Source organism: Octopus sinensis, unplaced genomic scaffold (genome assembly GCF_006345805.1).
Source record: "Octopus sinensis unplaced genomic scaffold, ASM634580v1 Contig18731, whole genome shotgun sequence".
Taxonomy (NCBI): domain Eukaryota; kingdom Metazoa; phylum Mollusca; class Cephalopoda; order Octopoda; family Octopodidae; genus Octopus; species Octopus sinensis.
This window is the reverse complement of record NW_021835988.1, coordinates 24,063-96,151: the sequence shown is the minus strand read 5'-3', so window position 1 is coordinate 96,151 and position 72,089 is coordinate 24,063. Positions and strand designations below refer to the sequence as shown.

At 38.2% G+C, this 72,089-nt stretch overlaps 1 protein-coding gene and 1 pseudogene across 1 annotated transcript; one reads left to right on the top strand and one right to left on the bottom strand.

Annotated features, from left to right (window-relative positions):
• Positions 1 to 31,549: 31,549 nt before the first annotated feature.
• On the bottom strand, positions 31,550 to 40,626 carry LOC115231541 (tigger transposable element-derived protein 6-like). Its single transcript, XM_029801543.1, has 2 exons — positions 40,157 to 40,626; positions 31,550 to 32,765 (listed from the first exon to the last, which is right to left on the bottom strand). The coding sequence occupies exons 1-2, from the start codon at positions 40,624 to 40,626 to the stop codon at positions 31,550 to 31,552; spliced, it is 1,686 nt and encodes a 561-aa protein (XP_029657403.1).
• An 11,114-nt stretch (positions 40,627 to 51,740) lies between these two features.
• On the top strand, positions 51,741 to 55,795 carry LOC115231540 (annotated as a pseudogene).
• The last annotated feature ends 16,294 nt before the right edge of the window (positions 55,796 to 72,089 follow it).

The window sequence follows — 72,089 nt, the reverse complement described above, 5'->3', positions numbered from 1 at the left end:
GATACTCAAGTCACAAATACTATTCGAGGAAGAGCTTTGAATCATAGATTGTTCAAAACATTATGTATTGATTATGATGCTGACGCCACTGTTCTTTTGTATCATACTGATGTTAGATGGCTTTAAAGAGGTCGTGCCTTAACAAGATTTTATATTCTCAGACTTGAAATCAAGCAATTTCTATTTGAAAAAAACTCTGAACTATTTGATTGTTTCAAATCTCCTGATTTTGTTATTTTTATGGCATATTTGGCTGACATTTTCAATCACCTTAACGAGTTGAATTTTTTAATTCAAGGAAAGGGATAAGCATTATGAATGATTCTGACAATATAAATGCCTTCAGGAATAAACTTTTGTTATAGACTTTCCGTATTCAAGACAATAATTTTGCCATTTTTCCAACGTTGGATAAAGTTGCTATTGATTCTGATACCTGGATCGTTAATCCATTTGTTTTCAAAATGGAAAAGATGGATAATAGAAACGAAGTTAAAGACGATTTGATTGAATTGCAAACATCTACATCACTGAAAATGCACGACTAAAATTATTTGGAGGTTTTTTGGTGCGGTTTGCAAGAAGTGTTTCCGAAACTTCAAAGAAAGCACTGCAAGTTCTGATATTATATGCAACAAATTTGCTATGCAAATCTGGATTTTCATCTCTACTATATATAACATTCCGCAATAACTTTGGCAAAAAAAATATACAATTTTCTCAAAGGGAAGGGAATTCACATATGAAAACGGTCTAAAAAATTGTCAAAAATAGAAGTACATTCAACTGAAAATGATCATAAAGAATAATGAAAAGGCGTTCTTTTAAATTCAGACTTATCTTTAGGCTTTAAATTATAATTATTTATTTGTTAAATTCCTTCAATGTTTTATTTAAATTTTTAAAATTTTAAATGTTAATTAGATATAAAAGGGTATTTTTAAAGCGATAATAAATTCATCCAGTTATTAAATTTCTTAAATTGTTTTATGAACTAGGCAAAATATCCGAAATTGGTCCAATTACCTTAAAATGTGTTAATTTTTGTGTCTGTTCTGCAGGCTTTTTTACTTTTCATATGCAGCACCTCTAATTCGGCGTGATTTCCTTTGGTCCTCAAACCATGACGGGAAACGTCCTGACGGATGACCTTATTCCCTTTTAAAATTAGAGAAGGTATCGTATGTGACGCAACCTGTTTGGATACATTTTCTGCATCACAGCTAACTTCCTCTGGAAGCTAAATCTGCTGCTGAAGATTTAAACCTAACCAAATGTTTCACCTCACGAATGAGTTTTTCGTGATCCCGATAGCAGTAGAAACGTCGGGTTCTCTTGGTCTAAAAACGGAAAACTTCCTACGCAAGCTTGGGGAAAAAATCTTCATGCAAGGTGGATGGCTTTTCCAGCGGTTTTCGATTGCCGTTCTCAGGGGGAACTGTTTGGCGATCCGTCAGTCCGATTAATCTCTTAACACATTAATTATCAACCAATGGTTTAAAGAGATTTTGTCCTAAACAGGTACGAAACCGAACTGACTCATCATCCAAAAGTAAACCGGCTGAGGATAGTGGGACGGAATCTAACCAGTCCCCTACGTGTGGTTGTGCGGCTGCGTTTAGTGAGGCGAGTTTGATTTGATTGGCGCTTGATTTCAGGGATTTCACGATTTCTTTACATCAATGGAATCCCAACTTTTATGAGAACCATTCATCTCGGAGATGGCAAGGGCAGATGTAGTCTAAACTTCGAAAGCAGAAGAAAATTCAGTCAATTCAAAATTTTTAGAGGTTTTTATAAATTATTTCTAAGACCAAAAATTTTGAAAACTTTAGTTCTTTTCAAAGGATTTACTTTTCTTGTCGCTTTCTTTGTAGACAATTAGTTTTTGCTAATGAAATATAAACATGATTTTCTAATACCGTTTCTTACATAATTCGATAAAAAGACTTTCTGTTGTTTTATAATTCGTCGACATAGACACAAAAAATGAAAGCGCTCAACGGGACAGGATATGTTTCTCTTATTGACGATTTTTTAATTAGTTCAAATGGAAAAATCTCTTTTCCATAACGCGTACCCTTCTTCACATTTGAAACCTTAGGAATCGCAATAAATCTCACTGCTGCCTTTATCCATGATTTACGACAATAAATTATTTATGTATAAAAAATAATAAATTATCATTTAAATAAGTTATTCTTTGTGTGTCATGGTTGAAAGGACATTACTTGACCGGAAGAACGAAATATATTTATTCTCAGCACTAAAGGGAACCAAGCCAGTAGGTAATAACATATCCTTAATAAAAGGAGTTAATAAACATTTTCGAATGATATTTGCCTGCAAAAAGTACAACCAAATATGCCCCATCAACTCTCAAGTCTCCCCAGCAGAGATATGGGAGCATTTATCCACACTATACGACATGGAATCACTTGTTTGTCTTATACACGACAGGACAATTCAGAGTCTCTGTCTTTCCCTGAGGATGAGGTCGACTTTGAGTTGAGTCCAGCCATGTTCCCAAAAAAGCTATTCAATACAAAATTCCCTCGTGCGCTGACATATTTTGATGGAACAGGTTTGTGGTCGTTTTTACTTTCTCAGAAAATCACCAGAATCAGCTAGAGACTGCCCTTAGCCTAGTCGAATAATTTTTTAAAACTGTTTAAATAATCTTATATCAAACTGTTTAAATATTTTATCATTTTTAATAAAAATAACCAATTTTCATTCTAATCGGTGGTTATACCACATTGATTGTAGTAACAAAATTATCTATTAATATCTATGTTTGAATATTTTAATTAAATCAAAATAAAAAAGACCAAAAACGTTAAAAAGTCCATTATTTTATACATATACGTCTACATACGATATATAAGCACAATAAGCATTGAGTAGTGTACCAAAACAACAGAATAACTAAAAAATTATAAAAACATTAATACTGCTGTAACGAAGATTATCCCTCTGTCAATATTATAGTACCAAGGCCCACTATCAGAGTCAGTTCGGATGCCGAAGCGTGCTAAGCCTTCCGAGTGGGCTACAGGTAATACCGCCCAGCAAAACCTAGGGGGGAAAAGGCGTCCTCCATACGTGGAAATGCCACCGCACTCCCCCCCTGGCGAGCGTGCTCCCCAGGACACCATTAGTCCTGAGGTGCAGTTGTGTGTGCGCCTACTAAAATTATGTAGGGCGACGAAGTGCAGTGTAGCAGATATGCTACATTGCAACATGGCTGAGGCCAAGAAGATCCTTGGCGAGGAACCGATATGATGCTCAACATTATATCGGCGAACGCGCGCTCCTTGTCCGGTAAAGGAGACGCCGTTCAGAGGATGTTGGCCACCACGAGTGCGGACATTCTGGTGGTCAACGAAACGAAGGTAAAGGGGGGTCCGTACGTAGTTGATGGCTACAACTGTTGTCACATACCCTGGAAACAGGGGTCAATATGTGGCACGGGAACTATTCTACAAGCCGTACCTCGCATTGCAAAGTTCAGGTTTATGTTTTTGTAGCCTATGCGAATTCCTTCAAGTAAGGATTCGTATAGGTAACTTTACATTTTTACATTTTACCTAGGGGGGATGTATTCGAAGAACTTTACGGCGTGTTCCTGGCACGTACGGGAGTTCTTTGGAAAGCATCCGAAGGCGATGGTTGTTGGAGACCTGAATGCCAAGCACATAGAGCTTGGTTTCAGGGTAACCAATGCGCATGGTTTGGCTCTGAAGACGCTGGTTGAAGACCTCGGGCTGGAAATCCGGACTTCAAGTGAGCCAAATCACATCGATTCGCGAGGCGGACGAGACTGGCTAGGGCTTGCTCTGGTCAGTCCTGGAATGCTAAATTGGGTTAGTAAAACAATTTTATTGCCCGATATTGGAAGCGACCATCTGCCTCTATTGCACGAACTCTGCGAGCCAGTCCCTCAAAGGGTTCCGGGATACTTCGACCTCCGGTCGGGTTCTTGGGCCAACCTGGAGAGGTTCATGGCCAGCAGGTTGCCCTCACTTCTGGTGGGGAATACCTGTGCCAATATACGTGAGTTGGAGGCGTTAGATAATGGAATCAATGCTGCCCTGACTGATTATATGCGAGATAATTTCAAACAGAACTCAGTGCAGGGTAAGTCACATTCCACGCTCCCATACCGGGTCTTAAATAAAATTAAGTTTAAGCGCCGGCTATCCAGACTACGGGACAAATGCGTTTACGAGGAAAACCGCGTTTGGTTTCGTGGCTGGATTAGCCGGCTTCAGAGGGAGATCAGAAGAGAAATCCGCGAACTCGAAAGTTCACGGTGGGAGCGAGCCTGCAGACGCGTAGACGCCCGCTTCCCGGACTTCTGGAAACAGTTGAAGAGCCTGTCGGGGAGAGAGGTAGCCAATTCAGTGCGCCTTAAACGCTCTGATGGAACCCTCGTTTCGGACCCGGTTGAGGTGGCTGAAATATTTTCGACCCACCTCGATAACATCTCTGGAACTGACGGAAGTCAGTTCGTGGAGACATCGTCCTTTGATACTGTCCAGCAGATATTGTCGTGGGACAAGCGCTGCCAGCTGGGCATATCAAGGAACGATGCAGGCGATATTTCCGAAGCGGAGATTCTGGCAGCGATCTCCCGAAGTAAGAACACTGCGGCGGGTCTGGATCGGATCCCTATGGCCATCTTTAAGAAGGCCCCGCCGTTGTTGATCACCGCCTTACAGGTCTTGTTTAGCGGGAGCTTGCGACTTGGGATGATTCCCTCTAGATGGAAAGTGGCTGAGGTAATCCTTATCGGAAAACCCAGGATGCCACATGATGTCCCTGGGGGATACAGACCTATTTCCTTGCTTCCCGCTGTATCTAAAATTTTAGAAAGGATCATGCACCGAAGGCTCCTGGAGGAGCTGACGGTGGTTGATGCCCTCCCTGAGTTCCAATGGGGCTTCGGGGAGGGTCGTTCGTGTGGAGACTGCCTATGGAAGGTGTCTTCTGAGATGAAGTGCGCCCTCCAGAAGAAGGAATGCGGTATGCTAGTTAGTCTTGACATTGAAAAGGCCTTCGACTCGGTGTGGCACGACGGCCTCCGGGGCTCCCTCGCCACGTGTGGGGTTTCTCCGTGTCTAAGGCGCTGGCTGTCGGGGTTCCTTGAATCTCGCGGACAGGTCGTGCGGCATCAGGGGGTCTTTTCTAAAGTCAGAACAGTCCTTCGCGGGGTCCCTCAGGGCTCTGTGCTGAGTCCCACCCTTTTTAATGTCTTTATGGCATCTGCGCCCATGCCAGTCAATGCTCGTACTGAAATGGTAATTTATGCAGACGACATCATCCTCTGGGATCACTCGATGAAACCTGAGTGTGCGTGCCGTAGGCTACAGGTTGCTGTGGATGGACTTGTAAACTGGTGTGGGAGTAGGGGTCTAAAGATGCGTGCGGATAAGTGCAGTGTTCTCAAAGTCTGTAAAAGGACGAGGGGTTACACTAATTACGCTCCTAGGTTATTGCTGAACGGGTCAGCAATTGCTGCAGTTGATCGGATGACTTATTTGGGCGTGCTCTTTAAGCCGTCCGGTAAGTTTGATGATCACATTGCACGTACGAAAATGCGTGCAATGCAGCGATTAGGCGCGTTGCGTGCTTTCCGGCTGCGGAGAGGTGCTTGGCTACGTGTGTTTAACGCCATGGTGTTACCCGTGTTGACCTATGGCGTACATGCCTGGCACTTCTGTGAGGAGCGAGAGAAGTACGTTGACGCGCTCAAGAAAGTCAGAAGACGAGCCATCCGGCTAGCCCATGGCTTACGATGGCGAGTGGAGCTCACAGACACCTAGGAATTGTCCCTCAAAGGCCTCCCTGAGGTCTTAGAAAAGATAATGTCAGGGTGGCAGGTAAGACGGTAAGTCTTAGTTTGCGGCTGAGAGGCGAGCGTGTGTGCGGGACTGAAAAGGCAGAAATGCCGAAGGTCTTAATTATACCCTCACTAACAGCCTTTTATTTTAAATTAAAATTTTTCCAATTTGCAATTGAAGGTAATGAAAATTTAATTGAATTGACAACGATCTAACATCTGAATTAAAGTTTATTTACTTGCATTCCTTCCCATCGAGATATCACACAAAGAGGACGAATTGCTCTTAAGGATCTGAACGACTTCAGAGAAGATGTAGAAGAAAATATATTATTGAAAGTTACCCACGAAATCTTAAAGACAGGTCAATTTAAAAAAAACTTACAACAACGTTGAAAAAATCAAGGATTGTCCAAAACGTGGTAAAATAGTTTGTGAATCCAAAAGCAAATAACTTAAGAAACATCTCAACTGTAAATAAGACGGTTATTATTGAAGTTATTATGTTCGAAATTTGCTGTAGCTGAACTCTTCCTGGAAAATATATTTTTTTTTCCAAAATTGGTCCAATTACCTTAAAGTATGCTATTTTTTGTGTCTGTTCTGCAGGCTTTTTCACTTTTTTTAATTACTGTTATTTAAAAAGATGCGATCATATGAAGAGTCCTTAATTCGTCAGGATTTCTTTCGGTCCTCAAACCATGACGGGAAACGTCCTGACGGATAACCTTATTTCTTTTTAAAATCGGAAAAGTTATCGTATGGGACGCAACCTGTTGGGATACATTTTTTGCTTCACAACTAACTTCCTCTGCTCTGGAGGCTAAATCTGCTGCTAAGAAGGCTGAAGATTTAAACCTAACCAAATGTTCCGCCCTTACGGATGATTTCTTCGTGATGCCGATAGCGGAAGAGACGTCGGGTTCTCTTGGTCTAAAGACGGAAAACTTCCTCCGCAAGCCTGGGGACAAAATCTTCATGCGAGGTGGACTGGCTTTTCCAGCGGTTTTCGATTGCCGTTCTCAGAGGAACAGTTTAGCGGTCCGTCAGGACGATTAATCTATTAACACATTAATTATCAACCAATGGTTTAAAGAGATTTTGTCCTAGACAGGTACCGAGCCGAACTGACTCATCATCAAAATTAAACAGGCTGAGGATAGTGGGACGGAATTTAACTAGTTTCCTACGTGTGGTTGCGCGGCGGCGTTTAGTGAGGCGAGTTCGATTTGATTGGCGCTTGATTTCAGATTTCTTTACATCGAATGGAATCCCAACTTTTTTGAGAATGATCCATCTCGGAGATGGCAAGCCAGATGCAGTCTAAACTTCGAAAGCAGAAGAAAATTCAGTCAGTTCAAAATGTTTAGGAGGTTTTTCTAAATTATTAAACCAAAAGTTTCAAAAACTTTAGTTTTATTTATCTTTTCAAAGGATTTACTTTTCTGTCGCATTCTTGATAGACAATTAATTTCATCTAATGAAATGTAAACATGATTTTCTAATACCGTTTCTTACATAATTCGATAAAAAGGGCTTTCTGGTAGTCTGATTCTTGTTGTTTTATAATTCGTCGACATAGACACAAAAAATGAAAGCGCTCAACGGAAACGGGTATGTTTCTCTTTATTGACAAATTTTTTAATTAGTTCAAATGGCAAAATCTCTTGATCCATAACGCTTTCCCTTCGTCACATTCTAAACCTTAGGAATCCCAATAAATCTCACGGCGGCCTTTATCCACGACATAGAGAGAAAGATAGAAGGGACCCAAGAGAATCATCTTTACAGTAATATTACTCAGCATAATGGTTTTTTTCAATGAGTCAAACGCGGGAGATAAAAAAGAGAGCAAGTTTATCGCAGCTTCGAAAATTAACGGATTTAATGATTAGCACTAGGATGAGTGAAAAAATTATTTTCATGTTTAAAATGTAAATCAACAAACAACCAGAATAGCACTGAGTGATAAGAGCAGTACTCCCGACTGGTAAAAAGGATACGAGTAAGAGAATATTTGGCATGATCAAACTGTCAATGAATTAATCACAAAATTTAAGGTAAAGTTGGATGAAATATATTCCTAGGTGATGGTATCACAAAATTATATGTCCATTTTGCATTGAGGCAAAAGTGTCCCTAGAATTTATATCGACATAGAAGTAATTGATTCGAATCAATATCATGTCTTCGAAATAGACGTCTATTTGCAAACTCTGATTGGGGAACAAATTTTATATTCAAAATTAGGTCCTTCGAATATTTATCAACCACACTTTTTTCGGGAAGAGACGAGCTGAGCAGCCTGAACAAAACAAACAAATTGCTATTTTTTTAACAAACAAATTTTCCAATTAATATTATTTGCAACTGCAGTAGAAACATAATAGTTATATTTTCACACGTGCGGGTCTTAAACGATTTTCCTGAAGGCGACACTGCACGATCTTAGACGCTCTTATAACGTGCAAATTACGATGCCAATGTGGATTTTATATCACATGATACAACAGCCTTGAGGCGGTTACTTGACTTTGCAGAAACAGGGCCTTTAAAATAGTTCCTCGACGTGAATACAACTAAAACTGAAATCACGGAGATCGCACCTATGGAATCAGAATTGTTTGGGATTGGAGACGTTCCAAAAAACTTGGTTCATTCCTTGGAGCCTTTTTTAAATAAAAAGTTTTTCGTTTTTCGCTAGAATTGTTCCAATTACCTTTAAATATTCTATTTTTTGTAATGAGAACACAGCCCGGAGGAAAGTACTGTCGACGACAGCGTTAAATAGACTAAATTGGATAGGATGGGTAACAGGCCGGCAACGCTCGCTCTTCGTTTGCGCCTCTACAAGTTATTCTTTGTGTGTCATCGAGAAAAGGACATTAGTTGACCTGAAGAAAAACGAAATATATTTATTCTTAGCACCACAGAGAACCAAGCTAGTGAGTAATAACATATCCTTAATAAAAAGAGTTAATAAACATTTTCAAATGATATTTGCCTGCAGAAAGTACAACAAAATATGCCCCACCAACTCTCAAGTCTTCCCAGCCGAGATATGGGAGCATTTATCCACACTATTCGACATGGAATCACTCGTTTGTCTTGTCTTATAAACGACAGGACAATTCACAGTCTCTGCCTTTCCCTGAGGATGAGGTCGACTTTGAGTTGAGTCCAGCCATGTTCTCAAAAAAGCTATTCAATATAAAATTCCCTTGTGCCCTGACATGTTTTGATGGAACAGGTTTGTGGCCATTTTTACTTTCTCAGAAGATCACCAGAATCAGCTAGAGACTGCCCTTAGCCTAGTCAAATAATTTTTTAAAACTGTTTAAATAATCTTATATTAAACTGTTTAAATATTTTATCATTTGTAATAAAAATAACCAATTTTTATTCTAATCGGTGGTTACACCACATTGATTATAGCAATAAAAATATCTATTAATATCTATGTTTGAATATTTTAATTAAATCAAAATAAAAAAGACCAAAAACGTTAAAAAGTCCATTATTTTATACATATACGTCTACATACGATATATAAGCACAATAACCATTGAGTAGTGTACCAAAACAACAGAATAACTAAAAAATTATAAAAACATTAATACTGCTGTAACGAAGATTATCCCTCTGTCAATATTATAGTACCAAGGCCCACTATCAGCTCCTAAAATGACTATGGTTATAAAATATAGAATTGTAAATCCAAAATATATTATCATTTCGATAAATCTTTCACGAGAAGGTCCAAATTTTGTTTTTATTTTGAGAAAATAAAATAGAAAGTGCAGGATACTGAAAATCAGCGACGTTGCTCCACAGAACTGAATATATTCTCTCCCATGTACAATAAATCTGTCATTCAAGCTGGATGTGATTATTACTGAAACTGAAATGATCTAAAATGGGATTTTTTATTTACAAATGTCCCGATTTGTATGAGAAAGGAAGAAGTCCTGATATGTCCGAGGTCACAACGATTTGTTGATCTTTGTTGTGTAGTAATCATTATCAGATATGAATAGAAAATATATATTTGAGTTGATTAATTTAGTTTGTAAAATCATGTATAATAAATATAATAATTTGTCTTATTTTTTCTTATATGTTACAAGCGATGGACATTCCCGATCGCTACAGGTTATCCGAGTTGGAAAAAATATTTCAAATTTTAATAATTTGTTAAAGTTATAATGCACAAGAACTTACATTAACAATGAACTATATAAATAAAAGAAACTATATCTACATAAAAACAATTCTAAATCTATCTACTAAAAAGATTGTGATTATGTATGATCTTTATTTATTTTTTTGATTCGTTTTATCATCGTTCCATCGGACATCCGGCATTCAACAATATTGTGTGAGCAATGTCGACAAAATGTTCATCGTTATCAAGCTTACAATTAACCGACGGAAGTGGAAAAGCATTAAGCCAGGCTTCTGATTGTGCCTGGGCCGCACTTCTTAAACAAGCAAGTTGGTTCTGGTTTAAAAAAGATTCCAGAAATCCGTAAAGGGACTTACATAAAATGTTATCCCAGTGCTTCTAAAAAAGGTGAGAACCTGAACTTCTAGTCATCTTTCTTGCCAAATTTTGAGACCCATTTGCAGGCAAAGGCGTCTTATGTTTGGACCAAAGGGGGAGAATGACCTCAACAAGAGGATTACACATAGTCGGGAGGACAAATACGTAGGTAAAACAACATCCTGAGGTAATCGTAAGCAGATTTCCCTAAAAAAGAGCAGGAGAATTGCTTGCTTCCAGGATATATTGTTGAAAATACTTTTGTAACAAACCCGAACTATCTATTCTAGTTTGGATAAGTCAGAGCTGCATTAAAGCATGAAGTGAAGCGTAGCCAGAAATATATAATTTTTTAGTTGAATTTTGTGCGCATAAAAGACCGTTGTAGACCCAATGATTGTTTCAGCGTTTTTTGATGGTGGTCATCCGCGGAAACACTCAAACGATTCTATCCGCTGGAGCTGTGTGACATTTTTTTCTTCAGTTTTAAATATTATTTGAATTGAAAAAAATTAATTCTTGTGTGTTTCTTCACAAACTGTTGATGAGATCTATCATTCATCAATAGCCACTAATTACAAGATCTGAATACTTTTGACGATTTTTGAGCAATGAAGAGGCTTGAAACCCCGTGATCGCCGTGAATAAGTTCTTTATTGAAGTAATAGTCACTCAATGATGTCAGAGAACTTTAAAAGGGCTTGATGCTTTGAAATCAACTTTGGTGAAAATCTTATTCGAAAACATGCAAAACCATTAAAGTGAAAACGACGGGTTTAAGACCTCGCAGTCATATATATCTGTCAGTGTGGTTAATAATAACTAATACAATAATGGACCTGATAATGCGTGTCGAGGAAAATCACGTTGTTTATTTTAACCAAAATTCTATATAATTATTTTTTTGACAGAAAGGTTTTAAGGACCTTATCATGTGAGTTGACGACATACTTGTAGTTCATTTTAACCAAAATCCGGAATTTTTTTAAATTTTTTTTGGCGGGAAGGTTTCAAGGACCTCTTGGAAATTATCCAGCCGTAACGAAGAGTTCGTTTCATAGTCTTTTTTACTCGAACCTATCTATATTTTTTTATCTAAACTTGATCACAGACAGTAAATTCGTATTTAGAATTGCCTAAATAGAAATTATAAGTTAAAATATTTGAATTTTTAATTGAATCTGAATTTGAACACAACTCTGAACTTTCAAAATGATTTCTAATATTTTCTAAGAACATAATTTCATAATTATAACCTGCAACAAAAGTGTTTATTCCGCTTATTTCTCGATATCTATTGAAAGGACATGTTTTAGTATTGCCAACAAGACAAAACTTAAAAATATTGTAACTGGAGATTTCCTATTTTGATTGGCGCAACGTCTATATATATGTCGTGTTTGGTGCATTCTGTCCGAAAGACACCGAAAAATTGTATTATGTAATTTTTTGTAAAAGTGAACAAGGCTTGTGGGTTGCTGAAAGAACTGTACGTATTATTTTCAAGATTATGGTGTCCAAGGATCGTTAGTTGCTGCCTAAGGGGACAGTCATCTCAAATCTTGGCTCTGTAATAATAAAATGTCTTATTTTTAATGTAAATTATTTAGTTCGAATTGCTTAACTATAGTCAACTAAACTTTTTTTTTACTATCATAATGGGTGTATTTGAATAGCTTTTCTTATATGTTATTTTATTTATTTTGATAAATACATTTGTGATTAAACAGTTGTTATTTATTTGAATTTTGGGTTCATTTTGTGCTCATGTGCAAATATCTTGTATGGTCTCATCAAGTTGCAGTGCTCAACCACGTCAGTTTTTCAAATCTGGTAAAATTCCGTGTTGTCGATGGAAAAAATATATTGATAAAATATTAAATGTCTCGAGAAATAGATTTTCGAAGATTTTAAGGACCTCTCAATTACTCTGTCACGAGTGTATCTCTCTAGTTCACTTCAAGACAGTGATGGTTCACGAACATCAGATTTGTGTCACAAGCGACATTATTTATCATTTCGGAGGACGCTATCAGAACATATATCCCAATATTTTCGATTCCTTTTCTTTAAAAATTCCGGAAAAGTGGATAAATGTTGAAGTATGTGGCAGAGTTCTACCACCGCCGACGTCTAAAGGCAAAATTAAGGATTTTGATGTGGACGGAGAGGATCCTTTTATTGTGCTCACGTGCATCAGGGTGTTAAGAGAATCTCGTTTTTCTCCAGAAATAAAGCAGTTTTTGCATGCAACTGTCGATTTGTCTAAAATACGAGATAAATGTGGAATAAATTTGAATTGCCTTTTTTGAAAGTCGCCACGAAATATTCCGCAATTTTTATTAGGAGAAGAATTGTTTAACATGTCATATTTACTCCCCGGAAATACCCACTTCGTATATAATCTGTGTATTTGATATTGAAACAAATTATTTTACTTCCTGCCGTACAAATGGACTGACTTCTCAGGAGGCTTCTTGTTTTGTTGCTTATACTGACAAAATTTTCACATTTCCAGCTTATACTGGCTTTGATAGATATCCGAATGGTCTGTTTGTTGATATATTGACTTTTGATTGCACAAATTATTTTGTTTTTTTAGAAAGGGTGTCGATTTCTATCAGTTTGTATTCGATTTTGCCTTTTATATGTTTTGAACAGTGGGTGAAGCATGTTTGTCACTTTATCCAGATAATGAATCTACAATTAATGTGAAATATCCGATTTATAGAAGAGAAGAGGGAAATTGTTTTGTCGGTCCAGTAATGGGAATCGAAATGAATGTAACTTTGTTTAATCCTTCACTTTTAAAAAAGTGCAGTTTATTATATTTATTAATTTTTTTCATGTTGAAGTTAGTTGATATTTGTTTTTAAACAGTTGATTGGAATGTAATTTTCATTATGTTTTTTTTAATCAAAAAAAGGGCGAAGAGATTTGTAAGTCACGCAGTCAGGATGTATGCTAAAATGTTGAGTAGCGACTATATTCCGAGCCACAAATATTAAAAAGTAATCGCAACTTAAATAAAAGTCTTAGTTTTACATTGTGCCTTTTTTTGAACTTTTCAAGCCATCCTTTACTGGCTTTAAATTCGAAGAGACCGTTTAACGCAGCAATTTCAGTTGCTTTCGACAAACCGTTTAACGCAGCAATTTCAGTTGCTGCCATGTAAGCATTGATTCTTCCAATTATTAATTTCCTGCTTTCGAGTCCATTCGGCAAAAAATTGCCCCCAGAATTAAGAACTTGTAGACGGCCGTTAATTGACAGTATAGTTCAACAGAGCTAATCAAGATCACAGGTACTTGTTTTGGCCAGTACGAGAATGTCGAATTTTATCATAAAAATAGACACAGCGTGATTTATCCTTTTATTTCAATGTTTCACTGGGTTGCATAAACAAAATTCTGAAGGAATACTTAATTTTCACTAAACCATTCGACAGTTGAATGATTCGTTAAAAACGATCATTTGGATTTACAACCAATGAATATCTTTTAAAGTTCATGTCTCTAAAAATGGCGAAAGTTTGTAATATTTAAGGATTTCAAGCATTAAATGGATTTCTTAAGAAATTTAAAAATCGACATCGCATTGCTTCTTCGCTTTGTGTGGAGAAAATCAATTTATTGAAACCTCTGTGATTGAAAATTTTACAGAAAGCCTAAATTTTTTTTTTTACAAAATAACTTGTTAATGAACGAAAAGAGTTAAAATGCGCAGCGGATCGACTGGCAATTCCCGCGCATGATGGCCAATGAGATCCTTTGAAAGAGTCTGATCGACTCGTTGGGATCTTTCGTGGCAGCCACGAGCTTAGATCCAAGGCGGCGGAGAAACGATAGCGTCTGCGGGCCGATGACTCCAGAGGTTTCCACCGCGACTGCAGTGAATTGGTGATTCTTTGCCAGGACCCGGTACTTCTTCTGTTTTGTTAGTTCCGCCTGCTTTGCAACTGAGCCCGGTTCCGCGGCGGAGACAATTAGATTCTTGGCGGAGAAAGTGTCGGAACAGGTGGCGTCCCAGATAAGGCATTTCCCCTTTTCAAACGGAAAGATTGACATGCCATCCGGGCGCTTACCGTCGCCTCTGTCGAGCCCGACTGGTTCGAGCTCATTTGGATTCCTTAAGGACTTAAAAAACCGAAGTTGTATCTGCAAAAGAACCTTTTCGATTCTGCAGGCCTAAGTGCTGGAAAAACTCATCTGGCCACTATTGAAGAATACTTGAAGCATAAATATTTAGTTGAAGGATCAGTTCTACTCAACAAAAAACTGTTGGTCGGTGCCCAGAACAAGTACCTTCTGGACCAAATTTCTTTAAAATGTCTTCATTCCATCCTGTACAAAAATGCTACGGAGGATTATGTGAGTGTCAAAAACTCCAGTCGAATACGGCCAAGGTAAAACTGATTAATTAAATAGAATAGTTTTAATTTATTTGATCGTCTATTTTCTCGATGTGTGTATTCGGTTAGAAATGCTTCCAAAATCAAATTGATGCTATTAATACATGCATTTAAATAATTTCCAAATTTTGGGAGATTCAAAAGGCCTAATAAATCTTACAATATTTTACTTTTCGAGTTAATTTTGTGGTTTCAGTTTGGGGACAAATGTTTGATATGTGTCATCTAACAATTAATGCTGGTGATATTCAGATATTTTATTTCACGTCAATTTTACGTCTCTTAACTGAAAAATCACCGACATGGAAATATGTAGGGCAATTATTTGAAAAAAAAGTTTTTTGTTCTCACAATTTATTAACAAATTTGAGTTTAAAATAAAGAATGTATTCAAAATGTCATATAAATATTTTAAATAGGATTAAAGTACCATTATTATTTTTACGATTTATTCTTATTGAAAAGTATTTTTTAACATGAGAAAGACTCTTTTCAAAACAAAAAAGACTGACCACCTCACTGCGATAATTAGATATACTTATGTTTCTGTATTTAATTTTATGTAATGGAAGCAGTCAATATTATCAAAATAATTAAATATAGCTGAAATCCCTGACATTACAGTGCAAGGATGTGATATCGTCATTTACACTAGACTTGCAGGAGTCTTAAAGGATTCTTATTTTTGAATTTCTTATAAAATTAACTTAATTAAAAAATAGGTAAGAAAAGTTGAAATTAAAGTCGACCAAAATTTAAGTGCAACACGACTTTTCATCCAAAGACCGGGAATTAATTTATCACGCAGGAATAGAAATAGTACTCAAAATAGTAGTTTTTGCATATCTTCGTATTCGTGCCCTTTCTTCCGAACTCATCGAATCATTCAAGTGGCCTGATTCCAAATACTCCCTAATTTTTTCGAGGGTGTCTCGATTTAGTTCAACTATAACCATTGATTAATTCTAATCTTTTCGACTTTTCAGAACTTTTTATTGATAAGTCTTTTTTTTTACAATAAATTTTTTTTAATTAAAATGATAAGTCTTTAGTTTTTATTGTCAATATTTTTTTACAATGAAATGTTTTTTACGATTGTATTTAAATAATTGATATGACCGATCTGACGCCCCGGCTGGTCTGGACGGTGACAATGTATTTATACTAGTTAATTAAGAGGGGTTTATGTTCGTTGTTGTAATTTTTTCCAATAAAAATTTTTTAAACTGTATTTGTTAATGTATATTACTTTGCACTTATTTTCTGTCAAGATGAAAATGGGTAGACTGACAACTTGCTGATTTTCTTCAATGTTAGGATTTCCTAAAATTGGATGTTTGAGGATGCAAACCTACAGCCAAATGTCGAATTGTGGGTGTGATTCTTGAATCTATGTTGCATATTTGAAAATCCAAGATTACAGATGCAGCGTCAATAGTTTCTTTTTAATAATTTGAACTAAATATTTAAGTCAATTTATTTGTTGGTTTCGATTATTTCCACTTCAAATATATACTTTACTGCATCTGTCTTCTAGCACTCCCAATGAACAATATCTATTTACTTCATTTATTAATCTGACACCATTCCTCAATTGTCGCTGATTTATCAAAATGATTTTCCAAACCATTCATTTTAAAGTAAATAAAAAACTAAGAATGTCCTTGTTTAATCAATAAATGTGTAATTTTTTGTCATACGCTATTTATGCACTGGATTCCGTCCTCTATGCCCTCTGAAGCCCAAATCCAGTTCCAAGAGGGTGCTCATGTAATACTCCAAATCAAGTTTAGTCGGTTAATCACATGCGTCGGTCATATACCGCCAAAAATGGTGTCGACAACGGAATTGGCAACTGTTTTGGCGCCAGCGGGAAACATTTGATAATCTCCGTATAATTTTTTGTGTATTTTCAAAAAGTCCCCAAAACACTATTGTTTGGCATTGTAGAAAAATTTTGACCTAATTAGTTCGAGACAACTGTTTTTTATTGCCGCCCACAGAGAAAGTGGCGAAAACGAGAACCGCGCTTTCCGTTCTTCGGTGACCAAGACGCCGAAAGTGCCAGAATATAAAAGGGTGGGCAAAGCCATTGATTTGAAGTTTGAACTTAAACTAATGGCAGATGTTAGCTTGGTTTCTTATCTTTATTTATTTATTAGAACCAAAAATACTGTCATAAGCATAATTAACTATTTCAGGTGATCCCAGCCTCTTTTAGAAACCTTCGCATCTTTTCTCTGTGTTCTACAACGCATTGTCTAAGAGGTCGGTGAGTAAAGGTTAGAAAGTTGTCAAAGGTGATTTTCGTCAATACGTTTTCCGTATGGGAGTAAAGATTAGAAAGGTGTTAAAGGTGATCCTTAGTATCTTTAGAGTTTTATTTTGAGGAATTGATTTCCATAGTCACATTTATCGACAAATTCCACAGTCTTTTGTTAGTTAGCTCAGACTTTTTTGGACTTGCTTTCAACAGATTGGCATTGAGCCATATACACAGGTTATATATATTATTCTATAATCTTCTTGTAGCTTCGCTGACAAATATATCCCTCGATGCAACGATTATATCATCCGCATATGAAAGTAAAATGTCATTCTTGTTTTCAGGAAGAGGCATATCGTTCAACATTAGGTTGAACAATACGGGGGATAGGGGGAACTTTGTGGCACTCCATTCGGTAGTAGCCTCGATGCAGATCCTCAATTGCCCTTGTAGACTCTATCCCGACGTCCATTTAGAAAATTGGCAAGCCATAGTTTTAAGTTTGGTTCCATATTCAACAAATAAATTTTCTGCGTAAGAATTTTTCTATCAATGTATGATCCTGCAACTATAGATGTGACCAATTGAACGAGGCCGAGGGAAATTGTCGTTATTAAGGCAGTCATGCGACTAACTCCGGCCATTAAAAATATTGATGTAAAATAAAAAATAACCTATTATATTTAGAAGATATTAACGCTGTTGATCCCGGAAAATTGCTGAGAGATGTAAAGAGTTAAAGCAACACCGAGTGATTTTCGCGCATTTTTATCAACCAGTAAATCCATAAATGTGGCCTAATTGAAGTCAGCGGATTTATTTTTACTTTGGAAACATTGACAAGAGTTTTTTCTTCACATATCTCAATAATTTCATCATCGACATTATCATTACATAAAAGTCTTTTTAGTGCTCAAGCAAAAAATAAAATGAATCAAACAATTTATTGCCCCATCTTTGTCGTTTTTTCCAAAAACAAGATAGTATGGAGATGGAGGACAGAAAGGTGGAATTATTACAAGTAAAATTGCAGTCGTACTACTAAAAGCTAAAAATAATTAGTGGAAATGACAAGCCTAAAAGAATTGGCCATAGATTTGTTGTTCCTAATATAGATTCGAGCCCAAGAGTTTGTGAGATCACAATCCCGACAATTATCATCACTTGATTAAAAGAGCTGAAGAAGCCTTGTTTGCATGGTGGGGATATTTCATTTATATATAAGGGAACAACAGCACTAAATATTCCTGTAAGAAATATAAGCAAATTAACAACCACAGCCAATTCCAGTAACGAATCTCCCGATTACAAGAGCGAAGTATGAGTTCAGCATTAATGTAGCTCCTTGTGAGCTTTCTCCTAGGATTGAAATTAACGCTGCAAGTATTAAACACTTTCGTCTAAGAAGTTAATACAGATTTAACTATACTGACTTTCCAATCGGTTGTGCTCAAAAGGACGCTAGAGAGCATGATAATTGAACACAAGCATGGAATGAAGATAACTGGCGAGGAATATACCTCTGCGACCGATCAACTAGTAGAAATGGCATGCCGCCAGGACATTCCATTCAAAGATAAAAGACGCACAACAAACGACGCAGAGATAGAGAATGAAGAGGAACAAGCAGCAGACTCTTCTCCTAAAAGGAGAAGAGAGACTATCAATCAGGATTGAAAGTCCTAATTAATTAAATATTTTAATTTTAATTAATGCGAACTAATTAAAATGGGGAATAAGTTATACACGAATTAATAAAGAGCCTGGAGGTCAGCTCAAAGTCGCCGCACTGCGTATCGAGTGGCAGTTTCCGCGGAGCACTGCGACCGAGATTCGCTGGAAGAGCCAGCTCGTCTCCCTCCGGTCGTTGGTCTTCTTGGCGATTCTCCTGGCAATGTCGGCAAGAAGGCGAGTCGCAGACCTGCCGACAATTCTAGATGTTTCGAAGGCGAGGGGGACAAACTCGTAAGAGTCCGAAATATTTCCATACTTCGACCTCTTAGCCTCCTCAGCCTGAGCACTGGCGGAACCCGGGTTAGTGATGGACTTGAGTAACACCGACGCGGAGAACGAGTCAACACAAGTTGCGTCCCAAATCAGGGACTTGCCTTCCCGTCAGGACGCTTTCCATCACTCCGGCAGAGACTGACTGGCTCTAGAGTGGAGGGGAAACCTGCCGACTCTAGAGCCCTTTTCACGACGTCATTGAGGTGAGTGTGGCGAGGAATTCTACCAGCACTCTTCTTGCACGAGAAGGCGTGCAAACCGTTCGGAGAGATCGTGGACCCGCACCGGCATGGGTGGGGCTGACAGATGTCCAGGCCCAAGCGTAAGCAGACACCAATCCGTAAGGATTCGTCGTCCAAGAGATGTCCCGTACTAGGGGTAGGGAGTGCATTGAGCCAGTCTCCCGTATGCGGCTGGCAAGCGTATGCGGCTGGCAAGCGCAATCATATTTTGAAGTTTCTCAACTTCCACTTGTTTTAAGCGGTCCTGAGATGTTATGCCCACCTCGATTAAGGTTATTTCCTTTTTAATCTTTAATCTTAATTAAATTTTGGTTTCGTAAATAAACGTCTTAATTAAATTTATATTGATATTAATTTTTTGACAAAACCTCAGTTTTTGGAAAAACTTCAGTTTTTGGAACACTTAGTGTTCCAATTCAAGGTCGGACTGTATTACACCCTAATCTCGGGTGAGTGAGATTGGTGGGGCAGTCCAACACTTGCTCACAATACTGCAAACTTCTTCCCTCTCTTTCTCAATCATTCTATTTATCAGACATCTCGTCAATCGATTTTAGCAGTCGGTGCGACGTAGGTGGCATCCAATCCGTGTTTTGTAGGTAATTGAAACCAGGCATTTCTCCTCTTGCTCAATTCTCTACAATTCCTTTGTTAATAATCTTGACTGCTTCCGAAACAGAAACCACTGCGACACCGCTTGCCTAAAATTTTTTTTTACATGCTATCTGTGGATTAGCACTGCTTGGATGGACGTAAATAATACACAATCTCCCTCTGCTTTAATAAATGTGGCATTCCAGTAAAAATATATGATTTAAACGACAATCATGAAAAAAATAGTGTTCTATCTTTTTGTGAATAGGGACGGAGTAGGTTTAAAAGTATTACAAAGTGTTCTATCTCCTATATCGAAAGATTATTTGTTCAAGGCCCGACGAGAACATACATTCTGGCACTTGTAATGAAAAAGACACTAGAAAGCATCGTTCTGGAGCATAGAAATGCGAATTAATATGCCTAATAAAGAAGTCATTACGGCAGTTGTTTGCAATGACAAACTAATAATGCGAAAACCCCAGATGAAACAAATTGACAAATTATTAATGACTCTGAGCATGAAAGTAAATGTGGAAAGAATGAGTTATGGAGTCCCCTCAAGATGAGAAAAATTTCCAAAAACTAGGATCAATAATTACTTAATTTTTTATTATTTTCGGTTTTGGGTTTAGTTAATAAAGTTTTTAATTTATTTGTTGTCTAACCAATGAGTTATTCGCAATAAAATATTAGCTTTAATTAGAATGCTTTCACTTGTCCTACTTTTTGTTGACTTAGTGGTCCAAAGTGACTGTGACTTAACAGAAGGGTTTTTGAAAAATTGCTTATTTGAATTAGAGATTTGGGAAACTGTAAATTCAATGGAGCAAATGCTGCGGGAAATACAAAATCAATTCGAATTTATAGCAACGTTGTATTTCCAAATGGAGAAATATTCTCGAATTTAACAAACTTGGAGACATTGTAATCAACATTTTATTAACACTAGTTACTGTAGTGGAGACTCGCTAAAGAGAATACTAAACAACTCATTTGACGGGTTGATTTACCTACGCTATATGTACATTCAAATATTTTGAATCACTAGATCACTGTATCGGTGTAGTGACCTTCGTTACGTGAACGTAGATGCCTTTGCACGTCTAGTCGCATTATCAACTCTGTACAAATCTTATTCTAACATTAAAGTTACATGCCATCAAATACCATTTTCCAGAGGCCAAAAATCAGTCGTCCCCTCAAAATGGGGTATTTTAACTTACTGACTTTGTAGTACTTATCCCAGCCAGAAAATGTGCATATTCACAAATGGGTCCCAACCCATAATGTATACTTATATATTCAAATATAAGGATTACGACAGTGACGAAACATCTAGATATCAAATTAACTGATAAAAGTGTAGAAATGGATCCATATACAACTCCAGACGCAACACTAATCACTGAGGAAGCCTACGGTGTGTTATTTTACTCACAATAGATTGCAACCTCTGCCGATATCCCGCATCAAGCAATCTTCTATGCTGGAAGGATTGCTTTTGACCTACATTTTGGATGTTACTAATTGACTAACCTAATTATTTGCTTTAATATTTCCTTGTTCCTCTTTTGCGACACCACCTGCCAAAAATTCTTTTTTAGATGCTATTAATGGATTAGCACAGCTTGGATGGATGTGAAATAAAACACAATCTTCCCCTGCTTAATAAGTGTGGCATTCCTGTAAAAATATAATTTACACAACAATCATGCAAACAATTTAGTGTTCATATCCCTCATGAATAAACTAGTCGGTAATCACGTGACAGAAGAAGAATTTGTCAACTTGGATTTTTAACTACCCACTGAAAATCTCAATGAATAGGAATCATTCCCCGTTGGCCAATACAAACAGTCTCAGCTTCTGAAGATAATGACGATGACTCAAATAAGCAAACAGAGCCAGAAAATATAGAGAAATTACTACGCACAAATGTTCAAAAAATGCTAAATCTGCCACTTTGTTTGCATTCAAGACCCTGCATTACTCGATCCCGTCGACAGACTGATCTATCCAAAAAATAAAACGATTGCTAAATCGAGGCTAAAAACGAGCCAATCCTTATTGACAAATTTTTATTAATATCACTTTGTCGTTATAAGTAAATTTGATGTGCAATATACCGGTCTCCCCTCTATAGGAATCGGTTTAGAGTGATTTGATTGTATATAATAAAATTATTTGTCACCCTTCGTCCCCTTTGTCGTATATTTATTTTGAAGGAATAATAATTAAGTAATAATGAAAGGCCGACCTAATAAGGAAAATGGTGAATGGCGACATCCCGGAGTATGCCAGAGAATTGCTCTTCTCCGCAAGGCTACTCGCGTTCAAAAAACCCAACGGAGGAATCCGCCCCATTGCGGTCTGGAACTATTTCAGAAGACTCGCAGCGAAGATTGCTTCGACCCTCGTGAGCCGCCCACTCGGTGCGGAGTTCTTCCCAGAACAAATGGGTGTTAGTATCCAGAACGGATGTGAGGCGGCGGTTCATGCGGCAAGGCGTTTCTTCACACAGAAGAATACTGCAAACGAATGCATTGGAATCAAATTGGACATAACCAATGCATTCAATTCTCTCAGAAGAGACTCCATTATGGAAACGTGTTGGAAGAGGGCTCCCATGCTTTTCCCTCTTGTTAAATTGTCATACGGAGAAGATACGTCTCTGGTTTTTGATGATGAAATCATCAAATCAAAAACTGGTGTCCAGCAGGGAGATCCGCTCGGACCCCTCTTATTTGCCCTGACAATTGATGATGTTGTGAGATCAATTGACGCACAACTAAATCTCTGGTATCTCGACGATGCCACAATTGGAGGATCATTCGAGGAAACATACAATTCTTTACGTCAAGCACTTCCCGCATTAAAACACTTGGGATTGGACATCAATATTAACAAATCAGAGTTAATAAATGTCTCATACTCAAACACCGACTTTCTCTCTATCAAGGAGTTTTTCAACGAACTGCTTCCCGGGATCCCGACTGTGCCAGTTGATAAACTATATTTCCTTGGATGTCCACTCAGTGAAGACGAACTCAGGAACCATCTACTTTCTAAAAATGAAGAATTGTCTCGCCTCGCAAAAAGATTGTCATGCCTCGACTCTCACACATCCTTCTTCCTAATGAGAAACAACACCGGACTACCCAAGCTTTTACTACTGCGAAGTTCACCCTGCCACGAACATTACGATAGTCTACTTTTGATTGACAAATCTCTCAAACAAAATGTTGAGTCACTAATCAACGTCCGCTTCGACGAACTTGTTTGGAAGCAATGTAAGCTTCCCTCTGGATTTGGGGTGTCGGTCTAAGATCGGCGCTGGAGGCCGCGTACCCGGCATATTTATTGTCTCTCTCAAGTTGCAGCCATCTGACACGGCAAGTCCTTCGTCACACTATTGGACTTCGCTGGAATGAGTCATTTGATGAAGCTTGCCGGGATTGGAACGGGTCAGGACTCAAAATCCCCGAAGACACAACGAAACAAAGGAACTGGGATAACATTGTCTGCTCCAAAATTTCAGAAGGGCTTAAAAAAGAAGCAAATCAACATCGCCTTGCTTGCCTGGTGTCAGCCTCAAGTGGAGGGAGCGGAGCATGGCTTGGTGCAATCCCTTGCCCAAATCTCGGGACTTTTTTGGACGACGATTCTTTGAGGATTGGAATCGGACAAAGACTTGGACTAGACGTTTGCCAGGAGCACCGGTGCCGCTGCGGGAAAACGGTCGATGCGAAGGGATTGCACCCGCTGTCCTGCAGGAGATCCGCCGGAAGAGGACCACGTCACGCCGCTCTGAACGACGTGATCGTCAGAGCTCTGAAGGCTGCAGGCTTCCCAGCACAGCTTGAGCCAGTGGGTCTCGATCGAGGTGATGGAAAGAGACCTGACGGGATGACTCTTTTCCCTTTCAACTCCGGACGATCTTTGGTCTGGGACGCAACTTGCGTCGATACTTACTCAAGCACGAATCTCCTTAAATCGGTTCAGACACCTGGAGCAGCTGCCTCAATCGCGGAAAACCTTAAAACCAAAAAATATTCCTTCCTCGGGGACCGCTACAGATTCACCCCTGTTGCGGCTGAGTCATCAGGAGCTGTTGGCCCAGCGACTGCCGAGTTCTTGCGCGAACTCGGAAGAATGCTCGCCACAAAGAAAAATGATCCTCGTGAAGGAGTATGGCTAAGACAAAGGATCGGAATAGCCATACTCCGAGGGAACTCGCTTTCCATACAGGCAGCGGGCTTCCTCAATTGATTTCTCAAATCAATCTCTTCTCTGAATTTATTAACTGACATTATTAATAATGAATGTTTCTTTATTAAAAAAAAAAAAAGTAATAATGAAATGACATAAAAATAAAGGAATTGTTGTTTGGTTGTGTGGTATGCCCAATAAGTGATCTCTGTTTAGTAGGATGGCGGAGTCGGGAAACAAGTCAGAAATGGACATAAACGAGGAAACTCGAAAGGCAATGGAGGAGTCGAACGAGATCCAGAATCTGTTGGAACAACTGCAGAGCAAATTCGAGAGCATGTCCGAGGATATAATGGCCAAAAGTATTGTCGTGGCTGACTCGCAGTCGACCAAATGGGCGGACGGATTGACGAAATGGAGAATTCCATCAACGAAATGATCGAGCAGACTCAGTCCGAGATTGATGCCTCCAACTAATTTTCTTTTTCTTAATAATAAAATGGTATGGTGTGTGTCTGTCTGTCTGTTTGTCTGTCTGTCTGCCTGTGTGTACACACCAACTTCAAATTGGCAAAGTACAGATAAATTGTCAAAATCTTTCCCCCTTATAATTAGCCAATAATGGGGAACAAGCTTAAAATCATGAACTCCTCCAAGAATCTTCCACCCTACGATGTCCTCGACTTACATGATGAGGTCCTTAAAACCTTCCCCCCAAAAAAAATTAAAAAAAAATTTTCTGCATTTTGGTTAAAATGAACAACTACGATGTCCTCGACTTACATAATGAGGTCCTTAAAACCTTCCCCCAAAAAAAAATTAAAAAAAAATTTTCTGCATTTTGGTTAAAATGAACAACTACGATGTCCTCGACTTACATGATGAGGTCCTTAAAACCTTCCCGCCAAAAAAAGATTAAAAAAAAATTTTCTGCATTTTGGTTAAAATGAACAACTACGATGTCCTCGACTTACATGATGAGGTCCTTAAAACCTTCCCCCCAAAAAAAAATTAAAAAAAAATTTTCTGCATTTTGGTTAAAATGAACAACTACGATGTCCTCGACTTACATGATGAGGTCCTTAAAACCTTCCCGCCAAAAAAAGATTTAAAAAATTTTCTGCATTTTGGTTAAAATGAACAACTACGATGTCCTTGACTTACATGATGAGGTCCTTAAAACCTTCCCCCCAAAAAAAGATTAAAAAAAAATTTTCTGCATTTTGGTTAAAATGAACAACTACGATGTCCTCGACTTACATGATGAGGTCCTTAAAACCTTCCCGCCAAAAAATCAAAAAATTATTTTCTGCATTTGATTAAAATGAACAACGTTAATGTCCTCGACATTCATGATGAGGTCCATTAAAACCTTCGAGGCAAAAATCTCACGTATTAAGAATATCCTTGATGAAAACGACAGCGAGAATATTAACAATGATGAACTCCCAATTATTCGCGATAAAGAAATTCAATTCATCCTATGATTTTCTCTTTAAAATTAAATGCATATATCATTATCGACCATGAATCAAAATTAAAGCTATTATCATATTTGACTTTGACAGAATGTGCAATTACAGATTGCACGACCTTGAATAGAGTGTGCAATTAACGGATTTTGAAAAACACTTTGATAGTTGAAACCACATTAGCACAATCATTAACACAATTTACCACCAATTGACAGCGCAATCAGAAGAATTTGCGTAAAAATATTAACTATTTAGTTAAGTTTTTTGTAAAAATCGAGCGTAACAACCACCGTCCAGCTTCGGCGGTAGTGGGAGAAGTCAGATCTTTTAGATGACCAGGTCTCAGGCCGTCTACTCCCCCACTGCTTCCTGGGGAAAAATTCCTCAAGGCTTTCAGTACGAGGTCTTCCGAGACCACGATGGGATTGACAGCGAGAGTGGCAAAAGGCGGCTGAGGTCTGAAGTCGTGGGGCTGAGAGGGGTGTTTATCTCTGAGAGATTTCAGGACGGCGGGTGATGATGACAAAAGGGAACTCGAGGAGGCGACAAGCCTGACAGCACCGCGGACGTCGCCGTCCATAAGTTTGCAATTAACTTTTCTGTAGAGGTAGTCGACATCGTGCGGAGCTGCAGTCAGATTTGGGGATGTTGCGCCGAAAAGAGGCTCTGAATTGGCGAGATAGGCCTGGAGCCAGCCGGGAGAAAAACAGTTCCCGTCGTACGGAGACAGTTCATGTTTGACGGTCGTAGCAAGCGAGGGGGAGGTTCTGTTAACGGATGGGAGAAAGCCGAGGCCGAAAGAGGCAAAGCAGAACAACTTAAGCAAATGGGATTCCCTGTCGGAGACCAGAGCGTCGTCAATTGCGGTGGACAAAGAGGAAGCAGCTGGGATATGAGCAGCCTTTGGGATTCTGTGCGGGATTTGTCGGAGGCGGCGGAGGAGTTTGATGGATTTGAGAACGAAAGGGACAGAATGGGTCCCGAATACAGGGTCAGAGAAAGGGAAGGAATCAGCGGAGCATCGAGTGCCGAGAGTGGCGGTGGCGGATGGGGTAGATGAAAGTAATGGGGTGCCGGAAAGACAAGCGGGACAGATCCAAGATGGGATACGTTCCGAAGTGCGGTGGGAAAGGGAGACACAAGAAAGATGAAAGAACCGATAACACGATGAGCAGAGACGGCCCTTCTTTCTTTGTTGACCATGTTGCAGATTGAGCAGGGGGAAACAGGATTAAGAGTTGAATGAGAGACCACCATATGAAAAGATTATAACAGAACGAATAATGGATAGAAAGAAATAGACAAAGAAAGATTATACGAATAGGAAAGGATTAGAGAAATCAGAAATATTAGATACAACAACAGATTAATATTAGATACAACAACATGCCTAAAGGAAACCATGGACCAGAGAAGGTTGGCTTGTTTACAAGCGGGCAGCCAGCCCCTAAGCGGCGCGTGGCTAAACTGTTACCCTTGTAATACAACTGGCTGCCTTCTTAATGATAAAGCCGTAAGAATTGGAGTTTGTCTGCGCCTCGGTCTACGCGTTTATAAAAAACACCAATGCCGGTGCGGCATGTGGACTGACGAGTTTGGATATCACTCCCTCTAATGTCGAAACGGAATTGGACGGTCCTCATGGCATTCCGAACTGAACCAGATCATCTGTCGATCTCTTCGAACTGCTGGATTTCACACACAATTGGAACCTGCAGGGATTTTCGTAGAGGACGGCAGAAGACCCGATAGGATGACCACATTTCCATTTCAGAGGGGAAAGTGTCTGGTTTGGGACGTCACGTGTGTGAACTCCTTTTCCAATCAGAACATCAAATTATGTATCGAGAATCCTGGAGCCCCGTCTGAACGGGCAGAGAAGAGAAAAGCTGAGAAATACGCTGGAATTGAGAATGGGAGAGTGTTTGTCCCCCTGGCTGTTGAAACGTCAGGAATACAGGGGCCTTCTACTCGGACCCTACTCCAGCGCATTGCCTCATTTTTCTCCGCTATTTTTGCGTTATTGCGCATAGTTTATAAGATTTAACTAATGCATTTTATCAAATATGAGTTTTATTGGTTGGAAATTTTTGTTTACAATAGCGGAATTACTTAAAATCTAAAGCTCTTTATATAGGAAATTTTAATGAAATTTTATGTAAAATTTGTGGTGACCGTTCATCTGGAGTTCATTACGGAGTCGCAACATGTGAAGGTTGCAAGGTACTTTGTAGATTAACGTTTCCTTGCATTTAGTCTTTTTTCAGCAGGACATTGGAGTGACCCTGGTAATCATTCAAGTCCACTTTAGGTGGAACTGGCCAATTGCAGTCATCCGTTTATTGGCTTTTGTTCTTATATTGAATTCAACTTTTATTTCAAAGAAAACGAGGATTTTTCAGAAATTCTTGTAGTTCAGTCAGGAGATGAGGTTTTGGAGCATTTTGTTGATATTTGGTTTTTTGTTGTATTTTTATTTTTAGTACAAAGTGCGACGTGAATTTCAGAGCCGGACTTTGTGAATTGGAGATTTGAAATTGAGAAGAATTTAAATTAAGGGCAACGAGTTTGTAACTTGCTGTGGTGACTCAGATACCAGGAGAAACACTGTCAGGTCGTGGATAACTTCGGAAGTAGTTTTTGATTAACTTTCGAGAGTTATATGTTGTGTTAAGATTAAATAAATGCATTGAATGAAGATTAAATAAACGATAAAATGAATTCAAATTCACTTGCAAAATAAAATTTATCCATGATATTTTACCAGTAATCAAATTTAATTAATCTTCAAACAATTAAAAAAATAGAATAAAAATAAAACATCAATATAAAAAAGATTGAAATAAGAAATAAAAATTAACAACAAAAAGCACAACACAAGAAAAGAAAATAACATGCGTGACACGTAATAATTTATTGTAATTAATTCGATAAATTTAAAACTTTTAAAAATTAAATAAATAACATTTAATAATGTGATTCTGTTTGAATTCAACTAGGAACAAAAATTCAGGTGGTTTATATTAATGGAGAGTGGGTATCTAATATATTTTCATCAAATAAAACAAAAAATAAAATTTTCTAAGCATTATCCTTTCTATCTACTTTTGAAAAAATGACAGAATCTCTTACCATATGGAGTGAATCAAAAAAAGTTAAGTTTGTAGAACACATAAGCGAAAATTATTTACAAGTCTTTTATCTATGACAAGATGATTGTAATCAAAGTACACCAATCTCTCGGAACGCTATCTGTTTACCCCTATCGCCGTGGAGACCTCTGGCGTAATCGGTGACAGGTCACTCATTTTCCTCAAAATGCTGGGTCGTCTGATTTCTCGCAAGAAAAACGACACGCGTGATTGTGGATGGCTCCTTCAGAGGATTTCCCTTGCCATTGTACGTGGAAAATGTTTCTCCATCTACGAGTCCTCTTGTTAACTCTCTTTTCTCTCTGTTTTCTTTTAAGAAATAAATTGTATATAAAAAAATCTATAAATGAACTAGAAATAAAACACAAAACAAAATTAGAATAATAAAACGAGAATTATTACTTTTTTTAATTGTCAAAATTGTTTAATTGATGTTTAGATTTAACTGATTATATTTTTGATAAAATTTTGAACTTAGTTTATTTGATAAATTAAATGTACCACCAGAATAATTATAAAAACCTCCAAAGGAGGATGCCAAGTCAAAGCCCTCATGTCTCTGCTTACCTGTCGATCGAAGGTCACAAAGCACATAGTCGGGACGTGTTCTGCAGGTATTGGCCAATGTGGTGTTAAAAACCGCACTGTTCGTCTGTGGGATCTTCACTCAGGGAGGCCGGTCGGGATATATCAAGGACATGGCGGGGCAGTCCACTCAGTCCGATTTCACCCCCACCTGGAAATGGCACTCACAACCTCGCGGGACTGTTCTGCTCACATATGTTCGACACAATCACAGTCGGTGGCATCAGTGCAACTCAAAGGACACAAGGACAGTGTTCCCGCGGCCGACTGGCTGGCCTCTCTCGACCAGGTCATCACGGCGTCGTGCGACCAATTCCTCCACGTCTATTCTGCAGAAAGGGGAGAAGTGGTGCTCAGACTGGCCGGGCACTCTCTCCCAGTCAGAAATGTGGTGACGTGCAATATTCTTGCTTTTTCTGTTTCTGCGGACTGCATCTTCAAGTTGTGGGACTTGCGGAGTGGAGGGTCAGCCGTCAAGACTTATTCCTTCCACTCACAGTAAGCTGTCCGAGTCATTCCTCGGCCGGTCAATTCTGCCATCTTCGGACCCAGGGGTCGGCAAAAGCAGGCTCGCGAGCCTTTGAAGGCTCTTTAACTCTTACGGTAGGCTCGTTTCAATTTTTAGCAATTTTTGTAATAAATGATTTCAATTTTTAACTATTTTTTTGCATTCACTTCTAATTCAGAACAACTACCGAAATGTCTCATTTGCCAGGAAACTTTGAATCAAAATAAAAAGTCAAATTTAGAGAGACACTTTAACACAAAACACTCAAATTTCGCAAAAAAATATCCAATTGGTGATTCCCGAAACAAAGCTGTAGAGGAACTTGCAAAGAATAATCAGGTTGAGAATTCCGCTTTTAAATATTGGTATCACAATGCCAGGACTGCAAATATTGCCAGTTTTTTGATAAGCCACGAGATCGCAAAAAGGGGAAACCATTTACCGATGGCGAATTTATAAAGGCATGTTTCATTAAAACCTCTGAAGAACTTTTTCACGATTTTTCAAATAAAGCTGAAATCGTGAATAAGATAATGAATATATCTTTATCTGCGAACATAGTAGCCACCAGGACTTTTAAGATGTCTTCGAATGTATCTGTTCAACAAGTTTCTGACATGAAATTGTCTAATTCAATTTCAATAGCAATAGATGAATCATGTGATATAAATGACATTTCACAAGTATCATTGTTCATGTCATACTTAGGTGTCTCTGTTTGTTCGTTATGTGTCTCGAGGTTTCCTGAGGCAAGAACTTTTGGCATTATTGCCTTTAAAGGGTCAAACCCGTGGTAAAGATCTTGTTGGCGCAGTCGTAGAATATTTTGAAACGAATTATATTCCTCTTAATAAAATGGTTTCAATTTCAACTGACGGTGACGGTGATTTCAATCGAGAAAGGGATTTATAACTTTAATTAAAAGGAGAATTGATCATGAAGTGATTACTCTACATTGTATTATCCACCTAGAAGTACAATTTAGAATCTAACCTCAAATTAAAATTAACGACTTACGACCCAGACATTAACCAATCCTCCAAAGAAATGAGGAATCACATTTCTTATTAATGCGTCTAATTAATTTAATTTTTTAAAATGAATTCTTAATTATTTTTTAAATTAATGTCTATTTAATTTTATGAATTTAAATTTTTGACAAGTGGTAAAAGGTGGCTCTTCAATTTTTCGAAATTTCCAAAAATGTACAAAATTGGCTCTTCTCCAAAAGTATTTGCCGACCCCTGTTCGGACCCACTGACATGGTCATTTCATCCAGCGAGGACAGGACTGTCAGAATATTCGACCTCCGCAAGTCAACCGACTGTCTGTCTCTCTCCCAACCTCACCCAATCGGTCTCCTTCTTCCAATTATTGTAGAATTGCGGTGAGTAAGGGGACGTCTCTTGTCGCAATTCCACTCGATTCGGGGTTCATTAATTTCATCGACTCTTCTGGGACAAACCTGGGACGATTAAGGAGTAGTACAGTACGACCCCGGTTTGGGGTAGCATTTTTATCATAGTGCCCCAAAAAGCGGGGGTGCCCCAAAATGCGAGGGTAAAGATTTTTTGCTTTTATTTTCTCCTCAATAGATTTTTATTGCATTTTAGACTATAAATTAAAATTATTTAATATTAATAAAAATTCTAACATAGTCCTTTCTTAATAAAATTTAAAAATTTTAATAAATCCAACAAAAAATACTATTAAAAGTAATCAGTAATTTTCTCACCGAATTGGTTTTTTTTCAGTTCTCCTGATAGGTTTTTTCTAAATTCGTAGTAGATTTTCAAAAATTGTGGACATGTACTGAAAATATTATCTTCTAGAGAATTCACGATGTTTATGATTTCTTTAATTGATGATTTTTTAGATTCATATCCATCATAAGTAATTTTGTCCTCAATAATATCTGTCGAATCCATTGAAATAACATCTGAAATCACGTCATCTATTAATTCTTCGTCCAACTGTACATTATCCGAAATTTTTGATCTGTTTTCATTTATTTTCTGCCAGCAATTAATTATCGTTGTCTCTGACATCATTTTCCATGCCTCCCCGACAACTGTAATGACTTGTCTAAGATTGACATTATTCAAATTCAAATCAGAAAGCTGTTCTTTTTCAAATATAAGAGTAAAATCAATCAGTTTATTGAAATAGAGGGACTTGAAGGATTTTATTATTCCCATATCTAGGGGTTGAATTAAAGCGGTCGTATTTTTGGGAAGAAAAAGTAAATAAACATTGGAATATTCTGTATTTCTGTGACAGCTCGCATTATCCAGTATTAAGACAATTTTTCTCTTTTCATTGATCATATCTTGATTTACTTTCCATAACCATTTCCCAAAAATATCACTAGTCATCCACGAATTTTTTGATGCAGCATATAGTACTCCGTGATCCTCTGCGTTAAAATTTTTTAAACACCTAGGAGATTTGAATTTTCCAATTAATAGAGGTTTTAACTTTTCACCAAGTGCATTACAACAAAGGAGAAGGGTAACTTTCTCTTTGCTCATTTTAATTCCATTGCATTTGTCATTAAATTGAACAAAAGATTTCGACGGCGTTCGCTTTATGTATAAAGCTGTTTCATCACAGTTAAAAATATTTTCACTTCCTACAGTTTCCAAACAGTTGTCATAATCAGCAAAAAAATTGGAAACCGTAGAAAGGTCAGATGAATTCTTTTCTCCACTTATAGTTTTAAATAGCAACTCGTGTCTTTTCTTGAACCGGTCTAGCCATCCATTTGATGCCTTAAATGATTCATAATTTATCTTTTTAGATAATTTTTTTGCAATCAGTTTTAAGATAGTTCCAGAAATTGGAAGAAATTCATCTCTCAGACGTAGAAAAGTTTCAAAAACTAATCTATCTAATTCATTATTTGGATCATGTGATTCCTTGATTCTATCGGATTCAGTTAATCCCGCGTCAAAATAATAAACAAAATTTTGTTTAATGCGAGAAATAGTACCTGTAATTAATAATTAGTTAAAAAAGATACCTTTGCTCGTTTTATACTTTTTAGCAAGATCTCTTTCTGAAAATTGACCATGTTTTATATCTTTAGCGATTTTAATTTTTGTTTCATAATTAATCTTTGAATTCTTTTTACGAACCATACTAAAGTCAAAATAAACACGTGAAATAATAGTATTAATTAATAATTAATAAATAAACTAACATTTTGTAATTAAATAAATTAAATAAGTGCCCCAAACCGGGGTCATCAAAAATAAATAATAGAATGAAAAATTTACTGTTTTCAAAAACTGCCCCTAAAAGCGGGGGTGCCCCAAAACCCGAGGGTGCCCCACCCATGGGGTCTGCCCCAAACCGGGGTCGTACTGTACTCCAATGGTTGCCAACTTGCGCATTATCCTAGTCGCATGTCAATTCGGTCATGTCCACATGCTGGGTTGAGGATTATTCTTTGCCCATCCTTCTCACTGCAGGAGCCGATTCCCTAAACTACTACATTGGTATGATCGAATTCAAGCCAAGTGAGTGTGATGAAATAGACCTTATTGTGTTGACAAAAAATAGAGATTATACTTGTCTTGCGAACAGCTAGGACGTGGAATAACTAACATTGTCTACTTAAGTAAAAGAATTCTTACCAAGATGGACGACACTTTGTGGAGTGAGTCAAGTGTATCCCAAAGGAAGGCTGCCCTCTTTGCTGTTAAAAAAGCGCGTGGTGCACACCTTGGGACCACAAAAGCTACGTGTCGGCAAGTATGGTCCAAGTGCCATTCAAATTAATGTGAAGGAATTGATCAAACTTCAGAGGGAATCCCTAATAAATACTTTAAAGTCTTCACAAGACTCTTTTTTGCTGCCTGGAAAACCCACACAGTGACTATTATCGTCGTCAACGTGGCAGAATAACTCTCCCAACCAGAAGAATTATTCTCATATTGGCGGGATAGGAATTTTTTAATAGTCAACGGAAACAGTGTAATCACGGTAAAAGACGAGAGTCACGGAGTGCGGGAGTATGCTTTACCATGATTACACATGAAGGCATAACCAGATGCTGAGGTCTCTCCATCTTCTGCTCTGCAATTATTATAACTTGACGCGGTCCTGAAAGTTACGAACCTACCATGTCAGATCCACCAGTGAAATGCCCATTTGGTTTGAGTTTAGTTATCTCCGTCTGGTGAGGAATGGAGACTTGTCTTATGGCACTTTGTTTATATCCCCGCATGTGCAACACCCGCATGTGCAGCACTCGAAGAAACAATATTAGTTTATTCATCTTTCTCTGTAAGTGATCTCAATTCGCCCAAACTGTCTTTGAGTTGCCTGCATCTGACGGCACTTATTTCTTGAGACTTTTCTACTGTCTTAAATAATAAATAATTAGAATGTTATAAATAAATGAACATTGTGGAGTCATATGTGAATTACATAGTAGAACTATGGAAGGAGACTGTAATTCGTGAGAGTGGCCACTCTGAGCAGGTGGGAATGTAATATTATCAACAGAGAAGAACTCTGAGCGTCATCGCAGTGCTCAATCACGACATTGACAGGGAGGACGAGCTGAACGAACTAGTCATAGATATCTGCCCCCTCTTCACTTGGATTGGTTAATCTGCCCACCACACTGCAGATGTCCGTGTGAGATTCCCGTTCTACACCTTCAGAGATATTGCCAAGAGACTGAAAGGACTCTACCGGACTCTCGACAACAGAGGGACAGTATTCGAGGCCCTGACTAATCCTGACCTGCCGTCACTCCTCAACAAATGCGCAGAGTCGAGGAAGCACATTGGGGTGATTGGGGCAATGCAGACGCATTAGGACAACTGGGCAGTCTTCCACTACTGTGGAGTTAATCTGCCTCCCTCTGACAAGATGTGGGTCGTCGACAGGGGGCGGATGGTCGAGGTGGACAACGAGCTGATGGTGGAACACCTCAAGGCCCCGTCCATTTTCATATTCGACACGTCATCTGCAGCCACCATCGTCAGTCGTTTCCAGGTTAGTCCTCCTGGCCCATTCAGAACTCATTCCCTGATAAGGAGTTTATTCATTTCGCTGCTTGCTCACACGGCGAGTCACTTCCTCGCGCTGAGGGACTCCCCGCCGACTTGTTCACGTGCTGTCTTTTATCGCCAGTGCTGCTGTCCCTCAATTTGTACGACCTCGCTTCCCATTATTAGTCAAATGTGGAGCAGGCACCCGTCCCAGGGGGAGTTCCTGCCAGTCGAGTATTGCATTCACTTCACTCACATAGACTGGCCGGCAGCCCGAAAGACCGGAAGACTCTGCACGACAACTGCAGTGGATTCTCACGGCCATTCAAGACTGCATTGCATTCGACCTTCTTCCTCCAGGTTGCCGTGGGGATTCAATTCAGCCCAGTTCACCAAATTGTTCAGAGGGGATATTCTCTCCTCCTGTCTATTTAGGAATTATATGCTGGCCACTCACATTCTGGGCTGTCTGGATGCCCACCCTGTCTCAGTCCCCTCACTCCCCTACACCAAAACTCACAACCTGTGGAATCTCTGGCACTCTGTCCTCGACGAAGCAATCTCTTTCCTAAAAGAGGGAGAAAGTTCCGAAGGGATAACCATTGGGAATGATTTTTTTGATAAAGTGATCACGTCGTTCCAGGCTTACACTCAACTTCACCGAAACAACGGACAACTGTTGCCGGCAATGCTCCAGGTTTGCACATTTCTGACATTGCGGGCCATTTTGGTTCAAACCAACCGCACTCGGGCTATCTGTGCTCTTGCAGACTACGTCGAGACAATGGGCGAGGAGCAAGTTCATAAGGTTGTTATTTTCCCTACTTGTGAGGTGGTGGCCGTGGGGTTTTCCAGTTATCTCATCCACTTATTGCCGGTGGCAGAGAATGAGCTGCAGAGAAAACTATTTTATATTTGGGGAAAACTGCTCAGAGCGGATAATGCACTCTCTCACTTATTATTTCCTTTAGAAAACGCGCCAGGCCTGCATGAATGACGATTTCTACAAGCTTTTTATTTGCAATTTGCGTGGTGCCTCCTCCCCGGAAATCAGGGCATATTCGGCCTATTTCCTGGCTATTTTGGCAAGTGCCATGCCCTCCAACCAGGTTAGCCCCTCCTCGTGACTGTAGTATTTCATTAATGCCAGGGATGTAATCGACGTGTGCCTCGACTATTTACGATCCGCCGATCGCCAATATTTGTTGGTATACCTCTTCTTGCTCGCCAAAGTGTTTACTGTCAAACTCACTTTAGATATGCCAGAAAAGCAAATACCGTCAATCAGTCGCCCTCAAATTGGATGCGATCTACCAACTTTGTCAGCTCGTGAAGGATTCCTGTTTTCTGGTATATCGTGGTGAATTACGACAAGATCAGGTCAGTGGCGATGTACTCCATTCGATCAATTCTGGTTGACTGCGACTCGCGGGCGGACATGTGTCTAAACACACTCCAATCTCTCAACAAGGCAGTCGATACTGCTCGGACTGTCTACTATAAAGAAATTTGTTTCCTCAATCAACTTGTATGTGCTTCATTAGGAGTTGTAGGAGTCATTATTCTTGGTGGGTGGAATACTCATCGCCTATCTTCCTTGTTTCCTAGCTCCCTCGGAAGATCCAGATCGACGGGGATTGATTTTTTACTTTTTGAAGAAATGCCTAGAATTTGGGAAGAAACTTAATTTTCCTCAAACAACCACCCCCGAAACGGAAATTATACTCGCCATTGTCTCCCTCTATGAAAACTCGATGACCAACCCGGAGGTACGCTTAATGCTTATTAAGTCCGTCAAAACCGAATTCAATCGTGTCTCTCAAAAATTGGACTTGTTCGATAAACTTATTGACGAGTTTGTCCGCCCCAGCTTCAACACCGCGTCCTTAATCAACCAATGTCGTTTGTGCAATAAAGATAAAGAACACCAAATCAGATCTTTCTTGTCCTTTAAATTCCAGAATTGTATTTTTGACGGTATTACTGAGGTTTCTGATGGGCAGATTATTCCTCTTTCAAGAAAACTAAATCGTTGACGCTGTCCGTGACAAAGGAGTGTCGTATATTGTTAAAATACAACAAATTCACGTCAGAACTATTCATAGTGTACGATGGGACTGAAATTAGGTATACCTCACTTGTTCATTGGGGTAGTGTGATGGACAGGAAGGGAGCACTGAACCACATAATATCCTCGGAATCAGACATTTCTTGTTTGGAAATTATAAACGAGCACGACAATGCCCACTTGCTGACAATATCTCGTCAGTGCATTGCATTAATGTAGTCAGATAACCACATTGTTTGTGTATATCGCGGCAACCCCACTTATGAGCGCGTCCGGTCATGGATGGCTGCCTCGAGTTGTACTTGTTTGTTTGTAGGCGAGGAAATGAATGTTCTTTCATCCTGGAGTCAGTCGTGTGGTTTACTGGCCATCTCTCATAAACAAAGCATTTCAATGTGGAATCTGGAGACTGAACTTTTTCACGAGGTTGTCGTTTGTCTGGCAGTGCGAGTAGAATTTGGATGTTGCTCACTGTCTCGTCACTTGCATGGCTTTTGACGAATTTGGGACTAAAACTCTCGTTGTTGGCACTTCCACGGGCAATATGCTGTTATATGACTTGCGCACCAAATTTACCACGTTTGCTGTCATAAATTAGTTCTTGGCCCTCCAAAATCAAGAAAGTGGGGGATTCTCCTGTCTCGTTGATTGTATTTGACTCTTCCCATGTCATCCCATTGATGTGTGTACTGTATGTGTTTATACTTATGTTTTAAAACAGAACGGACAGATTTCCTCCTATGATTCTCAGCTCACACGCTGCGTCGACAAATTTAAATTTCCCGTGAGTATTTCATGTTCTGCATATCATTCTACATTTAACCTGCTGGCCTGGTTGATCAGGATGTCATAATATTCAGTTCTAGTCAAGATTCCTCCATTCAGTTTATAAATTGTAGACACATGAAGTTCTTAAAGACGCGTTGCATCAAATTCGCCAAGAACACTCGCATTGCTTTCTACGAGGGAAATGTTGCTTTATCTATCTACGTTAGAACAATCTGGCTGTCGCCGATCTTGATGGAAGAATTCACATATATGCCTGCCCCCCCTATTAATGCTTTTGACAGCAGTTTTACTACGAGTAGAACTTGTTTTTTTTATCACTTATTCATGCACTGCACATCCCTCCCACTTGGACAAACCTGGAGGACGATTCCACCCAAATTTCGATCATAGGTCAACCGCATTGCAAACATGAGGAGTACTATGGACATTCAATAAGTGTAATCTTCTACTGATTTAAGCAATGAAAAGAATGGCTCCACAATATAAGAGATTTTCGACAAAATTGATAAAATAAATAAAGATCATTAGCAATTTGTGGTGTAAGCGGGAGAAAAAACACTAGGAAAATCATGAAAATTTAAAACTTAATGAAATTGGTGTGTCATCGCGTCCTAATTGATACAACTAGTGAAGCAGAGACGGTTTAATTATCAAAAGACTGAGAGTAAATCAGCGCAGACATCCCTAATTTCCCCCAATAAGAGAAAATTGAGAGGAACACCGCCAATTCGACTGAGTGCAGGCAGCATTAAGTGAATCCATGATAATCCCTGCATATTACCTCCCGTGGAGAGAATATCGTCAAGATAACCACACTCTGGACACAGTTGACATCGCCGATGTGGATTTATGGAGAGTTATGGGATAAATATAAAAGCACACTTTGCCATATTCCTGACTATAGTGCTTAGACTCCACATCATTTTGCCTGCGACGAAAAGTTGTAATTTGTTATTTTGGACATATGTATACATGAAATGTGTAACATCACATTATCGTTATATAATTTTTATCAAATGATGACATGAACAGAGTAAGTTTTCATTCTTTTCGATAATTCAATGAAGGTAAAAATTCCACCTATTTGCTTCGATACCATCATTTTTACGTAATAAGCTTTGTGGTTTTACATCCCCTGTACATTTCTTTACCCAAATGGTCCTTTCAAAAGATATCGAGGAATAAGCGGTGAACTCTAACTATGTTGAACTCTTCACAAAGATTTTTTAGAGACACATTTTTGAATTCTTAGCCATTATCCGATTGCAAAATTTTGCAACGTCCATGTAGGTAGAAATGCGATCTTAAATTGTTGCATACTTCTTTTGAAAAATTATGAAAATGTGGTCTGACAAATGCAAATCTGAATAAACCTACTAACCTACCATAAAATCGATAACTGCTAAAATCCATTTTTAATCATAATTTAAAGCTGAAAACCTTTTCCAATCTACAAAAATTTAGCTGAAACCTTTCACTCGTGAAAGAAGCAAAAATATGAAGATTCATATCACCAAACTACATGAAAAATTAAAAAGAATTCAAACTTTTAATGTACAAACAAATTTTCTTTTTAAAAATAAGCTTGAAAAATTTCTAGTAAGATTATTGGACTCCGCCTTAATAAAATTGAACACTCCCAATAGTATGACCATTTTCAAGAAATTTTTAGTCATAATATTTAACAGCGTCTCATAATGTTGAACATAAAAGTAATGTTCAATAATATTTGCCGATATTAGCGGCACTAAGTTAAATTAGTGCTGTGTTTTCGGCTGTATTAAATGATAGAATGTTTGAATATAGTTATAATATTCGTACAATATATGCCAGTTATGGAAGTGACAAAATAATCGACACTGTGGAGATAGCAAACTCTACACAAGATAAACTAAACATGTGATCCTATTTTTATTGAATTTTAGTTATAACTGTAAATTAAATAAAATATTAAATATAAACTACGCCTAATGAAAAATTCTTTAATAGTTTATTACTGACAAATCTACTACTCATCGCAATCCCAAAAGACGGTAAAGGTGTCTAACGATATCCAGATCTTTGTAGTTTCCCAATATCCAGATCTAGAATACTTTTATTAAACTATAAATGAATTTTTTAAATGAATCTATGACAAAATTATGTATAAAATACAGTTCTGTATAGTATTTAATTTTAATAAATGAAGATTCAGCTTACAAACATGAAATAAAAGTTATATGTAGCATGAAATAATTTTTGTAGCTTTCAATAAATTAATATTCAAATCAGTTAAAAATAATATATTGCGTAGTATTTGTTCAAATTAACGAAATTTGTGAAATTTTTTGGAATTGGATTAGAAAATTGTAATATAATTTTGACAATTAAATGATCATTGCATTTTTATATCGAAAAGTTGAATAATAAAGACTAATTATTTGTCAATTGAACTAATTAATGCGTCCTCTTACTCGATTCTCCTCCTCTTCGAGCTAAAGCCAATCTCTTCGATGGGCACACTCATCCATCTCACAGGGTTGGCCTCTTCTGTGGTCGTTCTGAAGTTCGACTCAATGGCCTCACTTGGCAGAGCCTCTTCCGTTGTTCCATTTGTAAAACGAGTCGTTTGGCATTTTTCTGGCGGGATCATTCCAAATTTGTGTTCTACACGCATACTCTCCAATGTTTTTTTGATAACCACCGACTGGATGTAAGCTCGTGTAAGTTCTTCCAAACCAATAGTATCGCAATGATGTTTATAGTATTTACTCACAACACCATCCCACTTTAGTACCAATGGTACTATGGTTACCTTGGCTTTGTGGATTAATCCCAGTTCACTGGCAAGCAGGTTGTACTTGTGGAGCTTTTCCACTTCGACTTGCTTCAATTTTTTTTGAGAGGTGATTCCAATCTCTATAAGCATGATTTTGTTCCTCATTTTGTCAAGTACAAATTACTTATTCTGTTTGAGGGACAGTTTCCGTTTGAAAAGTCCAGAAGACTGTCTAATCTAGGAACTGATCACCTCAGAATTTTACAAAACAAATACATATCGATTTTTCACGAATAAAAAATGGTAGCCAGTGAGATATGAGATGTTTGGCTGACTCCTTTTTTCACTCGCACTATAAAGTACTCAGTGCAGTATACTCTTTACAGACAATATGAGCCTAAATTGACCGATAGAAATATAAATGATGTCATTGAGAGGATACTTTGTCAGTTTTACTTTTAGAATATTAGAGAAAATGGAATTTTTGTTTATCTTGACTTGATCTAAGAAATATTTGACCTAGAGAAAAGCGAGCAAGTCCATAAAGAACACTTTGATATTTTAATTACCTTATTTTACTCTCAAGCTGATTATCAGAAAGCACGGAATGATCACAGAAATTCATTTAGGTTTCATCGTATAAAGACTGGTATAAAATAGGTTCGTTCTGGCTTACAATCGACGCAACATGTTTTATCAACTCAGAGGTATTTGAGAATGGAATACTTGCAAGAGTTTTAAATGTCGTCAAAAAAGAAAAGGATTAGAGTTCATGACTGGGAATCAACATTTTGGTAGTTTTCACAACGCCACGTTGTCTGAAAGCAACTTTGCAATAACTTTGATTGGCGTACATTTGGTGGTGTGGTGCATCTGAATCAAATGTGCTGTTTCCCCTATTAAAGACCAGGCCATCTGTAAATCATTTTAAAACTTTTAGTACTACTGAGTGTTTGAGTCACATTATTACATTATGAATAATCGGTTTGTTCAGTTTTCAAAACAATACGGGATTCGTTGCATAGGGATTGCAAGCTATTTCCGTCTTCTGACTGCTAAATTGGCAGTGAGGAGTGTATGCCACTGCCTCAGCTCCGAATTTGCTTCTCTCCAACTCTGGATGGGGATCGCCAACGGTTTCGAGGCCTCACTTCACGCTTCCAGAAGTCTTCTTCTCTAGCTTGAAATTCAACTCCCTCCACACAGCCGTGAAGCTCAATTTATGCAACATTTTTAATAGCACAAGGAGAGATTGTAGCCTTGAGGCTTGCCTTCAAAGGGTTCTAGAGATCGCCCAGTTGGTTTTCCTTTCCTGCGACAAAGAAAGTATGCACATCTTCAGAAACTAACTCGTCTGTTCCCGGACAGGAGTTCAGCATGGTGACCCACTCAGGCTTTTCATTTTCACTCTCGCGGTCGATGATGCCTTACACTCCCTAAACTCTTTTTTGAGGATCCATTGAGTCTATTTTCCGGGACCTCTAAATCTTGTCCTTGCTCTCCGCCACTTCGAGCTAGAAGTAAATGAAAGAAAATGCGTGCTTTTCAAGATCAACTATTCTCTGAAAATTTTCTCGATCTTAGAAAATCAATAACCGATCTCAACTCTCTAAAACTGTGTTGAGACGCAACTTAATAAATAAAAGTTAGGCGGAACATAACTATAACCACTTTGGGAGAGACTGCTTTTTTCAAAATTAAGAAATCTCTATTATGAATTGAATAGAGAAGAAATTTCTAAGATAATATCGCTTTGTGGTTTTTGTCAGGTAATAACTCCTTTCTGTAAATATTCTTAGCCGAAAAAATCATTGTCTACGAAGCTCCTTATTACGCCAATCATTGCAAAAAGATGCAGAGACAGATACATTGCGAATTTAATTGAGCTCGAAAGATATTCGGCGATAAATGATGGCTTTAGCTGGGTATGAATTTGATGTTACTAAAATAAATTTTGGTAATTGTGAAATTCTTTTTCAAAATATGTAATGTTTGAACTGTCAGTGATCAAATCGTCTGCAGAAATCACAGACTTATTCCAAAGTATTTTGTATTACGGGCCATCGCTTTTTCTACACATTGATATTGAAAAAGAATTTTGCAATTTGCTAATAGATGCTCAATGTATTAAATATGGTATACTTGTGAGGCCTCGTGCTCTTTGATACTATCGCAAGTCGAAAGATTAATAATTTAAATTCGATTTCTAAATTTAATCAAAGCATAAAACGTTGGATATTGTCGGCAAGTTTTTCTCAAAATTGTTTTGGACAATATTGGGAATACAAAATAGACATCGTAAATGATTACAACAATACTATTCATTTTATTAACCAGAATTTTTATTTATCCAAATGTATCATTTTTAAAAAGGAATGTTGAAAACTATTCTTTCTTTGAGAAAAAATCCCATTTTATATATTTATGGGTGTTAAAAATCCTGGAAAAATCGATGAGGGGGAAATGAAGCAACTTTTAGCTTTTGATTTGACCGAATTATCAGAGGCATAGGATATTGCATTATAAAATTTAATTATTGCAAACGAAAAAATGTTTAAAACAGAAAATTGAGATGCGACGAAAATTTAAATGTTGAACGACTGTGCTTTTAAGGTCTCAACGTCAAATTAATTTATAAACAAGACAACAATGCCAATGTTCGGTAGTATCAACTTTACGATGGACATGATGTTAATAAGTATATTGTTTTTGAGTGAACAAATGCTGGGAGCAGTTACATGGAATTCATATTTCTCGATTGACTAAAATTAGTCAATTTTTTAAAATCTAGAATAAAAATAAGTTTTTATTAAAAATTAACGATAAATTTTATTTAAAAAATTCATTAGGATAACCTAAAACGAAATAGCAATATTCAAACGTATACATTAGTTACATAAATTGGGTCTTGTTAGTTTTGTTTATAGAAATTATTAAAAATAGACGCTAAAAATTAATTGTCATAATTTTAATCTAGAATGGATTCTGTATCATATGTCTATGCCTTACAGTGGCAGCCTGGTTATGCTGAAGTTTACTTAATATGTTATAATCAATAAGAATAAAGATTACATAAAAACGGGATCATCAACGTGGACTATTCACGGTCTCTGGTCCGTTAAAAATCTCAGTACTGAAGGGACATGTCCATTTTCTATTGTTAAATTAAATGTACTGTTTCAATAAATCAATTTTTAGCCAATAAAAAAAGAACTAGAGAAATATTTTTCTAGCGACCTAAAAAGTCATCCGAATGAAATGTTTTGGTGATTATTGAGTTAAATTAAACTCAGGGAACATGAATGGAATAAACATGGACGGCATTTTAAAGGAATTCTCGATGGAGAACTGAAATATTTCAGTAAAGCGTTGGATTTGCGCAAGGAAATTAATTTAGACAAGTTAAGTTATCGTCTAATACATTCTAGAAAACTTTCTGATTCTGGAATTATTCCGTCAAAAGAAAAAAGTTATTTGGTTTGATTGCAATCTTTGAGATTTAGCTTATCTGTTTTGAAGAAGCAATTTTTAAGTCGTATGGAGTTACTGTGAAGGTTGTTACCAACCATCAGAATGTCATTAACCAAGTCTATTTTTATTATGACAGTGATTTTAAACTCGTGAATTATCCATGTGATGAGATCTACTATCCTCCATTTAACCCCTGAAGTTAAAATCCATATCTGTCACTAATTTTGGGACTGGTTTTTATTAAAATTTGGTTTTTCTTTGAATTAAATCAATAAAAACTCAAATTATGATGACCTAGCTGACAATAAAATTATTTGATTGACCTATTTTCATTGACATTTAAAATAGAAATAGTTCATAATTGGGGCTAAGAGAAAATTATAAGTGTCTTTATTTTTAAGATTATTTTAAAAACAAGGGAGACTAAAATAAATCTTTAGCACCTAGCGATCTTTTCAATCTACACAAGTCTTGAGTTCCATTAAATGAAATTTACCATAACCCAAGAAAATATCATTTTGACTTAAAAAACTTTTTAATTTAGTTTATAGAAAATATACACAAGCACGTGCTTGGTTCTTGTACCTTTGATTAAGCCAATCAATTTGTGTAAAAATCTACCTTGCTTGAATCGGGGATCACGGGGGATTATAATTAACTTGCTTACCCTGATCCTTTGGTCAATAAAATGTCCTAAATGTAAAAACAATGGAAATATGAGCTCATATGAGCTACTATTCAAAAAGGAAGAGGACTTTCGATCTTTTCAGATCGATTGGAACCAGAATCATCCTTTAGGAATGCGTGGCCATTTGATTGAGATGGCTACTCTTATCAAGTCCGAACACATAATACGAAAAATTCCATATTGGGCTCGAGACTGTGATTTCGAAAAGCTCTTGTCGAGAGTAATCTCCAAGGGCTTTGTATTAGAAAGATTCTATAAGAATGGGGAGCCTCTAACTCTCGGGAAACTCATCGTAACAAACAAAGTCGAAACACAGTCTCTGATAACTCTGGGATTGAAAATTGGTTTCACTCCACTAAGAGTTGAATGGTTTAAACGACCTTAAGTGCGATGTTTTCGCTGTCAAAATTTTGGTCATATTGCATCTTTATGCAAGGAGTCTCTGCGCCGCTTTCTATGTGGGGGTATTTTCTATATTAATTGTGGCCTGTCGACGCACAGAGCCAATTGGGGAAGTTGCCCAGTCGCTAAACAGTCACTGGAGAGAAGAATCGGAGTAATGCGACAATCAGAAATTACTTTGGGAACCTCTGTGACACCATCTGACAACTAGAGCACAATTTTTAATTGGAAAGTTAAAGTTGAAAACTCTTTGAAGGATTCTAAGGACATCTCTAATAATCAATTTCCCAAAAGGAATGCACCTAATATAAAAGTTTCGAATGAGGAACTTGTGAGGGGAAAAATTTCGAAGGAAATTGTTAAGAAACGGACTTTTCTCTAATGCTGATGTACAGACGGACGCTGAGTCTTACGAAACAGTGGATTGCGATAACTGTCGAATTTGGCATTCAAAAAGATCCGATCTGTGTTCCACAGAAAGTAAGCAATTTAAAACGGGCCCCTTGACAACCTGAAGGAAGCCAAAGTGAAACTCTGGACTTGATAGAGGGGCAAGCCTTCGAAATGTCTGAAAAGCCAACCAATGATACGTTTCCTTTAGCCAAGTTGGCGGCACTCCCACGGGAGGTTAGTCGCCGACGACGGAAGGATTGATCGTACTAACGATCACCGGAACTGAGGCTCCTTCTATCCTCAAAGAAGTCTGACATCTTGGTCATTAATGAGACTTAGCTAAAGGAATGAAAGTAAAATTTAAAGGCTACATGTCTATTAATATACCATGGAAAACAAACTCAGTGGCGGGAACAGGAACCTCAGTCTATTACAGAGCGACCTGAAGGTGAGGAACGTCAAAGTTGTGGAGGAGACTCTCTTTGAACTTATTGTGCTTAAATTGCATACGACTACTGGTTGGCTAACCATTGGAGGAATGTACTTAAAGTCTTTAAGGCATTATTTAAATGTCATTGAGACGTTCTTTGAAGAAAATTCCTTGGCAATCCTAGCCGGAGATCTTGAAATGTGAGCTATGGATGTGAAACAACGAACATGGATGGAGCTTTCCTATAAGACTTATCCAGTAGTCTGGGTTTTTCAGTCTTTATTTCGAAAGAACTGAATTATTATGCTGACAGAGGTCGGGATGATCGTTTGGGTATTTTTCCATGCTCGGCGTCAATTAGTCCCTTATGTTATATACCAAGTTTGAAGAGGACATTGGCTCTGACCATATCCCCCAAACAATGCAAATACGAATAACTGTAAATGTTATTGAAGACTTACTCATTGGTTAAAATCGCGTAAATATGGACTGGAGCTTATTTGAATCTTATATGCGAGAGTCCTTTCGAACTGTCGTGCTCCAGCCTTTGAGAAGCAGAGAGGATATTGACAACCTCGACGATCACCTAAGATGGTCAATCATAAAATTACTGGACACTTAGGCTGGAAAAATTACCTAAAGGAACACCAAATCATCAATTGAATTCGAAACTTGTTAATTTGCTCAAATCGAAAGGTACTTTGGAAAACCGCAAAAGGAGATGTCGAGTTTATTAAATACCGCCTGAAAATTGAGATTAACAAAATCAAATTTATTATTGCTTAAAAATATATAAAATATTAAATGCCCCATAACGGGGTTTATCTTTTAAAGACGGGATGTCCACCTTCCCATACGAGCAGGGGAAATCCCTTATTTGGGATTCTACCTGTTTGGACACGTTCTTGCTGGGAAATCTCGCTCTGTCCGCCGCCAATCCTGGGCACGCTTCGAGGCAGGCCGGGTGTCTCGTGCGGTCATTAATTGCCGGGCTGTTAATAGTGTCCGGGGTGATGAGAACGACTGATCACTTAAAAACACTATGAGATATGCGCTCTAATATTTACACTGTTTATAAGCTACTAGGTAGAATTGTGTTTTAATTAAAATAATGTTTGTTTTCATTAATAAATTATTTTAATTTTTGGTTATCCAATTATTAATAGAAAACCTAATAAATTATGGCACGTGTAAACACGCGGTTGACATACCTTGTTTTTGTATTCCATTATTTGGTCGATCCTTATTTTTTTATTTAATTGGATTCAGAAGGGATATTTCGCGATGTAGTTTCTTTTAATAGTTAAATTATCTGAAATTGCATCATTTTGTAATATTTGTAAGTTTATTCCCTCAATCTGTATATTCAAATTTTGAAAATTCAATTTCATTCTATTTTTAATGAAAATTTTTATTCTTTATAACACAATTTTATTTATGACGGAGAGAAATATTTTGAGTCGATAAAGCTATTTATGATATTTTCCATTGAAACAAGAACGACTGTTTGTTAGTGTTTTTAAGTGATCAGTCGTTCTCATCACCCCGGACAGTATCAACAACCCGGGCGCTATGACATTTATTTATTATACATTATTGAATATATTACTGGTCTAAATAAAATTGCCAACATTTAAATCTTAAGCTGTGATATAATTGTGCAGAATGTTTAATCCGTGTGCTGTCAAATTACAAGACTTTATTGATCTGTTCCAAACTCAGGACTGTCGACAATACTTGATGGCCCACAATATTCTCGACCACGACAAGTACTCCTCCTCACGACTGGAGGACTGCTTTTTATCCGCCCTCAAACATTCTCCCCAGAAGGCTATCATCAACGCACTTAGCATTGCTGGCAAGTTTCTCTGTGCTAACTATCTGGAATCCTCGCCCCGCATCGACAAAACAATTAACATTGGCCATTGACTTTAAGTGATCGACTGCTGAAATGTGGCTACGAACACGGAGGAGACGGCTGTGGAATGCTTCCTCATATTTGCAGAACTGGGCAAACTCACGTTGCTTAAATCCCTGCAAATGGAATTCGACTGGAAGGATTCGTGGATGTGGGGAGTCGGGTCAGTTGACTTGACGCGAATCCAAAATTTCTGCAGTTTTCTGAAATGGCCGTCCACAACAACAAAATATGGAAAGTATTTGGGCGAACAATGAATATGAGGTCAATCAAGACACAAACTGAGGTCGATGCGGGGAGAGGATTCCAGATAGTTAGCAAAGGGAAAATAGCTAAATAATTATTTTACTTTTATTATTGGTTCTTCGCTATTCTTAGTGCAAAACCCATGTGGATTTACTGTTTTCAATCAGTAAAAACTATTTTATTACTAATCATATGAAACCACAAACTAAATGATTATTCTCAACCCAAAAATTTCCTTAAGAATAGATTTTTTTGGTAATAAAAATGTTTTGTAGTTGTATTTCCAAAATTCTTTCCAATCAAATGCTATTTTTGAATGGCCTTACATGTTTGATGGATAGTCAATGAGAAACGAGTATTTCGGCACTCAAAAATGATTGTGTAATCCATATGTTAAATTCAAATTCAGAGGTACTTAAATCTAGTCCTAACTTTATTGTATTCCAAGAGTTAACTGTTGTTGCTTGCTCAATTGCTAATGCGAACAAAAAATCATTTAAGTGCCTTTATTTCTAACACCCTGCTTTTTTTGTGACAAGCATTACTTATTAGAACATAAAAAAGTACAAATGTCATCAAGTCGAACATTAATCCAGTTTATAACTCAGTTTGTCAAAATTCATTAAAAATGTTAGGAATTAGTATTTTCGATAGATGAGCTCCCTCTTGGCCTCGACGAGGTCATTGACGTGATTGTCATGGATTACGAAAAAATTGGAAAAAATAGGTTAATTTAGTTTAACATGTGAATAGATTGCTAGGAACTGCACAAGCAAAACTCGACAATGTTTTCCAAAAATCAATTGATTCATTTCATCTCGAACTATCTCTGAAGGAAACTTCGAAAACAAGCGTAAATATTCGACTTTTCAATTTTAGTCTGCATTTGTGGACTTCACTGTCAAAGTAGATATGGATCAAAATACGGTAGAAGAGGAGACTCCCTCACCATAGAACCGACGGGTAATTTGAACTAACATTGTTAGAGGATAAAATTGAAATTCCGAAGAATTCACTTTCTATTCAATCAACGAGGCCTGTCGTTGTCGACACAAATCCCAGGGACTTTGAGGTTCTCGAATTGTCTTAAAAGTAGATCCGAGTGAAAATTGTAAGTGCGAGACGATTGCAAGGAGAAAACATAAAACTCATTTGCAGGTTGAAGTTGAAAAAGCAATATAAAAAAACAACAATTAAAAAGAGCACCAACTGTCCGGAGTGGAATGAAATGTTTTATTTTAATTTAAAAATATCACCGAAACAACTTGTGACTGAAATCATTGACTTTAATGTCGTGACTAAATCTAAAACTCAATTTAAGTCTACGACTCAAAAAAACTGCATAGCGACTGCCTAATCGGATCATTCTCCGTTATTCGTTTAAATTCACTTTTAGTGCGACCTTGGCTACGTTTACCACTCCCCTTCACGAGCTGTTGTTAACAAATGGCTTTTTCTGAGTTTGCCAAACCAGAAAAGAATGTCTTCAACTGGGTTTTCAAAAATATGCATTTCTGTTGTCGGTGCGAACGACAAGCCGCCTGTTTTTGCGCAAGATTCTACAAACTTTGACGTCGAATTGTATATATAATATTTAACTTAATAGAAACCTGCTGAAACCACTGGGAGCATCCTTGCATCCAATGACATTACTCTTAACAATATATGAAGCCGAAGATTTGCCACAAAGTATTTTTAGCCAATGCGCGTAAATGGCTTTATTTTCTCTTTAAACAACATATTTAGTGGATCCTGGAGCCATGTCTATAATGAAAAGTCTATTTACGAAAAACAGCAACAAAGATCTGATCGACCCTTACGTAATTACTTCATTTGCGGGGAAATCGGTTGGGTGAATATCGCTAATAACAAGATTAAATCCAGTATATTGCCCAACACAGATCATCCTTCATTCATGGAACGACTTGCGTTCAATTTTATGGTGGAAATTATTTTTTCACATTTTCAGTTTCCGACGTTGTGTGAGACCGTTAAATTGACCGTAATGGATTGGTAGCATTGCCGTGACCTTAAATTTCAGGGACAAATTAAACGGAAATGATTTGGTGGGGACGACCACAATGTCCATTTCGGATATTTCTCTTTCAGGAGAAAACGGTGATATACAGTGAATGAGTGCTAGGCTTTATGCCGACATTCGGGCCTGCTTATCTTAATATTTATGGATCTCATCGAGAATTTACCCTCCTTTCTGACAAGTTTATGGACGCCGACAAGGGGAATGTGGAAGGATTCAGTTACCGAGGAAGGATTTTAGTTGATTTGAAAACCATTCCAAGTGACCCAACTCTCCCACCAATTAGTCCTGCCGACAATTCATACAAACTTAACATTTATGTAACTTAATTTCGTCATTTTAAGAAATACAAGAACAGACGCTCTTTTGTTCTTCTTGGGATGATTCAAAACGCAGGAATGCTGAAGGAACTTGATGGAATGATCACATTCGAACTAAGCATTGGTTTAAACTTCATAATGACTGGATAACAGGAATCTACGGGAATGTACTTGAGAGTAAGTCTATTCCGACGTCTTCAGCAACTCTGCCTCTGCAGGAATATTATGACGGAAATTACTACAATTATATTCCATTTGGATCGGAAAAACCCGCAATGAGAATTGAGTGCCAGTGGGAGGACATTCTGTTCAGAATCAAGTCTATGAACCAAATTTCCAACTAAAAACTAAAAATAGTATACCTGGAGCGATTTAGCTTGATAGGACAAGTATGTTGCAATTATTCGCAATATGATAATTCAAAATGTCTAGCACAGGGAGTTGGCTAGCGAAGCTATCAAATATGTCGAGGATCTCATAGCTGATCTAAGGTATTTTTGAATTTTACACATTTTATTCAGACAGCCAATTTTTCCAATTGGGGAAAGTGAAAATGCAAATATTCTTGACCGAAATTTATACGAAACCTCGAAATGGAGTGAACTCTTACTTACAAGGCCGCATTTTTCAGATATAACAGGAAAAATAAATCTTCCTAAAAATTCATTCAAATGTCCAGATGGTTGGCAATGGAGTGGGTGAATCGCGTTCTCGGGGAATGAAATGGGTTCCTACCACCTCAGTATTTTGTCGACATGATAATCTAGTCAAGCGATATGAAAGCTATGGATGTCCAGTTAGAGAGTGGATGGTCATGGGCTGACGACTGGAAAGTCGATTTAAAGAGAGCCGTGGACGAATTTGGCATGCTATAATTATAGATGAATTAGGTTGGGAATATGCTACGTTTGATGGAGAAATGACCAATTATTCTCAAATAGAAAAGCTCTATCACAACTGTCGAAGAAGACGTTTATTAAGAACGAGGACTTTTAACAATAACGAGACTGTATTTTATTTATCACTTAAACAAAGATTGAAAAAGAAATTTCCACTGATGGTTGGGAGTACGCACAACTTTTTACTACCAAATTTCATAAAATAAACCGAAAAATGGACTTGGTTAGACGTCGGCGGTGGGTTCGAAGAATTATTTGCGACGGAGAGCTGATTCCGTGCACATTTTTATTCAATAATTCCGTAAGTAACACAGTTTAGTGTATTTTTAGAACGATGACAAGACATGTGATCTCGTTTCTCCGTCAATGACCTTTCATGTTAAAGCCTGTCATAAATATATTCCAAGGTAGAAATCTCGTGGGATTGGATAAAAACGGATTATTAGGTAATAAGTAATATTATGTTCGAGACTGCTATTTATATGTTGTTTGTAACAACCAGAGCCAAAAAACCAAGACAATTAAAGAAACTACGTCCCCAAAATGGGATCAGACATTAATTTTCAAAGAAATGCTATTATACGAAAGTGTCGATTCTCTCAAAGAGAATTTGGTCGAAATCAACGTGGAAATATTTGATAAAGACAAAATAGTTAGTCATAACCTTGCCAACTAGGGGAATGGACGAGTTTATAGGACAATGTTCCTCAATTAAGCCTTTCACGAGAATACCGACACCACAACATTCCCCGCAACTCCAGTGGTACCCCGTGTATCGCGGAGGTAAACAATACGGAGAAATTCTGGCTGCATTCGAACTTATTGTATGATTTTTGAAATTCAAACTGGAATAGAATCTTCAACGAAAGACATACCCATTCCCGCCGCAAAAAAGTGATGCTACTTATTCCATTCCCATGGATATTCGTCCTGTTATGGAGAAATGCAACATTGAAGTCACATCTTTCACTCAAAGTATAGGTTTTTGCGCTGGGACTCCGCGACATGAAAGCATTTCAGTTACTAAGTGTTAAACGCCCGTCGGTTCAGGTAGAAATTGACGGAGTCTACACGGAGACTGGGAAAATCCGTCACTTTAATAAAAAATCAAATTTTTCAGAATCATTTTTAAATATTGAAACTGTTGGGTTATTTGACACATGTCTATAGATTCTTCCTCGGAATCCAGCTTTCTGTCCCCCAATTAATGTCCGCATTAAAGATAATCGAGAGTTCGGGTGGACTCCCGTGGTGGCCATGTGCTCAATATCCAATTTGGAAAAATACCGCAAGTCTGCATCGGAGATCTCTTCAACTTTCCTTGACCTTATCCCCAAAGCAAAGCGCGGAAGTTATTCGGAGAATTATGATCAGACTCAAAAGTCGCGGTGTGAAGATGACCCGAATTTAGCTTTATTGGTTATTTGATGGCCATAAAAGTAGAAAACAAAAGCAAAGACATCGATTCAAGATTCGTCTGTAATGCAGGTGACTTTTATGCAGTGATAGGATTACAGACACTGAAAAAATGGAGATTCAAATAGATTGGTGGTCAAAGTACTACGCTTCGACGGGGGAACCAGGGAAATGCGGAAATTATCTTAAAAAAGGATTTGACACTATAAAAGTTGATATAAAATGTTTTACTATTAGATTTATGACACGCCGCTAGAAGACGCAGACAAATTTCAAAAATTTCACGATTTTTGTGATACTTTTAATCTTTATCGAGGAAAGACAGACAACGAAGAAACGGAATGTGTCGGACAATTCAAAGTTATTGTGTGAATATACTTGTTAGGGGTGTTTCCGCATTCATCCTCTTGAGGCAGGAGCCGTTCCATGTCAGAATGTTCCGAAAATTCCATTTTTAGCAGAAGAAAAGTGTATAATCCGTGTCTATGTCCTCAAAGCAGTGGATCTCAGACCAATGGACAAATCCGGACTTGTTTGCATTGATTTGAATATTTCAGTCTGATCCATATTTAAAAATAAAAATTGGATCTCAAAAAATAGATAATCGAGAGGAGTACGTGCCCGCCAGCCTAAATTCTTGGTTTGGGAGGTATGAAAGTTCTAGAACATTATAGAATGTTCGAATTAAAGGTGCAAATTCCGGAGGAAAAAAACCTTGTCATTTCTGTGATGGACTACTTTGATCGGAAAGACAGTTATAGACCTTGAAGATAGACTTTTGACGAAACATCGAGCTACCTGTGGTCTTCCAAAAAACTACTATACGTGATATAGCGAGTAAATATGTTGACAGGGATGGTCCTAACGTATGGAGAGATTCTGTCAAGCCCAAGCAAATCCTGGAATCATTTTGCAGTCAAAACAACCTGGAGAAACCGATTTATTTCGAAAAATCTTTAAAAATCGGAGAGAGATGTTTCTTTTTGGAAGACTTTGGTGATTTATGTTGATAACTTTGCCAGAAACTCCGGGAACTATAAATGATTACTTTGGAGAGGCCTCTGAGAGACTGGCCTTGCATATCTTAAATGCAATGCCTTTAGTGAAAGAACACGTCGAAACTCGTCCATTGTACAACGATATTCAGCCAGAAATTGAAAAAGTTGTCAAAAATTAATAAAACTAAAAAGGGGAAATTGATGCTCTGGGTCGACATGTTTCCTCTTTGTTTGGGTCCTCCCGGTCCACCAATTGACATTTCAATCCGAAAACCTGTCAGGTTTCTCACCTCAACCTCCTTTCCCACAGATATGAACTGAGAGTGATCGTGTGGAACACGAAGGACGTGGTTTTAGATGACCAGCCATTAATTGGGCGCGAAATGATGTCTGACATTTACGTCAAGGCGTGGATCGATGGAATAGACTTGGTGCAGAAGACAGATATTCATTACAGATCGTTAGACGGCGAAGGAAACTTCAATCGGCGGAACATCGGGAGAGGCTGCGCAATCTGCTGAGGGAGGCTGGGATCACCTGAATTCTTCTTTCTTTTGGCTATGACGGTGATTTTCTGGTTCAATAAATAAATAAATAAGAAAACTTCAATTGGAGACTGATATTCCAATTTGATTACTTTGAAGCAGAGGGAGAAATGGTGATTAAAAAAAGAACACTATTGGAGTCTAAATACGACAGAACGACGTCTAAAGCCTCGCCTATTCCTCCAAATATGGGATAACGACAAATTTTCCTCAGACGACTTTATCGGAATGACTGAAATACCATTGAGGGGATTGCCTAACCCCGCGTCCTCTAGTAAAAAATGTGATCTCCGATGTTTTGATGATCCGTCAACGTTTCAATCTTTGTTTGAACAGAAAAGAATTAGAGGATTCTGGCCCTGCTACAACTTGAAAGAAGAGAAGCCGATTTTGGCTGTTAGATTTAAACTCATTTTACGCAGGGGAAAATTGAAATGGAGTTGCTGACAGAAGAAGAAGCTCGTGAGAGGCCAGCAGGACTTGGAAGAAGTGATCCAAATAAGAACCCACGCCTGCCTGAGCCAAAGTGAATAGAAATATTAAAATTATTAGCCGCCCTGCCACGTCGTTTCTTTGGTTTTCGTCGCCTTTTAAATCGTTCCGATATATAATATGCAGCAGGGGTTCTCAACCTTTTTAGCTCAAGGGCCAAATCGATAATTAAGATTAGTTTCGCGGGCCGCACAAAAAATATTTTATATATTTTTATATTTTCCAAGCCGGTAACTCGCTTGCAATTCGAAGTGCAGCCACTGCTGATGCGTAATGAGTTTTTGGACTCTTTTATTTCTTTTTTTAATTTCAATTTCCTTTATAAAGAAATACAAACTAAAAAATCTTAAAAAGGCGTTGTAACTAAAAGAAAGTATTATTTGTTTATCAAGTTTTTGAAATCCGGAATAAGTAAAGTCGAAGAAGTTCATAAAAGCTGACTCAAGTGATTATCCGTGAGTTTCTTACGATATTTATTTTTTATGCGAATCATTTTACTAAATATTGATTCGCATAAATATGTACATCCAAACATTGATATATTCATATATGCATTGTGTGTTATATTTTTGAATTTGACTTGAGGAATTAATTTGTAAAAATTAATAATGGACGCTTTTTTGAACAATGCCGCCAGTTCTATATCATGTAGTAAATTAATGAGGTCGAGTTGAAACTTTGCAGGCGCATCCTTAATTTCCACGCTGAATGGAGTTGCGTATATTTTTATTAAAGGAAGGAATTCTTTAAAATTCTAAAAATTAAATTTATATAAATGTACCCCAAAACGTGCTTCAAATTGATTAATGAAATCACCAATTATGGATATGTTTAAATTTAAGAATGAATAATTAATTTTAAACATTATTAAAAAATTAAAAAAGTTAGTTACTCTAGAGGGGCCGCAAAAAAAATCCTGTGGACCGCATGCGGCCCCGGGGGCCGCATTTGAGAACCGCTGATATGGAGAAACTACAAATGGCATATTATAACAGCCATTGCCATCATATTAATCGTCACTTTCATTTTACTGATTATATACGCAGTGCCTGTATTCCCACCTCTCACCATCCTATAGGGTGCCACTGTGGAGAAGATGATTAATTAATTACTAATAACTTTTTAACATGCTTCTCATGAGATTTGACATATGTTTTAGCTTTAAGTAAAAATGTTAATAGTTATTTGTTAGTGGACTAAAAAATATATAATCGCAATGCTAAGACAACATAGACATCTCGTCACACGCGGATTCCTAGTACTAATTGGAACCGGATGGGACATCACGAGCTTCATAGTCTTTTCAGCCACACGCTAATGAAAATAAAACTCAAAAGACAAGAAAAACCAACTCAATCGGATTAAATAGACAATAGAAAAAAAATCTTCGACGTCTTTTGCCATTTGTTCAATTTCTTTCTTTACCGTCTCTAAACAAGTCAACAGGTTATTCTAATCGGTGGCTGTCATGTGTAATTCCACCAACGTTTTGATAATTTTACTTAACGTTACTCCCAGTCCACCAGAGAAGTTGCAAACCAAAACTATCAACTAAACGATAACAAAAATTTCATTAATCTAATTAAGTTGTTTCCAACGGGTTCCTCATTTTGAGAGACATAAATTTTAGTTTTGAAAAATGAATAAAAATGCAATATAACAAAAATAAGGCTAAAAAAGATAAAAATTACAAAGAAAATAATAGTAAATTTTAAGGTATGTAAAATAAAGCAGATCAAGAAAATAAAATCGGACAATATCACAAAAAGGATGCAATTTCGGTTAACTTAATCATTAAAAGGAACTACATCATGAATTATTCCCTTTGAATCCAAATTAAATATAAAAGACGACTACATAGTGAAAAAACACCCAGCTTACACATGGATTAATTTAGTATATTTTCTATTTAAAATTAAGATTAATTAATCAATTATTAATAAAAAAACGTATTTTAATTAAAACGATTTTAATGATAGGACAAAGTCAGGGAACGTAGCCACTACCAACCAAATCGTCTCCACGAAAAGGCGAATCACATGACGATCATCATATTGGGCTAAGCAATTATCGTCGAAGAATAGGCCTTGCCGAATCCACGCATTCCCACTCTCTCAGTGACCTTTTCTCGTGTCCAGGCCCATTTTCTGCTTCCTCGAAACACCGGATCGCGATCGGAGATCTTTGGGAGCGTCCGACATTGACAATTTCGTTTTTGTTAGCCACCGGTTTCCTTCAATTGAAGGAGCCGAAGACCTTCTGTCTTAATTTCAACAATTTTTTAAAATGTGAAATTAGATTTTATTAGGTTTTCATTAAATGCCTTAAAACGTTAATTCCAGGCACTGTACCCGTCATTAGAATAATTCTGACAAACTGTTCTGACAAACTGTTAACAAAATACAGCAAGTTGAGAAGTTTCTCTCTTTTATGCATGCTGAATTTGTCAAATGGGATTGAAAAATATTCAAAAGTTTCAAAAACTTTTTTTGAAAAGAGAGATGAAATTTTTTACTCTTTTAATGACAGTTCTTAGAGATAATCAGATAATTTAAAAAAATGCTTTTTTAGTAGTGAATAAATTTATATAAGTGAAAAGATTTGGTATTTGCTGATTAACGAACGTTTTGTCTTGTTTTTCTGCGTGTTAAATGATAATGTCCGACCAATGAGATGATGTTTGACGACAAAACTGTGTCGGCGATAGACTACTAAGTACTAATATTTGTTCCGCAGGGATCTGTCTTGAGTCCACTTTTTTTTCAATTTCATCTTGTCGGACATTCTCCTGCCGTCTGTACGTACTGGCAAGCTTGTCATCTACGCTGATGATATCCTGGTTATAGATACCTCAAAAAGGATATCAAAGTTGCCTTTCAATGTTGAAAAAATTTCCTTTAAGAAGAATAGTAATTTCATTAAATTTTGTAAAAATCCAATTCAAATAAAATATATCATTTTTTAAGTGAAATGATTTCTTCAGTCAAAACCAAGCTTTCTTCTGTTTGCAAAAATACGACTATTGCATCGTAAAGATTAACAAATCTTTCTAAAGTATTTCCTTTTGAAAGCCATCTTACTTCCGTATGTAATAAAAGTCGAATAAAATCTTTACCAGCATCCTTACATTGCTAAGAGTAGACTTTTAATATTTTAGAAGCATCTTGATGCATTATATCCGATATTATTACTTCCAGTGATAGAATTATTACATTTTCTGCGATAGTATGAGAACTGGAAGTTTTCACAATAATTTCAGCAATTTTATATGAATCGATCTGCGCTCCCACAACTACATGTAAATAAATGTTAAATAACCATCATGTACTGGCTTTGTGAATAACGATTTGATCGTTTTCTTATTTTCAAAATTGTATTTAAAGTTTGAAAATATTCAATCTGCTTTGACATTTTATCCGGGTGCTTGGGTTTGAAAAGATTCTGTAATCGTGATGGTTTCATCGCCTCATTTGAGAAAGAACATTAACAAATTTAAAAAATAAGGCTGTTTTGTATCTTCAGTACATGAATAAACCCATATTTTAAATATTCGTTTTGATAATGACGACTTTTCTTATTTGAGCGAGAAGACATATCAGATATCAAACAAGAATGTAAAAACAGCGTGCTATTTTGAATGTAAAATTTGAGGATAAACAATATAGAAGAAATATTAATAAATCTGATTGTTTTTTACAAAAAGAGTGATAATTAGACATTATTTTTCTTAAAAACAATCAAAAAGATATCTAAAATGCTGAAAATTCCAAAATCGAGCGTTGGATTTGTGACGAAAAAATTCTCCAAAGACAGAACCACAATGCAAAAAATTGGATCAGAGCGTCACCCGAAGTTGTCTTCAGATCAAAAAACACATTACAATTACCTTCGAAGAATGAACTATCAATTTCTGCCGTGTCCCTTTCTGAAATTGCCAAACTAATATTAATGTTGACGTATCTCCTAAAACAATTGGCTGATACTGAACTCATTTGAATTGCATCCCGAATAGCAAAATACAAAATTTTTTTGACTTCAAAACATAAATTTAGACGGTTGATTTTAAAAAAGATTTTATTCATATCTGACGAGGAATTAAAGAAATTCATCTGCTCAGATGAATCATGTTTAGAAGCTTATAATAGTCAAGTACGAAAAATTTTTTACCGTGAAAACGTTATTAAAAATCCAATATCGTTTAAAAAATGCTTTGAAACATAAATTTCTAAAAAAAAATTTCATACAAGCTAAATATAGATTTCAAAAACATCGAGTAATTCACAATATTAAATAAAAGGTACTTTAGAAGAAAAATGTATTATTTACTGATCGTAAGCATCAATAGAAAGATTAATATTTTTCTAAAAGTCGACATATTATTAAATAAAGATTATTTAATATAAAATAATACATTAATAAATAATTTATTTCATTGTGGATGCCACCAAAAGAAGGATTTCTTTGTCCTTCATGTCATAAAAAGTTTAATAATGAAAACGAATTAACATCACACTTTCTAAACACCCACAATGACCCCATTACCAGTCTATCCCACATTGACTAACTCATAGACTTTGAAGAACAATCCTCCAATCCACAAAAAATAAAACCCCAAAAAATAGGTCTCCACTAAACCAACCAGAATTATAGGCCTAATGAAGGACGATACTTCTTTACTCAAAAACCTCCGTGAAAAACACGGAAAAAACAAAGAAGCCAACGCCAAACTGATTTGGAGACTTTCTCGACTTCTTGCTGGTCTCCGAGAGGCAACGGGGGACCGAGGACTGTCAAAAACCAAGGCTTTGGAGGTTGAAAAATCCACTGTGCCTTGGATCGATGACAAAATGTCTTCAAATTGTTATTGCTGTAAAAAAACCTACAATTTCATAAACCGACGACACCATTGCAGAGTCTGTGGTTACATAATCTGTTCGAAATGCTGTTTTTTTATATCCTACGACGACGCAGGCAGATTTGAGAGTTTAATTCCGCAGAATGTTTCACCACAGTTTATATGGATTGGCCTGACTGTTCAAAATCTCAAATCCAAGTCGATTTCAACGACAAATATAAAGTCAATTCAATCCGAATTTGTGACATTTGTCGACAGTTTATCAGCAAACGTGTCAGGACGTTAAACGAGAGCAGTGAAGGGACTGATTTTAAGCACAAGTACTCGGTAGATGTGAGGGACTGAGGTCACTTAGTAGAGTCTTATGGAAGCTGTTAAATTTGCGGAGACCGTGGTCGGGCAGTTGGAGGACATGGACAGTTTAGAGGAGGCCTATGAGAGTGTGAAGGAGCAGGCAAGGGTGGCTTGTATTTCTGTGGAGAATTGCAGGTTTTGTTGTATTAAAATGTTTAGTTTGTATTTTTTGGAGATTAGTGAGAAATGTAAAGAAGAATTCCCACTAAAGTCAAAGATTTGCGTTAATATAAGAAAATTTGCAATTAATGTTATACAAGACCACATTGGACGTATTTCAAATTGAATTAATTTTTATTTATTGGATTTTATATATTTTTAAATAATTTTTCGTATTCCTTATATTAAAATGTCTAAGTATATATTGTGGGTCGGGCTCCATTGGAATATTGCACATTTTATAGATCTCATCAAAAGTACACAGTGAGTAATTTAAAATACATTATGGTAGGGAATGACTGATTTGTGGCCACTGAATAATGTCATACTTAGGCATGTAACTGTAATTTTAAAATAAGATTTGTGCAGAGCTTTAAACTGATAAGACGTGCATAGGCATTTACATTCACGACATTAAATGAGTTTTCTGGTATTTTCTGTACTGAGTTTCAGATACAGTAACGGGTATTAGATAAAATGTTGATTACAAATGTTTCAATTTTGTAATGATTAAAAGAACAGAAATAAAAAAGAATGTTTGTAATTTGGAGAATGTCTTTCCAAAGGGAAATGCAACGTCATGTTGAATTAAGATTAATTTTGAATGTCTCGCAACATTCTCCAATGAAATCACGGTATCTAAAGCCCTAAGTGATTTTTCCAAACATTTGTGTTAAGTCACAGTCACGTTGGATCACTAATTTATAGATATTAAGCTTTTCCTGATTGTTATTACTCGTATAATGAAAGTCTAAAAACAAAATTAGATGGTAGCCAGGAAAGTAGTCAAAATGTTAATGGTCAGGTCAACGACAACACCCGTCAATCCTCGCAACTGTACTCTTTTGGCAGGATACCGGTGCTCGGATGGGTCACAGGTGATCCTTTCCAAATACCACTTAAATGAAGTTAATAGCAATTGCAATCACTTGTGCAAGTTTGCCTTTAATTCTGACTAGTGCATGTAACAATAAAGAAAAGCGAAAACAAGAAATATCAGAATAAATAATTAGGTTAGTTAATGAATATCGTAAGAATATTTTTTCAGTTACATTCACTTGTGCAGATCATATTATTGGGGATCGGGTGGTCACAGAAGTTACAATCTATTGTGAGTATACAAATACATCATATGCTTCTTCCATAGTGAGGGTTATCTTTTGATTTTTATATAATTTTAGTTCCACACTGTTGTCGGCTAACATCATATATGCTTCATCCATCACTTTCGTAATTCTTATATGAGAATAACAAAGTATACAGTGTGGGTTGGGACCCGTTTGTGAACATGCACACTTTCTGGTCGTGATAAAAACTACACAGTCAGTAATTTAAAATACTAAAGCGTGGCACGACGACTGATTTTTGGCGACTGAAAGATGGTATTTGACGGCATAAAACTTTAATGTTAGAATCAGATTTGTACAGATATAATAATGCGGCTAGACGTGCAAAACTATCTACATTCACGTAACGAAGGTTATCACAGTAATACAGCTTTCTAATAATTCGAAATATTTAAATATACATATAGTCTAATTTATCCAACCCATCAAATGAGTTGTTTAGTATTTTCTTCAGCGAGTCTCCTTTACACTCACTAATATCAATGAAATATTGATTACAATTGTTTCAAATTTTCTAGATGGGAGAATATTTCTCCATTTTGAAATGTAACGTTTCTCTTTATGGTAATATCTATCCCATCTCCCGCAGCATTTTCTCCATTGAAAATACAGTTGTATAAATTAAGATATCTTTTAAAATAAGCAATTCTTCAATAACCTTCCTGTCAAATCACAGTCGTTTTGGATTACTAAATGAATCAAAAGTAGGACAAGTGGAAGCATTTTAATTAATGCTGATATTTTATTGTCAATAACTCAGTGGTTAGACATTGAATTTATATATTTATTGAACTGTTTTTTTAATATATATTACTTTGCACGTATATTTCGAGGCGTAATGAAAACAATATTTTTTAATCCTGGTTGTACAAATGTTTCACCTCTCGAGCATTTTGGAGCAATAACTGAACACTTCTATCAAATCAGTAGATAAATCACAATTATTTATAAATTGAACAAGAATTGGCTAACTTAATACTATTTATAAGATATCGCAAATAAGAAAATTTGTGAACTTATATAATGAGAAGTCAATGACAAGCACATCATATGTATACATCCTCCCCCCCTAAAATCTAAATGTTTTAGAAGATTCTGAAAACTGTGAATAAACATTTGAAAAAAACAACGAGTGTGGACAAAATGGATATTGCAGCTAAATTAACTGCAATTGAGAGACAAATCCTGGGAAATGTTGAGAATTAACATGAAGTTTCTCCTATTTCTTTAATAAGAAAGTAAAAAAGGAAAGAAATAAAAAAATTAAGAATTGAATTTTGATTCAATACAACCTACTACGTTTTTAAGTAAATTTATAGAATTAAAAAATTATTTGCTCATTGTTTTTCAAAATTATTGATTTTATTTGTTTAAACTGACAAAGAAATTACAAGAAAACAAATATGGCCAATTTGCAAAGATCGAGTGCATTTTTCTGTTAAAAGTTATAAAAATACAAAAAAACAAAATATTGATTCCATTTTTAGATTGGTTCAACATATAGTTTATCTTTTGATCACATACTGGAGAAATTATCAAGTATGCACCAACCAAATTGACAGCTACCATTACGAACATTTTCAATATGGTATTTGAGACACATTCAGTTTTAAAACTTGGGGATGGAATTTAATTCCTTTACATAAACCAGGAAAGAGCAAGGAGACGCTAAGTTGAAGACACTAAGAAAAATTCTATCTCTGATAACTCTTAATCGGATATCTTCTGATGTTTGCGATTTTCTGTCGCCAGGACAGAATGGATTCAGAAGGGGTCGCTCGAATGCAGACACTGTCTGGTCTCATAGATGGATATATGCTATGTTTCAACGATACAAAAATGACTTTAAAATTCTGGGAGTGGACATGTCCAGTGTGTTTGACACTTTCAATAGGAAATCGTTGTTGGACGTTATTTGGAGTTTTCTTGATGAAGATAGCACTAGGCTCGTCCGTTTCCGACTTTCTAAAACCGAATTAACTGTACGGGTTGGAAACGAGTTATCAAATCTTTTCGGGACAACAATTGGAACATTTCAGGGGGACTCTCTATCTTCCGTTCTATTCATAGTATACCTGAGAGATCTCAGAACAAAGTGCGAAGGATCGATGCCGATGGAAATTATATATGCAGACGACATAGACTTTGTGTCAGAAGATGATCAGGAACTTGCATTTGTTTTGGAGAAAACTCCGGACGAATTTGCACGTTAATCAAGAAAATACTTAACACGTAAGAATCGCAAGGGAATCGAAAATATTGATGAAAGTTGGAGGAAAAAAAGGAAATTAGGATCATTACTTGGTGATAGTGAGGACATGATGTACCGGAGAGTTTTACCCTCTGCAATGTACAAGAAAATGCAAAAGATATGGAATCATCAAAAACTTCAAAAAACAAACCTCAAGTTATAGCTGTACAACATATATATAAAACCAGTACTCATGTACAACTCGGGTACCTGGGGTGTCATAGAGACAGAGTTACATAAAATGGACACGTTTCACAGAAAACAACCTTAACAGAAAATTATACGTTATGACACGATCGCTGCCAATAAGCATCGATATTTAGAATCAAGATGGAGGCTGTTTGGAAACGTACTTAGGATGGACGTAAAGACACCAGCAAACACGATAATGGATGATTACTTTAACAATAACAACAAAACACAGTTCAGAGAAAGGCCCAAGTTACTCTCCCTGTTGCACTAAACAAGAATCTCAACGGAATTGGAAGAAAACTCGATGTACTGACGACCTTGAAGACCTACGAGTATAAAGCAGGCCCCGGTGGAGACGCCTGGTGAACAAGATTTCTCAACGTGCGGCACAAATGGGACCTTAGCTAATTTAACATTTCTTTGGTTATGTGTACGTACTATTAATAATAATAATGATAACATACCTAATCAAATTTATATTATCCTGATCATTCAAACTTTTTCATTCTTAATTAACCATAAATCACATCTTCAATTATTATTATTATTAGCACTTCCGTAGGAACATAAACAAGGAAAGGAAAGAGTTATATTCCCACACGTGCCACACCCGATACAATCTTATTAACCATCGTTTGCCATCCTCTGCGGTTTTGTGCAAGGCATCGCAGTTCGTCCAAGTCCTCGCATTTTTCAGGGTTTTGCCCACGTGTTTCAGATCGTGTTCCAGCGCAACCGGCAGTGTTGTGCGGGGACGTCCGCGAAACTTTGGGCTATCCGAGAGAAAGTACTCTTCCATGGCTTGGTAAGCAGGTGAGGACGGGTCCATTCTCAGGAAGTGTCCGAAGAGCCTCCAGCGGCCATCTATGATGTCCTGGCTGACTGGCACCGAGTTACTGAGTTTGTAGAGCAATGAGTTGTTAATTTTCTTAGGCCAATGCAGACCATTTAGGACGCGAAGCTGTTTTCTGTGAAACGAGTCAAGATTCTTTAGTTCGGTGTCAGAGATGTCCCATGTAGATGAGTTGTACAATAGCACCGGTTTGACAAAAGCGTTGTAGATTCTAGAACGTAGTGATAGGTTCTCGGGACAATATCGTAGCCAATCTTTCATGACGGATTTTAGAGCAACAGCGGCCAGTATCTTTCTCCGCATGATGTCTTCTCGGTCTCCAAGCAGAGAGCCAAGCTTCTTCGAAAGTCTCCATTTTTCCATAGTTTGGGTATCCGAACGTGATACATCGACCACGTCAGTCTTAGGATCATTACTTGGTGAGAACCATTCTCCAAGTTTATCCGGTGCAATCTCCAATAGTCTGAGTAGGGCGGATTTGTCAGTGGACACAAAGTCGACGTCGTCAGCGTAAATCACTTCAGTTATTGACTTGTCATATAGACCTCTCAGCTCTCGTAAAGCAGCCTCAAGGTAGATCACAAATAACAGAGGCGAGAGAGAGTTTCCTTGGGGGGTTCCCACATTTGTTGGGAAGGATCTGGACGACGTTGTCCCAAGGCGAACAGTGAGGTCCGTTTTTGCCAATAAGACCTGTATCATTCTGATAGCATCTTCATTTAAGAAACTCCGTAGAACCCTCATGAGGAGATCGCGATTGATGGAATCAAAAGCTCTTGACATATCGATACCCAGGATTCTCGTGGCACTTTTGTATCTTTGGTGGGTTGCACACCGCAATCGGTGGCCCCAAAGAACATCTGCGGTTGAACGTCCTTCTCTGAATCCGCTGTGACTCGGTGACAGAAAGTCATTGACTTTGTCTCCAATACGATCCAGCACAATCAGCGAGAGAACCTTCCTCAGGGAGTTTAGCAAAATAACTGGGCGGAGATTTTCTACTGGACCAAGAGGTTTGTTCGGCTTTTGAATAGGGATGAGAACTCCAGAGCCCAGCGGTAGTGAGTCATTTGTAGCAAACATATTGTTGAGGATGTTCGTGATGTTGCATAGAAGAGATTCGGGCCCGTATTTCAGCAGCTCCGCATTAATGTTGTCCGGACCCGCAGCTCGGTTATTCTTGAGCCTGCTAACAGCCTTTGTAACTTCCTTCAAGGAGATTGTATTCTTCAGTCGTCGTGCTGGGCCAGAGAAAGGCGAGATTTGTTCGGTGTTAGCGTTAAATCGTTGTTCAAAAATAGTCCGCAATGACTCCCACCTGTTCTCCCGGGTCAGATATTTGAACTCCATTACTGGTTTGGAGTCGAAGTTTGGGGCAGTTTTTCTTCCTCTTAAGCAACCGTAAAGCCATAAATGTGCGTGGATTATCTTTGAGGGTTTCCAGTTCTCCAAAACGGGAAGCCAGGATATCCCGGCCATATTGGAGGTTTAGGGTCTTTATTTTTTTTTGGATGGCAGCACGCCGGCCTTTCAGTGCGAGTTTGGTATCCATATCTTTGGTGTTCTCAGTCCTCAGCTTAAGCTCCTTTTGCACAGCTGACAAGGCAAGAGTATCCGGGTGACACAGTCCGATAGAGTGCGTATTTTTTGGCTGCTTTCCAACATATTTATTTGCCGCCGAGTGAATGTTGGCTGACATTGCCTTCCAAGCGGCTGAAGGCATAAGTCCAGTTTCCATGTCTTTAAGGGATTCATCGATGGATGATTTATAGAAGTTTCGAGTCGATAGTGAGGGAGCCAGTTTTTCTGTCAAGTATCTGTCCGATTTATGAGGGAGTTGACAATTTGTTTTATCCAGCACATATAATTTCTTCAGATTGAATCTGCCGATGACTATCTTGTGGTCACTGTCGACGACCGAGCCCCCGTAAGAACGAGAGTCTTGTAGAAGCCATGTGTCTCTTTGGCGACACACAATGTAGCCAATTTGGTTGTAGATCGGCACATAGTTCCCGTCTTCACCACGTCTCCTGCCAGTCCAGGTAGACTTGTGCCGAGCAGGGTGATCAAAGGCCGTGTTGCATAGGAATACTTGGGATTGAAGAAAGTGTTTGTTCCTACATCTAGACTGTAACGCTGAAGGCCACTCTGGAGAGCATGTTTGTCGAGTACAAACATGGCTTCACTGAAATCCTGGACTCTGCAAATTCCGTAAATAGGGACTGGCGGAAATATAATGAAGATCAGCAAGTCCCTTAAGAGACCCAGAGACTGCAGGAGGAGATTGAGGATAATGCCGAGGACGATCAGAGTGGAGTCATGGGGAACTCGGAAAACAAAAATTGGAGAGTAATTATTAATTAGCTAAATTAGATGAATTAAAAGAGGGAATAAAATAGAGTGTATTGTGGTGATGGATCTGTCAATGTTGTTGGAGCAATCAGTGTTGGGAAGTAGAGTGTTGTGTAAAGTTGTAGACCCGTGTGAAGTGAAGAAGTGCCTGGAAGTGCTGGAGGAGGCGTGTGAAAGGAATTTAGTGGGTGGTGTGAGTAAAGTGTAGACGGAAGTGATGTTGGAGCTGTCGGAAGTAATAAAGGGGGAGAGCAAGGAGGTAGTATGTAGACAGGCGTGCATCCAATTGAAGAATATAATATTTGGGAGTGTGAACAGTGAGAAGCGTGTGTGGCTGGCGCAACGGTGGAGAGAGCAGGAAGAGTGGGCGCGTGAGAGGATAAAATGGAATGTGAGGAGTGAGTAATGAGGCAGATTGTGTGTGGACTGGGAAAGGAGAGGTGGAGACCGAGCAGTGTGGCGATGGTGTATTCTGCGGTGGCGTGTGTGGAGATGGCGTTTGGAGAGTGGGAGGAGGGAGTGGTGTTATTGTGCAACAACGTGATGGAGGGGCGTGTGACGGAGGCCGGTTTGGAGGCTCTGGGGTTCATAGCGAATGACCTGGTGTGGTGTGTGGTAATAGTGCAGGACTGTTCGTACATGGCCCAACACACGGACTTGTTGGTGAGTGCGATTGTGCGTGGAATGGAGGCGAGTGTGTGAGTGGTGTTTGTCCTATTTAGTGGATATATCCAATTGGCCGCACTGAGGGCTCTCCACTCGACAGTCCCCCTCCTGCAGGCCAAGGTCCCCCTCCTCTGGTCTACGATAGAATGAGCGGGACGTGATAATGAAGGTGGTCTGCCAGTCGTGCCACTCGTCGGACGTGGACGTGGCCGACATGTCCCTCAAGTGCCTGGATGTCATGGCCGCACACTTTTACGAGTACTTGGAGGACTACATGGCCGACTTGATCTTCCCGGTAGTGAGGACATGACATGTACAGATCACGCTCAATGCCATCCAAAGTGAGTCACACGTCCTCCAGGGAATCGAGTTCTGGTCGAGCATTTGTGAGGTGGAGTTGTCCTCCCCCCATTCGTCCAAGTTGTACGCACAGGCAGCCATGCCCCACATTATATACCCAATACTCACACACCTCCCCAAACAACACGAGGATGACGACACCGACGGCTGCTGGATCCCCCCCAAAGCAGCCTCCGTCTGTCTCACACTCCTCAGCGAATGCTGCCACGACCACATCCTCCCCCACGTCCTCCACTTTGCAGAACAGTTCATCGGACATGCCCATTGGAATATGCGGGAGGCCGCCGTGATGGCATTCGGTCGTGTTTGTGTGTCACTCCAGGCTGTGTCGTCCGCCACAACATTGCCCCACACGCCCTCCGCGTCCTCCCCCTCCTCCTCACACTCGCCACTACCGACCCCAGTGTGGCAGTCCGCGACACCGTCGTCTGGGTACTCGGCCAGTTGTGCGAGCACGTCCCCCACCTCCCCTTCCACCACATTGCCCACACACTCCGCACGTGTCTCACACACGAACCACGAGTGGCCACCAATGCCTGCTACGTTACCATTCTTATTCACTTGTAGGCACTCTCCACTCTTGCTTCCACTGCCCCTCACTCACTCTCCCCACACTTTCACCATCTGTTCGACGCACTCTTTCGCCTCTGCACTACACACTACGACTCGGTGTACTACGAGACTCTGATCTGTCTGATCACACACAACATACTCCCCGACATGTCTCCTGTCCTCTCACATTACTTCCCTCTCATCGTCCAATACCTACAACATACACTCCAATTCGACAATCAATTCCACGTACAGTCACTCCTCTGTGCACTCATCAGAGTACTCCTCCCCATCACCACAGTCCATTGTCCTCCTCCTCCCCCTCTCACAACTCACACACGCAGACACTGCCTTCCACATCCTCTCCACCTTCCTCTCCTCCCCCGCCCACCACCATGTCCACGAGGACGCCCTTTACGCCCTCTCTCCCTTTCTTGACGATACTAACACTCACACCATCCTCCCCTCTTGCTCAATCTCCTCACACCCCACAACGACCAACAGGTTCTCCACTCTCCCCATCACAGGTCTTGTTCGCCTGTCTGGCACTCCTCGCCGACATCAACTCCCCTCAACACATCCTCCCCTACGCACACCCTCTCATGTCCTCTCTCTGGAATATCCTCCTCGTAACTCTCCTCACTATTCCACAGAGTCCACACACCTCCGACAAACTCAAGGCTGTCATTTTGGCCGGCTTCGGGGACTTGGCCTTGTCACTCGGCCACCACTTTGCCCCATTCGCCACCCTCGTCCTCGACACACTCCAATCCGCTGCCTCCGCCTCGTTCGACCAAGTCCTCCCTTTCCTCATTCCAGTCCACACAACAAGGCCTCGCTCTCCTCTCACAGACACACGAAGCATGCATTCAGGCATACACCGGCATTGTCCAGGGACTCGCGGGTTTGTTCTTTAACCACCAGCATCACACTCTTCCCTCCTCAATCCACACCTCCCCTTCTTGTTCGACTTTCTCACTTCCGTCGCTGCCAACTCTTCCATTTACGACATTTCCACCCTCGAAAATTTGTGCGGACTATTGGGGTGTCCACACCTTCTCACTCCTAGGGACATGTTGGGCATGTTTTCCACACAAACTCGCTCCCTCTTCGCCCTCGACTCCGTCAACCAACTGTTGACCAACGACCGGCTCACATGCACCCCCAACGGCAAGAAGACTGTCAATTGGGTTAAGAAGCAGTTAAAAAAGGCAAATAAGGCGTATGACTGTGTATGATTGTTCTTTCTTTTGTTTGCTTGTTATTCTGTGGCCACCAACGTAGGGATTATTCGAGTAGGCATGTCGGTAGTTTACATTACCCACATTTCTCCTCTCCTTATTCCCTTCGTTGGCCCATCTGTATAGTTGTTAATATAGGTGGTGATGTGTGTGCAGGACAGGGGGAAATGGGACGAGCAGGGCGACTAGTACAATATATGACTGATATTGTCGGCCTACATCACGACAGTGAGTTGGTACGTCTACATGCACTACCGAGTGGGGCAAAGGTACGAGTCCTCTTCACACGTAGAGAACGCAAGTTGTTGAACTACGACAGTGTGGTGGCCATCGAGCCACTACTCAAAAATAAGTGCCACGTTTATTAATATCCCAGCTATGTCAGGCAACTAAAGAAGAACATGGAGGCCGATATCATGAAGGACGTCGAGGGGTGGAACAATATTAGCCAGTCTATTACAACGAGGGCGACCACTGGATTGACCCTTCCATCGACGAGTACTACGCCCATGCTCCACTCAGGGATATGAGGAACCGATTTAAGTACAAAAACACGTCCTTCACTCCCCTCTTCTAATACTCCATTTACTCTCTCTTTACTAATCTCATTCAACAACCTACTTCTTTTAGATCCATCAAGGGTGCCTGTCAGTCACTTAGTTTGTTCATGACAGTCCTGTTCACACGTCCCTTCACATTAACGCTTAGAAAATGCGTATTTTTGAATGCTGTCAAATGTTTTGCGAAGCTGTGTATAGTTGCTTTTTCTATTCAAGGAACTCTTGGTGACCCTCTTACTACCACGTCAATACCTGATAATTCTCAATTGTCGACAGGCATATACAACAAATTCATCCGAGAACATTAAACGCTGTGTTACAAACTAAATGACCATGGTTTATTTTACAGGTCCTTTCTTTGACTTTGCCGACACTCAGTAGACTTGGTCCCCTGGGGTTGTCATGTTGAGTAATATGACGAATGGATGTGTTTGAGGGAGTGTGTGGACAATATGTTCCCCCAATGGAGTACAACAGAAGTAGGGTCAATTAATTCCCTTGGTTAAGCGCAACAGATCGCAGTTTTCTTTGGTTAGGTGATCACTATCTCACTATGTAAGGTAGGTTAGTGACCTTTATTTGTGGCTTTTCGCAAGCCATTTTTTACTGATGTAAACGTATTTCACTACATTAAGCAAAGAGTTTAGAGCTTAATTTAGTCAGCAATGCCAATTTGGCAGAGATAGCGACAGATAATCGACTTTATTGCACACTAAAAAGAAAGGAAGGCGACTCAGTGCCTCTTTGTAGTCCTCCAACTGACACTTTCAGTTGTGGACTCTGAAATAGCCAGACTATGACTCAGTGATGATAGACTGCGCGGTAAGGAAACCCTCGCCAAACGGAAATAGCCTGTCTAGATCACGCTTTATTGCATACGACGTCCAGCACGAAACTGAAAATTCTAGTTTACGACAAATATGAGCTCCTTTTCTGAGCTCAATTGACAATATTGATATATTTTCTGTCAATGAACGACTGATGATTAGTGAAAAATGCAGTTTAAGTTTGATCGGAAACACAAATGAGTAATTATTGAAGATGGAAACATAACAATGTTGGAAACACGCATGAGTAATTATTGAAGAAAGTTATAGGCTGGAAGATGTATTCGTGCAATGTGCTTTCCACCGAATTATTATTGAATAACCTCACAAATTTTCTTATTTATAGAAATCTTATGAATAATATTGAGTTAGCCAATTTTTGTTCAATTTATAAATGATTTATTTACGGATTTTATGGAAGTATCCAGTCGAAACTCAAAATGCTTCAGAGGTTGTCCAGGATGAGTTTGGCAATGAAAATGGAGTGTTTGTTGTGGAGTACTCCTCTGGTGTCACCACGGACTGTTCCGCAATTTCTATTGTCTTGTGAGGCATCTCCTTCACTTCGCAGTGAAAAACTGCCAAGTTGAAGAAAGGCCCTAGTCGGTTGAGGTTGTCGGGCTGCAGAGAGAACAGAGACAATTAATGTGCTTACGAATAGGCCTCTAAGATTTGTATCACCTCCTCTACACATGTAAAATAAGAGACTTTCTTGGTGGGTCGACTATTTCCGTCTTGTAGCAGAGATGGTCGTCGACTGTTTTGTAGTATTACACCCTAATCTCGGGTGAGTGAGATTGGTGGGGCAGTCCAACACTTTCTCACAATACTGCAAACTTCTTTCCTCTCCTTCTCAATCATTCCATTTATCAGACATCTCGTCAATCGATTTCAGCAGTCGGTGCGACGTAGGTGGCATCCAATCCGTGTTTTGTAGGTAATTGAAACCAGGCATTTCTCCTCTTGCTCAATTCTCTACAATTCCTTTGTTAATAATCTTGACTGCTTCCGAAACAGAAACCA

Coding starts and splice junctions, on each gene's coding strand:
- LOC115231541 (XM_029801543.1), bottom strand. CDS start 40,626: ATGAGGAACAAAATCATGCTTATAGAGATTGGAATCACCTCTCAAAAA. Junction 32,766..40,156: donor TCGAAGAGGAGGAGAATCGA/GTAAGAGGACGC, acceptor TGAATCCGATAG/AATCAAGGAATCACATGATC.